The following is a 72089-nucleotide window of genomic DNA, read 5'->3' as shown; positions in this document are numbered from 1 at the left end:
TTGATTCCTCACAATGTCATTGGGGATGTGTATTGCTTTATCACCATTGTCCTATAGCCCTATTTCTTTTCTTCCTAACTGAGTGATTGTTTTATAATATATGGATTCATTTATTTAATGCATTCTTTATTATAGGTAGGGTATTAGGTTTTGGGTGTGTTTATTTTTGTTTCCTTCGGCTTGAGATTTTCAATTCTTATTTGTTACTATATGTCAGGGTGATAAAGGAGAGAGTTGTGAGGACTTGGAAAGATCTAACTCTCTTATAGATAATTTTCATCGAAAGAAAAAAATACATATTCATATTTTTCATCTCTTTCTTTGAAGAAAGTTAAAAACACCATAAAGTTTCATGCCATATATACCTAACTTAAAAAAAAACAAAAAATCCACACACACACAAATGAATTGTTAATAAAATTTCTCAAACATTTTGTATTTGTTTGGTAGCACACCAACATTAGATTAGGGTTTTATGGCCTTGGAATAGTTTGGTGAGGACACTCTCTAAGTCCATCAATATAAAGACTACCCCTAACTTAGAAAATCACACACATGCACACACACATGCACAAAAATAAATGGTTAATAAAAGTTATCGAACATTTTTCATTTCTTTGGTAGAACACCAACATTAGCATAGGATTTTAGGGCCTTTGAATAGGTTCGTGAGGACACTCTCCAAGTCCATCAAAATAAACACTAGAATATTGAGTTAGGGAATGTAAATCCATGTACAAATTGAGATTGTCTAGGAGACCCTTCTAACACAAGCATCAATAACTAGTTCATATTGGGACCAATGGAGTGATCACCCTACTTCATTTCGTCTTGGTGGTGTGGCCTACATACATACAACAATATGTTTTGAGAGGCTATGAGCTATATAACCTACCCTTATTTTTTGACTTAACCCATGAATGATCCCCTAGGTCGAACGGTTGTAGGTGTTAACCGATGGGCATAATATTAGGGAACTTACACAGGCGATGATGAGTGAGACATACTTGTTATAATTGTGATAGACGTTGGTGAGTACTCACTTAGATCACTCAGAGGGTTCCTTCACATAATTAAGTGGTACTTGCACCAACTGTGGAGCCATTAATTAGGAGGTTAGGGTAACTATCCCATCCATTTGTTCGTGGTTGACTTGGGCCCTAATAAACCAAGCTACATCTAAGGGAATATACCTTTGATCCATTGGTTTCTTTCTTCCTCCTTAGATTTTCTAGGTGTTTGTCTCTTGATTGAGTCTACCTGGCCTTGTTTATGTTGTGTACATCCTTGACAACCATTGTGGCTTGGATAAGTGCATGCCATTCTCACCATCTCAAGGGCCTTTCTCTCAAGGAAGAAGTTCCACCTCCCCATAGGTATAGGATAAAATCAACAACTACCATAGACTTAATTAACTCAAGAGCTAGTTTGTTTGTTTCTCAAGACGTTGAAAATATAGTTCATGAAGTGGTTAATGAGAGTTGAGCACCCCATTCTAATCCCCCCATGACCCATATTTCATCATCCATTTTCCCAGGTGGGGGTGTAGAATTGAATAGGTATTTCCACTCAAATGATACTTTCTAAGAGTTAATTTCAACTAGTGTGAACCAAATGGTAGAAACTAGTATGTCTACACCTAATGTCATTAGAGCTTTCCCAAGGAAACCTTTGTATCTTCTACCACTACCATAGATATTTTTTGTACCATGCCTACTTAAACCAACTTCTCCTTTTGGAATAATAACTTGAGATCCCTTTTCCCTCCATTTGGTACATCCAACATAGGTGCCTCAACATCATTAACTACAGTCCCTTCATTAACATTCATTAGAGGCTCTAGTCTACTATAAGTAGAATAACCATGTCTATTAAAGGATGATCAAACCGTATATCAACATTTTTGTCTATAGGTCCATCCCTTGCTGTCATTATATCTATAGTTGGTTCATTCACACCTAATATTGGATTCTCATTTTCTTGGAATACTAATAGGTCAATGTCATTTCCTAGCATTATTTGGGTCACACTTGTTTCTGGTGGGCTCACATTTCCCTATAGAAGTTGATAATTAGGAGGGGAATTTTTTAGGTAATATCCAATTTCCATGGAATTCCCAAGGGGTTGGGGGAAACTCCCATACAAATGCACCTTATCCTTGGGGTACCAACTACTTTTTTCAACTATTTTGTCTAGAAAGCTTTCGTCTTGCTACGCCCTTTTCATCTCAAAGATCTACAAATTTTTAGAATTACCCTTCCCTCTAGGGGTCTACCCATTAGGGTCAATAACCCTTATGATACCAACATGGGTGCTGGAGTCCACCCATCCAATAAAACTTCTTCGTGAAGTAGCCCTTCCACTTCTCAAAAACATGATATATATTGTGGATCAAAACCTCTGTCAAGGATACAAGGAGGATAACCTCCTCCCCAAATATCATTCACCTCACATTTCTCAAAACTTCTTGAATTTTATGATCTCTTGAAGTTAATGAATGATCCCATCAATCATAACCTACATGGCCTTCAATTCCACCTAAGCTTCCTACTAACATCCCTAAATCCAATGGTAAAACTGGAGAAGGCCCCAGAACATATATAACCACTTATCACATATTGTGTTCATCCAACTCTTTCATGGATGATAGAACCCAACTATGTCTTTTCTAGTCGACTCTTATTGACAATTCTACCAAATAGTATATTGATCTTGCAACTTCCTCCTATGATAACTTTATGTCTTTAGCACTTGTGTTTTTCAATCACTATTAACTACCTATTTGTTGTTGGGAAAAGTATCCAATTCAGAATGCCCCTATCCCACTCTAAGAGGTGATAGTGCCTTAGCAACAAACGAAGTAAACTAATTAAGTATTCTTCTTTATGAAATGTAAGTGAGGAAGAAGGATCTAACTAACCTGTATCTTCTGCTAGTTTTTCGATCCAAATAACTCCTCTCTTCAGTAGCTCCCAGCTTCTTGCTCCTTCACCGGCCCAGCTTCACCGAATTCCTGCAAGATCACAAGAGAGAGAAACTACACAAAGATACAGATATACATTCATAAAAAGCTCAAGATCAGATTAAGCTAAACATGTAAGCATAACAAAACATCATTGGTACACAACATGTAGGAGAAACTCAAATAGTTTATTGATGAAATAAGAAAGTCCAAGAGGAGATACAACCAAGTGAGTTCCGATCCAGCATCTACCTCCCAGCAAAGGAATCCCTTCCTCTCCTCCAACAAAGCATAAATCACCCAATGTGCTAATCTCAATCTCAAACCAACAGCAATTCTCTGCAAAGTACAAAATTCCAGCCTCCTGAACCTCTGGGTGAGAGATCCATATATAGATGTAAGCAGAGAGGATGAGTCAGCTTATGTTTTGACTTGTGGCTTCTCTCTGTCAGTTCTTATTTCCACTTGGAGGTTGAGAACCTCTTACTCATCACTAGTCGAATTCATTGAGGCAAGTGTCATTGGAGAAGATTCTGGAAGCTTCCAGGGTCTTTCCACCTCGTTGAATGAGCTTGCCATTTGTCATTTCCCACTCAGCGCACCCTGGTAGTGCTTCCACCTGCGTTGCAGTGCACCTAGACAGTGTAGACTTTGTATTTCAACGCAGGCAGCTAGTGGAGCCTCTGAATTGATCCTGAATTGACTGTTCCTGAGTGGTTTTTGGTGGAGAACTTCTGGGAGAAGCTGTCATTGGTTGACCTTGTTCCTTTAGGAGCTGTAACAACATCTTTAGGGACTTTGGATCCCTTGAATTATGGACATTTCATGCTTATAGCTGTAAGGCACAAAAATGTCTATAACAGTTGCCCCCTAAAGTATGAGGCCGTTTATCGGGTGAAATGCTTTATTAGGAGGATACGAAGTTCATTCAATGCTGGGAGGAGACCTGTAATAAGATACAATACAATACATTATTTTTCATATTGTTTTCATGATCTAGCTGAGGCGGGCATTCCCATGCTCAGCTTTATAAATTCATTTTTATGTACATAGGACAGACAATTGTCTGATGATAGACTGATGATATTGCTAAAATCATCATCCTTTGGTAGGATGATTGTCTATGTTGCAATGATGTACATGTCAATGTCTTTATTTTTCCTGAATATATATCGCAGCCCGGATGGATGAAACTAGATCCGGGGTCTTCAAACTCGTCCGATCTTCACTCTAAGTACAAGTCGATCCATGTGAGAAATGTTCTGAAGTCGAACATGGAAAGACATCGCTTGATTACCGATCAATGAGGTAAACCGTTAACAAGCGCGAGAGGAATCACTGATAATGATAATGACCCTCAAGGTACTGCAGTACAATTCACGTGGTGTGAATAAAGGGCTTGGCGTCGAACAACACGCAAAATCTTTCGGTCGAAGGTCATTGATGTATACCTGTCGCCGGAAGTGAGAAACTTGCCATTGAGGCATGCAAGCTTCAAAGTACTGAAGGGGTTGTTCCTAGATCAACTTCTTGGATAATGAGCTGATGTCGACAAGAAGCGATCCGTCAAAGGAGGGCCTTAATGTATCCCACATCAGTGACATGGAACAGAGCAAATGATTTTGATGGAGGTGAAAACAATCTGATGATATATGGTTCAGGGTGGCGGTCATGAAAAGAATGAAGGATAATGTATGGTAGTGGATGGGACACGGTTGACTTCTCTGGATGACTTCTCTTGAACATATCGGTGACACTTATGTGATGGATTGGTAGCATTTACCCCAAAGGTGGATGGTATGGCGAGACCATGGTGATGTGACCGGTGAATGAAACAACCCAACCCGACTCAGGCATGGAGCGGAAGTGTCATGTTCAAGAGCGACTTGCTACCAATAAAGTTCTTTTAGTTTCTTCCCAATTTTTCCCCAGTCATTGCTGACCAGTACCTCTTTATTTTTGTCAAGCTTGAGGAGGATAACATATGCTTGTTCTATAAATTTCCCTTCGGGCAAACCCATCGCTATGTTTTAACGAGCCTAGCGATAGTGAAACTCGTTCTTGTCTAAAGACAAGTTTGTCGCTATTTAATGTTTTTAACGAGTCTAACGACAAAGATAACTCGGTCCTTTTCATTTTTAGAGAGTCTGAAAAGGTACATAAAGTCAACTCCGAAAGTCCTTTTTCGTCATCTAATCCCTTAAGTCCGAAAAAGTATAAAACAATACAGAAGGGATGAGTTTTCGATAGTTTTAACGAGCCGAACAAAACAAGCGCTCGATCTTTTTGTGCAATAATCCCTCAGGTCCAAAAAGATTAAAATCTAGAGGAGGGATAGCACTTCCGGTCGCTTTAACGAGCTGGAAGGCTAGAACTCGGCAATATTTTCATATTTTACGAGTCAGATGAAAAGAGCTTAAAGAAGACTCGTCTTTTGAGGAACGAGTGATGAAACGGGTTAGCAGCTGATTCCAGGTAAGGGTTGGAATTTTCCAAGCACGACAGTGTCACAAGGATGGCTAGTGAAATCACTCTTCACAGCTGTTCCTCAAAATGGGTAAACAATCATATGGAGGTGAATGATTGGCCAATGGAAAGGTGGAGGTGACGGTGCAAACACGACCAAGGCTTTAATGGCTGATAATGTTACATTCACGGTGGTTATTTACCGGAAGATAGTTCATTTTTTAACGAGCTTAAACGCGGAAAAACACTGCTCAGTCTTATGTTTATTTTTTAACGAGCATGAACTATGTGCTAAAACTGCTCGATCTTATGTTTATTTTTTAACGAGCATGAACTATGTGCTAAAACTGCTCGATAATCCAGTCATATGATAAGAATGTCTCATGTAAGATGCCATTTTTTATGGAGCTTGCGCCTTACCAAAGCTATGCCCCGCATCCTTTCGTTATGCAAGTTCGGAAACGACTAATCCTACGAGTTTAAAGGGTTAGACCTACAGGTTTAAAGGGAGGACCTAAAAATTTAAAAAATAAATAGTCGCCCCTTGCTTGCACTCCAAAAGGTTTGCATGCCCCCAGGTATAAAGTATGATTTCAAGGTTACCCCTCAATTTGCAGATAAAACATTTGTTTTACCAGGAAAGGCCTACCTCTTTCAGGTTACCCAAAGATTGTTTCATCAATGCAGCGAACAAAACACTTCTTCGGCGATGTCTACCGAGATAGACAAAGGTGAGTGACAACGAGCGCCAAACACATAACTTTGACAAAAGAATCTTATTCTAGAATAACCCCTCTTCCAAGACGGACGGGGTACAGACTAGTCATATTCTCCCGCAGAAACCTACCCTATACCCAAAGTTTTCTTGCCGAAGCAGGCCAGGACGCATGCCCCCTGGGTTCCAGTCATATCCTTCTGAATCACCCGCGCTCATCGGGAGGACGGACCGTAGGTTGAGACATTTCTTGCGTGAAGAGACCATTTAGGGAAGGTATATGACTATTTGCGATGCGTGATCCGGGAAATGAAAGCTGGTCCATGAGCTTGACCACTCTTCCTTCATGCGGAAAACACATTACTCTAAAGAGTGAGGAGACGATGGCTCCCATGCAATATATATAGTCTCGTCCAAGGAGTAGGTTATAATCCAAGGGTCCTTGAACGACCATCATGTTCATTTGAACGGTCTTCCCTTTCAATGTGATAGGCACATTGGGGAGGATGCCTAAAGGTCGACTGGTTCCCTTATCAAAGCCTGTCATATTTCTCATTTCAGGCAAAAGCGCTGGCGAACCAAGCGCTTTCCAAGCAGTGGAGGAAAGGATACTCACAGATGCCCCTTCATCAATGATGGTGCCAGCCATGACCATTCTGTATATTTGGACGATAATTCTGAATGGTATGCTTGCTGGCAAACGGGGTCTGCCTAGTTGGTTCCAGTCGAAGGAGACAACTAGGTTGCTTGGTGGTGGGACCGAGTAAACGGCCAGGTATCACTCTGACGAACTTCCTTCCTGCGATAAAGGAATGGGGGGAGTGCCCCCGTGCTCGTCGGAGTCTATGTTGATGAAGAGAATTTGGATGGTGTCATCTTTATCCTCTTCAGTGACTATATCATTCGAAGATAAATCCTCTGAAGGCAAGACCGGGTCAACTGCCGCCTCAACCTTTTGAATTTCGTCGGGTATGGATTCAGCTGGTTCATCTTCAATGACCGGCGCTTCAGCTGACCACTTAAGCGGGCCAGCTGGATTTTCAACTAACGAAGGACTCGGCAAGAGTTTTTTATATCCAGGAGGAAGTCGTAACGGTGAAACCGGACGATCATCCAAAACTCTTTTTGCTTCGTCTAAGAAGGGACAATGGTGGATGGCATGATCGCCTTCGCCCAGTCTACAGGGAGATCTAGCTCTCCCTTTTTGTCCAAGGATTTCACTTTCGCTAGTTGACGGTATGCATTCAACATGGCTATCAGAGGTTGATGCCACCAGATTGTGCAAATGGGGAGACCAGTCCCTTAGTATTCGAGGGATGCAGGGACAATCTCTGTGGAAGTGGTCTCCCTTGCATATGACACATGGCGATTTAGGCCTAGTCAGTGTTGTGTGTGGATTTTTGTCAGACGACACTTGTTTGTCCCCAGTCACTTTTGGCTCCTTCTTCTTCTTCTTTTCCTTCTTCTCCTTAGGAACTTGGTTTTTTGTTTTACCAGTTCCGTCAAGCGAAGAGGAAGGAGGAGAGGAAGAATTAGAGGAAGTAGAAGGCTGGTGGGCAACTCTGGACTGGTCTAACTATTGATTTGACTGTTCAGGAATAGTGGTGTTCTGAACGAAATTGGTTGAGAAGAGCCAGACCGGAAAGCCAATTGTCAATTCTGGAAGCAACAATGTGGCCATATGGGGCGCATCAACATCTCCCCAAGAGGAGAAGGGACTAGGATTTCCACCAAGGGGAATTCCTTGGTTGGTGGGTTCCATTTTCTCAACTTAAAGATCAACGCAGGAAAAAGGGGTGATTGTTCCGTTTAAAATAAATTTTAACGACGCTTTAGACACAACTTGCTTTTTCAATTTTAAAAAGTCGAGAAAAAGCTAAAGATGACTCTAGTCTCCTTCGATGTTTTAACGAGCCCGAAGTGACAAATGCTCGGATGGACTTTTTCCGTTATAGAGTCTGAAAAAGGCCAAAAGGAACTGCTCTGGAGTTCTAGGTAGAGGGTGTGCCAAACTTTTCGCAAAACCGCAGAATACTTTTTAAGGTACGGGCCGTCAATCTTCCCGAATGCTGTGTTCAGTGCATTGCGATCAGTAGGGCGGCCGACACGGCTTCCTAAGGATAAAGGTTTTATGCCTATAGGGGTCTCCCAATATATACTTGACGGTACGTGGGAGCACAATCTATACTGGCGCTATCGTCCCTCAAGAGGAATCACCCAACCATCAGCGAGATCGATAGTCACCAGGTTTTACGACGCTGGAACATGTCTCTAGCCTAGACCTCTATGTTGTGCGTTAAGTTATAAAGCGTTGTTAAGTTCATTCAATTTATTTTAGGTTGATCTTTCTTAGAAGTTTGCCTTTTTGGATCACCACGAGATGTATGATACAATTCCTAAATGCAGTCTAAAGATGATAAGCAAGCTTTTATATCTTTTCAACAATGAAAATCCTAGCTAGAAGGGGAAAAGGAAGACACAAAATTTTCTCAAAGAGCATAGAGCACACCGTAATGAACTTTTCCCTAAATCAAAGCATGCAAACTATCAAAATGCAAATGCACAAATTCATGTATTTGTTTTCACTTTCTTAATATTGATGCCTAAAAAGAAAGCTGTTGTACGAATTTGAATTCGATTTCAAGTGAAAACATAAACAAGTTCCTTTTTCAAAATCAAAAAGACGATTACGACACTTTATGATTTACTTGTTTCGACACTAGAAATGCATAAATTCAAACCAAACGACAAAAGTAAAAGCCCAATCAACTGTGAACAGCAAACAAACTCACTCCTAAGATCAAAACAACACTTACCACAGGTCTAGATCTAAGGGCGACAGTATGACTAGTTTACTTTTGTAATGGGAAACTGCAAATGATGTAACAAATACACAAAGAACAAATACAGTTTCTTGATACAACTGAGGCGGAATTGAGGAAAAGAAAAGGGGTTTCAGATAGGTACACTGACTGATAACAGGCTGCAAAAACAGAGATGAAACTGAGCAAAAGGAAGCAGGGAACCACAGCTGCACAAGCAAAGTCTGATCAGCGCACCCTCAGTACAGAGAAACTGAACTTCAGCGCAGGTATCCTTCACAGGACCTACGCTGAAATGCAGAACCTCTTCACAGAGTTTGCGCTGAAGCAGAAACAAGAGTTGTTTCTGGGTTCTGGGTTACGGTTTGCAGTTAAATCTACAGTTTTTGGCCGGATCAAAGCTATCAATTAGGTACAATTAGGAGGATGATTTAAAGGAGGACTAAGATCTATCACAAAGGGCTGTTAGAGCACTTGTGGATCAGTTTGTTCAGATCATAAAAACAGGCCCAGTGAGTGGACTAGAGTGGCAGATCTCTACTTTGCATTTGAAAATGGAAAATTCATTTCGATTCGGCACTCTTGAGTTTATGAGAAGAACAACAATAGAAACACAAATAAACTAACAAGATACTTTCCCCAGCGGAGTCGCCAATTTTTTGTTGGGAAAAGTATCCAATTCGGAATGCCCCTATCCCACTCTAAGAGGTGATAGTGCCTTAGCAACAAACGAAGTAAACTAATTAAGTATTCTTCTTTATGAAATGTAAGTGAGGAAGAAGGATCTAACTAACCTGTATCTTCCGCTAGTTTGTCGATCCAAATCACTCCCCTCTTCAATAGCTCCCAGCTTCTTGCTCCTTCACCGGCCTAGCTTCACCGAATTCCTGCAAGATCACAAGAGAGATAAACTACACAAAGATACAGATATACATTCATAAAAAGCTCAAGATCAGATTAAGCTAAACATGTAAGCATAACAAAACATCATTGGTACACAACATGTAGGAGAAACTCAAATAGTTTATTGATGAAATAAGAAAGTCCAAGAGGATATACAACCAAGTGAGTTCTGATCCAGCATCTACCTCCCAACAAAGGAATCCATTCCTCTCCTCCAACAAAGCATAAATCACCCAATGTGCTAATCTCAATCTCAAACCAACAACAATTCTCTGCAAAGTACAAAATTCTAGCCTCCTGAACCTCTGGGTGAGAGATCCATATATAGATGTAAGCAGAGAGGATGAGTCAGCTTATGTTTTGACTTGTGGCTTCTCTCTATCAGTTCTTGTTTCCACTTGGAGGTTGAGAACCTCTTACTCATCACTAGTCGAATTCATTGAGGCAAGTGTCATTGGAGAAGATTCTGGAAGCTTCCAAGGTCTTTCCACCTCGTTGAATGAGCTTGCCATTTGTCATTTCCCACTCAGTGCACCCTGGTAGTGCTTCCACCTGCGTTGCAATGTACCTAGCCAGTGTAGACTTTGCATTTCAATGCAGGCAGCTAGTGGAGCCTCTGAATTGATCCTGAATTGACTGTTCCTAAGTGGTTTTTGGTGGAGAACTTCTGGGAGAAGCTGTCATTGGTTGACCTTGTTCCTTTAGGAGCTGTAAAAACATCTTTAGGGACTTTGGATCCCTTGAATTATGGACATTTCATGCTTATAGCTGTAAGGCACAAAAATGTCTATAACACTATTACGTACAAAATGGGAACAAACATACTCACCAAATTCCATGAGGATACCTCCATCCACATCTTTGATCCTATTCACAAGTTGAAGAGCCCCAATTTTTGGTACAATTTGGGCTCATTTGGCCTACTTGCTTTGCTCAAACCATTCATCTTTTATTGCTTATGCATTCATTTCTTGGTTTATTCGTGTTGTTTGTAGGAAGAAGGGTAGGCATTCTATCTACGTGACTAATACATGATGATTTCAGGTTTTTGGCATTAAAAGGGAGCAAAGACCACGAAAAAGGAGACAAGGAGACAGTAAGGTGGCACTGCTGGTTTTTAGGAGAGGATGTCCACAGTCTTGGGGACCTTCCTCGTGATTCCCACCATAGCTCCGAGCTCCAACAAATCTCCCCACTGAGCTTAGAGGCAGCCAACCGTTCTACAGGAACAACAGTTACAACTGTTCTACAGGATCAGCAGTTTAACCTTCAGTTGGACAACCGAGCTCCACAAATCAAGGAAACCTGTTGGATTATCATTTTGCATAAATACTAAGGCTGTAGCCTTTGATAGGGGCTTTTTGAACTTTTTGCATTACGATTTTAATTTTGAAGTACGAGCTACAGCTTGGTGTTGGTTCTTTTTGTAAGCCAGTTTTGGCATGACATCAGATTTTTGGTTATGAATAAAGGCAGGCAGATTTTGATCTCATTCTGAGTTTCTAAGGGAGCTATAGCTCTCAGGTTAGGGCCCAACCTGAGAGCAATAGACCTCCTCTGTGTTGTAATGTTATTTGCCTTTCGTTCCAGCACCTTGTTTCTTTACTTTGACATGCAATTCGAATTTACAGTCTGCTGATTTAGTTTTCGTGTGATTGAGTAGGATTAGCTTATGGTTACTTTGCTTTCAGCTGCTTAGATTCGATAGGAGGTTTGTAATACACTGGAGCTCCAAGAAAAAGGTTTTTAGAGATCACTGCCATCTCTGCTTAGGGATTGGGGTGCAGTCCATATCAACCACCAAAAATAAATGCAGTCTTTTACTTCCATGCAAGCTGCAACATAGTGATTTTCGTTGAAGATCCATCCATGCACTTTTGATATTGAACCATGCTTCTACATTTTTCATTCCATGCACGGCTTCTTTTCTCGGTTTTCCATTGCTGTTCATAGGTTTAACGGCACAGGTATCATAGGTTAATGAATTCTCGTTGTTGGTGCAAGACATAAGTCATTTGTTTCATTTACACTGCTCCATATCATTCCACTTCCTTCTTCTTCTTCTTGATCTCTCCTCAAGCCACCTACTCGGCCTCTGTCCAGCTCATTTACCCTCCAACTCATCCATTGCCACGTAGCTTCATCTTCTTGACCTTTCATTGATCCCATTCTCCCATCCACCAACCGACTTCATGCATTCTTTCTCTACCTTATTTCTCTGCCCCTGAGCCATCACAAGTTCCATCTCCACCTTACCTATCCACCCAAGCCATTCCATCACTTCACCAACACACAAAACTTCCACCTACAGCACATCCTGTAGAAGGTAGCAGACTTCCTGTAGAAATTCCTTAGTTTCCTGTAGGATCCCCTGCAGACATCCTGTAGGAGCCTGCAAACTTGGTTGCCGAGCATCCGAACGTTGTAGACTTCTGTGGACCAATGCTAAGGACCCTCTGGGACCTCTCCCATCCATCCTGAGCTTGCCCATGCTTTCCTTCCATTCGAACTGCTCCTGCACAGTCAAACCCTAATCAAAAGCATCATCACAATAAATCCAACCACTTAATGAAAAAATACAAAAACATGTCTTTTCAGATGCAAGTAGCTTAGATGCATGTATTTCAGCTCACTGCAAGTAATGGCATCATTGGTAGAAGTTTCATTCACAGTTTTGCATTGTAAGGGCCTAGCTAGTCAAATTAGGGTTTACTAGGGATTTTCATGCTTTGTTGGCTTTCAGTTTCTTTCTGCAAATAGATTCTCCTCCTTTGAGTTAGCTTTCGTCCATCACTCATAAAGCTTCTTCTGAGAACATATAGAAGTTGGCTTGAGCCCTAGCGGACTTGTGCCAGCTGACCAAGTGACAGCTGCGACAAGAGCTAGTACTTGTGCATACAGCACGGTCGCTTCCAAGTTTGTACGAACTACCGGGTTGATAAAATTAGAGATAGGAAGCTCCAGGAGTTGTAGCATTATTGCTACAATACTGGAGCCCACCACAAGTGCATATGAAGAAAAACGTTTTTCATAACCAAGTTCTCCAATGATTAGGTGCATGAATGCTTCACTATGTCAGTCTTTCCTAGGATTACTAAAAACATAAAAAAGGTAGGAGCCCAAATTGAGGAACAAATGATTATGTGCACCCAAAAAATTGAATTGATATATTATCAATTGGGAATTCTATATGAAATCATCCCTAATGCCCCTTGGTCATCAATTCACATATCCAAACCTAAGCTAAGATCCACATGTTGATGGTAGACTCCAGAAACATGGGCTAGTTAGCGACTCAAATGGGTTGAATGAACATTGTTTCTAGTGCCCTCAATGTTAAACCTACCACCAAAACTCCTAATGTTCCTGTTCATACCGCTGAGGTGAATTATCTGTAGTCCACACCCTCAAATAATCCTTTAAAACTTAGAGGTAAGAAGAATAAGAACAAGTACAGTAAGTCTTTCAACTCTGAACATGGGCACCTAAAACCTAAGAAAATGTTGGGGGTGGGATGAAAGAGAAAAGGAAAAAGAAAATTTTTCCTTTAAATATTTGTGGAGAGGATCATCTTACTGATAAGTTTCCCCAAATAGATGAGATTTGTCATTTATTTTGACATCAAAACACTACTCACAAAGCCACTATCCTAAGAAATCGATTTACGACCCAAAAAAAGCATATGGTTACAAACCCTCCACCTTTTCAAAAATGGGTGGTATATGGGAAGTCCTCCACATAGAGCCTTGTATTCCATGGAAGATATTTTTATGGTTGATCAATCGATCCATGTCACTACTAGAGTGAAAAATTATGAGAATTGTAAGAGTCACCCTTCCACTTCAAAATGTGTGATCCCTACTTACCTCAATGGCCTTGTTCACAATGAAAATACATAATTTGCTATTGTTGTGTGACCTACTAAAGACACAATTCATAAGAATATGCATAACCCTAATGTGAGGGACCATCAAAAGTACACCATTGTTAAGAATCTAGCCCAAGCACTTGTTTCCATGTCTACACTTGAATATTTGCAAATTTTCTAGGCATAATGTAAATCACTCCTAACTACCAATTGTGGAATATATCCCTCAAATTCCAATCTCATCATGTGTGATCCCACATCATGGAAACCCTATCTTCCACGCCATTTGGCATTCTAGATAAATGGGTTATGTTTTTGGACTGCACATTCATCATACAATCTTGGATGAAGGGGCCTCTACTTGTATTATGTCATCAAAGTGTTGGAAATGTTTGGATATCCAACCTTGCCACCACCTACATATAAATTAAAGGTATTTTATGGGCACATCTTACAACATGAACTGTTTTCTCGTACTTTTCCTATCAACCTCTAGAGTAAAATTATATCAAATCAAATTGAAGTCCTTTATGCCCTGTTAGATTATAATATATTTCTTGGGAGAATATAGTTCTATGATATGATGGTTACTGTATCATTAGTATTCCATGTCATAATGTCCCCCCATAGTGCAAAATAGTCACTACCAACCAATTTACCCTTTCTATGCCTGACTTGTATTTCCCTGACAACCAATATGTTCCATTGGTAGGAGTTTCCCGTTATGATTTTCAAAGCACCGAAGTAGGTATGTTCAAAAACTCGTCATTGATATGAACCTTTCTCCTAAAACCTCTTGATTTGTCATATTATTCTAATATTCTTAGCATGATCATGTTGATCACAAGTGGCTCCTATGGGTCTAATGACCCTTTGGTGGTTCCTTCTCCATCAAACATCGACATCTATGGCAATCATATTCCTTTGAGCCACATTGAACTATCTTACCAGGATATTAAAATGGAAATTGTTGACATCAATTCAAGCCTCCAACATGATATGGAGCTTGATTATTAATCTTTTCCTACATGGGCTATCAATAATTTACGTTCCCATGACTTCATGGATATTACAATGCCATCTGGGAAGCTATGGTGATCTACAATCAGCCTTGGGATAAGTCACACTTTGTTTCATTTGAAAATGTTGATTGGTCACAAGATCCTATCATGACGCATAGTGTGTTTTTTTAGGAAAACTTAGCTAATATTTCTCATACCATTCCTATCAAAATTTTAGTGGAACCGGGGGTCATAAAAAAAAAATCATTATTCGAGCAAATTGCACTACAAATGAGATCAACACTTACATTGCTCTTTTCAAAGAATTCTACGACATTTTTTATTGGCCCTATAAATAAATGCTTGGAATCAATCAAAATATTATTGCGAATGAAATAAATACTTATGCATGATCTAAGCCACTTAGGTAAAGGCTCTGACTAGTTAATCCTCACAAATATACTACTATCAAGGTGGAAGTTGAAAAGTTGCTCAAAGCAGAGTTTATCTATTTGGTTCACTTGACGAAATGGGTTTCCAACATCGTTCTTGTCTCCATAAAACAATGCATGATTTTTATTTGTGTCGATTATAGGGATCTGAACAAGGTATGTCCCAGGGATAACTACCCAACACTATTCATTGATGACTAGCAATTTAATTTCTTAAATTGTTGTACACTAACTTATCGATTGGGAGTTTGTAAAATGATGAAGTACCTATAAATTATATGCATAAATAGATCTAATTGGTTAACATTCAATAAAAGGTAACAACATTCTATTGTAACAAAGTTATCAAGTTAACGAGAATTGCACCGAGATCTTGTTTTTCTAGAGATTGCAAAAAATCATGATTTTGATGCTGATTTTGAAAAGTGTTGATGCAACATCAACCTTTTTCTTTTGGAGCATATTTTCGACACTTAAAATTTTCTTATGTAGTAAGTATGAACATTTTTTTTGCATGTTAGTGATTTTCAGGTTAATTTCGAAACGTTTTTATGCAACATCAACCCCTTTTCTTTTGGAGCATATTTTTTACACTTTAAATTCTAATGTGTTAAGTATAGATATATTTTTTAAAATGTTGGTGACTTTCGTGTTGATTTTGAAAAGAATTTCATCAACATTTTTTGGGGGGCATATTTTTTACACTACAAAATATTTTGTCTTAAATATGCATATTTTTTTTTAAATGTTAGTTATTTAACCATTTTTCAAGTTTTCTTCTTCCTCTTCTTCTTTTTCTTTTCGAGATGTTTGTTTTCAAGGCTTTTTCAAGATTTTTTTTAATGAAATTTTCATCTTTTCTGCAAAGTTTAAAAAATAATAAAAATTAATAGATTGAAGTTAGGATTTTTAGATATTTATATATTGATAATTAATACTTAAATACACATAAAATAATTGTCACTAAAAAAAAAAATTAAACACATGACAAAAGATACACATTTTCATATACATGAAATTAAAAAAAATTACATTTTGGAACCTTCTCAATAAAAATGGCATGTCAAATAAAGGAGTTTATAATTTGATCTAAGACTTTTGTGATCGATGTTGACTTTTTGAATTTTTTTCGGATTAATCACATCAACATTATTTGTTGGTCGACGTTGAACCCTCTAACGTGGTTCACCCTCAGAACCAAAATTAAAATATTGATCTATCCTTAAGATTAAATAGATGAGATGCACCTTGTTTTAGAATTAGCCATTAAGAAATATAAATGATTTTAATCAAAATAAGAACATTAAGGGAAGCTTTAGGTCAATATTTATTAAAATGTTAAAAATTGGTCATTTAAAAATTCTAAGAGGTTAAGAAAACTAATTGTTAGAAATAGAAGAATAAGGAATTAGGGAAAAAGTTAATAATTAAAAATAGGAAAGGAAAAATTGTTTTTTATCGAAAACTTCGAATATAAAAGTCTAAAAATTAACAATTTTTATGAATTTTTTTTATCATTTTTATCATTGTTATGTCCAAAGATGATTGCCCTTGCTAAAAAAACAATTGCAATTTTAACCCAAAGAATTTTTGGATGTAGCATTAACACTTTTCATTCTCAGAATGTTTTTTCATGTTTTTTTGCGCAAAAAAAGGGTTTTTCGGGGTACAGTGCTTGTTTTGAGGTTATAGTTCTTGTTAAGTTATTAACTTTGTTTTATTGATCTAACGTTATAAAAAATTAACTGACCTCTCACATACCATGCAAAATAATTAAAGTTTTAAGTTCAAGGTATTTTCTTTTAGTTAGCTCACAAATATTTCTAATCAATCCAATAATTGATGCAACTAGCTAATAAATGCACAAATACACACCATGTTTGTTACAAGATAATCCAACAAACTAAGGAATACTAGTCTGAGTCATTGAGTCACAATGCAAACTTCTTTGGATCCCTGAGTCATTATTTCTCCACACAAGGGCCCTTACTCCATTCAGTATAACAATTCATTTCACAACAGCATAAATATATAATAAAAAATGAAAGTGTTATAGTCGTTAAAGAAAAGAATTCAATTGAAAACTTAAGAATATAACATTGTAAACAGACATATGCTATTCACATATCCACATAGCTACAAAACTGCAAGTGCATCCTAGCTCAGGGGGGCCTTCCTCACTCAGCACATTGAAGGAAGAAATAGACTCTACATGACGATTGTTAAACACACACATGGGCAGCAACAAAATATGAAAGATAAATCATGAGAGTCCATTTTTTTATTAACAAAACATATACATTTATAGTACATGGTTTGACCGTTGGGTTCCACATCCCAAGGTCTCTTGGACTCCTTTAGTCTATTCGTCTTCCACACTAACCCATAGAGGATTAGGTGTCCAAAATTCCCCCCCTTAATCCAAAGGGTTATGTATGAGTCCAAGAAGAGAGTTGTAATACAAAATGTGCAAAAATGCATGGCAACACTAGGCTGAATGTGCTCTCTGAAGTGTTGGTATAAAGGGCAGTGGTTTAAGGATGACCACCAACACTGGAATGCTTAGTGCAGTTCTTGGAACTCTTCCAAGTCTGGCATGAAGCTCAAGTTTTCTACTAGGGGAAGTGTTCTTGATGTTTTGAAGAGAGAAACCTTCAACCAATAAAGGGAGGTCTCACCCCGCATAAAAGGGAGAACTTCAACCTGAAAAGGGAATTCTCAACTTGTGATGGTTTAAGGATGACCAAAAACTCTGGAATGTTAATGTAATTCCTAAAACTCTTCCAAAATTGGCAAGAAATTGAAGTCTTCTCTTAGAGGAAGTGTCCCCAATTTTGTTCCTGGAATTTTTCTGAAACTGGCAAGAAACTGAAGTCTTCTGCTAGAGGAAGTGTCCTAGATTACCAACTGAAGGCATGTTCAGGGGAATCTTTGTCTCTGGCTACAACTCTGAAACTGGTGTGGCAGGTTGTGGCTCAGGCTCACTTAATGTGGCTTTGAAGCTTGTAGATGACCATCATTTCCCCCCCTGTCAAATACAAGGTGAGATGATGGAGAAAACTCAACTGCAAGACTGTTCAATACTCTTGAACAAGTTCTGACATGTGACTGAAATATATTCTTGGCTGTTGATGCCCATTGCCAAGAAGCGATCCATCCAAGATGAATCTTCGTTCTTGCAGGAGGTTTGTTTCTGAAGCATATGTTTGAAGAATGACTAGTTTTATGATAGTGCTTACATGGGTGAAGATCAAAACAGTGATCTTTCAGATGGCCAACTCGGTCACACTATTGGCATTTCACAATCTGTTGTTGTGGAAGAGGAGCAGAATCTGGAACAACTAGAGGTGAACTGTCATGAGGAGCAGGTGAAGATGAACTGTCCTGAAGAAATCCAACACTTTGAAATTCGATTGGTTTGGACTAGTTTGGAATATGAAAGGACAAGTCCTTGTCATATCCAAGACCAGTTCTGTGCTTGTTATGGACAAGCTTTTCCCAAGGTATGATGATGGGCTTGGGAGGTGAAATTTGAACTTCTACATCTGCATCTAACCTTGCTGCTTTATGGGAGTCTGTTTCAATCTTCTCAAGAACAACAGGTTCAGAATGACTCATCTATTTTAATTCTTCTTGCTGTAGCTGAGATTCGAGCTGCAAAAAATAATTTTTCTCTTATGCATTTTGTAGACAGACCTGAACATCTGTGAGAGAAACTTTGCTGACTTTTAATGTATCATGAATAGCAGACAATATTAGAGTTTTTAGGAACTCTAATACTTCATTGATTCTAGCCATTTTTTTCTTCAATGTCATAATTACACCTTAAAAAAAGGATCACAACTACTACTCAATGCAGAAAAGTAACACCCACTCATAGTACACAACAATATCCTTTATAAATGTGTAGAAAATGATTAGTGTGCAACCAACAAGCACCAATTACAATCCATTACATAAAAATAAGAGTTTACTTATGACCAGCACTATGTTTTGATAATACAACTGACTAAACTTTTCTCCACAGAAGACTACTTTTATTTGTCAAAACAATCATTGCCTTTATACAGCCCACCAAACTCTTATGCAACAATCGAAGTAACAAGGAATCAATGCATATATATGTAGACAAAAACTATAATGAGTTTTAAAAACAATGCCACAATTGGGGCAACAACAACTGCAAACTTGCTTGGATCCTTCAAATACTCCTTCACTTTCAATAGCAACTACTAATACATTCTTGTAACCATTGATGATAGCATGTGGAACAGCTACAATTGTGGGATAACAGATCACCAAAGAAAGAGCTGTACATAATCTCATAAACTGAAAAGCTAAAAGCACATAAGAAGCGCCTTACATTTGCTAATTTTGAAATGGCAGATGATGAAGTGCTTACGTTCGAAACCCTAGGGTGAAACTTTGTTACAAGTTTTTCCAAAACAAGTGCTTACAATATCATCAATTTCTTCATATAAAATAAGCAAGACTGCAGTGAATGGCAACACTAATAAAACACGCAAAAACTTAGCACATTTAGGAGGACATCTCTGTCATCCCTTACGAGAAATAATCATATTTTCTCCATGAAATGAAACTATTGATCTTCATTTCAGTAGCGAGCAATGAAAGAATACTCATATATACACCATGGCCTCATGGGTTGCACATAACCAACACATCCTCCTCTGAAATAGTGACCACGTTCAGAAAAATCGTGTAATCGTTGGGGAGCTCTAGTTCCAGTTCCAGCCTAATGCTTGTAGAGAAGCCACAACAGCCTATTGCAGAGGAAGAGATGCTACACTTACCTGAGCCAATAAGCATTAGAGGTAGCTTAAATCAATCCTCCTCAAGCAAGGAATCTGTTGTTGCTCATGGTCATCTTGTTGCTACTTTACCCATGATCAAGTCCAGTGAAATTGCAGAAAGCTTCGAAAGGGAATCATCATCCAGTATTAGAGATCAAATTGAAACCTCAAAGCAAAATAAATCCCTGCCCAAATGGACCATGAAGGTAGATGCAATTAGTACTGAAGCAGGGCATGATGTATCGTCAGACGATGGCCATACATGGAGAAAATATGGGAAAAAAGATATTCTAGGCTCTCAACATCCTCGAAGCTATTATAGATGCACACATAAGTATGATATGGGTTTCCAGGCTAAGAAGAGAGTACAACGATATGACGATTCTCCATGCTTTGAAATCACATATATAGGCTTTCACATATACCAAATCAAGCCTCGTCTTCTAGAGCTTCAAAATTCTTATCGAAACCCTGAGATCAGCCCTATTGTGCACAGGATTCCCGACAATTCTTTCATCTTTGGTTCTACCAGCAATACTCAACCTCAACCATTCAATGCATTTAGATTACTTGCGTTGTATTGTTACATGCTCATTACAAAACCAGGTTATCACAGGTTTAGAGGATGGGACAGCCCGTATGTGGGACTGCAGAACTGGATGTTGCATAGTTGTTTGGATATATTCAGAGCCACTAAAATAAGAAAAATAGTCAAAGAAGATACCGCCAGTGGATTGCAGGAACTGAGACCAGGATACATCAGGAACGCCACCCAATCCTTGAACCAAATTAAATCCTCTTCCCATTTGGAGTGCACCCTCAATGCCTAAATTTATGATACCACCAGCGGAACCTTTATGATAATTGGCAGCAACTCTGTAATTCATATATTTCTGGAAACCCTTACAAGGTAGACAACGAATTTAGGATGTGAATGAATAAATAAAGGAATAAAGGAGTAGAAGTGATGGACAATGTACCGAGAGGTGCAACATTTTTTTTTTTGGTCAAAGTCGGATATTGTTTTAATAATGAATCGCAGTGTTCATTTGCCACAAACAGTGTGCGATTTCGTCTTCGCGCCTGTGGAACCGACCTGAACACGTTCATTGCAAGACTTGCAAAGCCAACTTCCACTGCGGCTGAGAAGACCAGTTAATTTTGATCTTGCATACAACATGGATAGGGGAGAACATATACAAGATTTCATGTGGCAACCTTCAAACAGATTTCATATGGTAGCGTATGACAATGTTCACACAGATTTCATATGGAAACATTATGGGGAAGGGAGAGAGTAGCGTATGGAGCGTGCTGCAAATAAGCTGTAATGGAACATTGCTACTAGGAGAGAGATAGCAGAACGCTACGTATGGGAACGCAACAGTCCAGTTTTGAACGTCAGAAGAATAGCAAGACAATCTAGTCTTCAACGCTTTTCGAAATAATTGGAGAGGGTGGTTTTCGAAATAATAGGAGCAATATCACCAAATATGCACTCATCACACCATACCACCATGTCAGTGATGTCAGTTCTGCAATATGGGTAGAACATAGGAAGAATAGGCAAATAGGAAGAAAAGGAAGTTACAAGGGTAGGAATGTTAAAAATAGGGCTGGAGAAATGATAGAGGTTGCAACTAGAATTTAGCTGAGAAAATATTCATGAAATTCATAAGTGATGGCTGAAATGACCTACACATAAAGGCCATAAAAAAATGGTTCAAAATAATTATGTAGGGCAGGACTATGCTTGCTTTGATACCATGTTAAACACACACATGGGCAACAACAAAATATGAAAGATAAATCATGAGAGTCCATTTTTTATTAACAAAACATATACATTTATAGTACATGGTTTGACCGTTGGGTTCCACATCCTAAGGTCTCTTGGACTCCTTTAGTCTATTCGACTTCCACACTAACCCATAGAGGATTAGGTGTCCAACAACGATAAAAACCAACAATCATGTCTATATGTATATTAAATCATCTGAAAGAGAAGTATAGAGTTCCAGAACAAAAATATGGTCACAACAATAATACAACACTAATATTACGACAAACCTAGTTCGGACGATTACAAAGATATATATAGTTTAAAAGAGCTCATGTTTAGGTTGAAAATAAGGAATAAGTAGTTATAACTATGCAACAAAGTATTACAAAAAGATAACAAAATGACATAACCATCGAACCAATAATACATATATAAAAATCATCCCCTTAAATAAGAATATTATCTCATTAGAGGAAGTTTCAGTCTAAAAGGGCCCATGAAATTTTCATGTAATTTCCATGTCATAATATGCAAACCAATTAAAATCCTTTAAATTTAAAAAGAGGTACATGTCTTAAATAATTTTAAATTTTAATTTGCCTATCCATGAAATATTTTATTGATATTATTTACCTACCTTACCCACATGAATTAGAATATCAAAAAAAGTTATTAATGCAATGTAAATCTTGATATTAATGAAAAAATATAAATTAACTGCAAATATATATATATATATATATATATATATATATATATATATATATATATATATATATATATATATATATATATATATATATATATATATATATATATATATATATATACAATTAAATATAAAAATAGTTAACTGCAAATATATATAGACAGTTAAATATAAAATATAAGTATAAATAGTTTTAGTCAAATATAAAATAGTTAAATAGTTAAAAAATGTATTCTAGAGAGGACAACTTATTGGATTCCAACCAAAAATATAAAATATAGAGTAAAATATAAAATAGTTAAATAGTTAGAAAATGTATTCAAGAAAGCACAAATTATTGGACTTTGGCCAAAAAATATATTCTCGGCAAAATTGTGGCATTAGTAGAAAATGTCGTTAAAAAAAAACCAAAAAAACATAGTTAAATATAAACTATATATATGCAATTAAAGACAAAATATAAATATAGACAGTTAAATTTAAATATATAATATATATAGACAATTATTCTAATAAGAGTGCCATATATTGAGGGATTTCAATAAAATTAAAATAGATAAAAATAAAGTAAAATTAGAAAATTGTCTAAATTTTTTTATTTTTCTTTTGAATTTTCCTTATGAGGCTTTTTTTAGGCTAAATTATGCTCAGATGGATATTTAAGGGAGATTGTGAACAACAGAAATCATGATGGCTTTGGTTGGACTGATCACAGGCATGAACATCTAGACTGGACTTTGGCTAACTAATCATTCCTATTTTTGGTAACTTCATTCATGGTCACTTATAGTAACTTGAGCTTGATGCACAAGGCCATGATGTTTCAGTAACCAATGATCATCCTTCCTATAACTTGGGAAAAAAAGTGGCAGTCTCTGAAAGTAATTAGTTAGGCAAATGCGCTAAAATACATATTAAATCAATGAAAAAATGCATACTAATGATGCATAATCACCTTTGTACTCGAGACTCATTCAAAGCACGGGATTGACATGAAGTAAAATAAGTTATACGGGAATGAAAGATGAAATTGGGGTAAGTAGATTGAATAATGGGAGGCACTTTGGATATGTTGAAGTTGAGACTCATCAATTGATTAGATCATCAATGAATGTGCCCATAATGAAATTTTGTCCAACATGGATGGGTTCTCTGGCTATAAACAAATCTAGGCTAAATCTAAAGATCAACACAAAATGAGCTTCAATTATCTTTGGGGTACAATCACATGCAAGAAATTGTTGTTTGGTCTAAAAAATGTTAGGGTTACCTTCTAGAAAGTCATGTTGTATGATTTTCATAAAATTAAGTGAATAATTGAGGTAAATTTGGATGACCTCTATTCCCATTCTAACTGAAAAGTTAATCATAAAATGTTGCAAAGAGCCATATTTATGTCTTTCCATTCCTATAATATTTTTTTTCACTTCTACAAATGAATCTATTTCATAGTTTCTAGGCATTTTCTAGGTTTCATTGTGTCCAAGTATGGGATCATGGTTGATCCTCTAAAACTCGAGGTGGTCATCAATCAACCTTGTTTGTGCACTATTATTCAACTTCAAAGTTTAAAATGGAAGGAGAACTTCTTCCACTGATTAATTTAAAATTATACTAAAATCACAAATGGTTTCATGCACTTTCTCAAGAAGGATGCACCATTTTTATGGCATTTGACAGAAAATTGTCTCCCATGGATAAAAGTGAACTTCGTAGATCTAGAGGATCGATCTAGAAACAATAGAAACAAAAGACTTGTTCTCTCCTTAGAGGAATTATAATAAGGAGGAAAGACTTACCTTCAGTTCAACACAAGTTCTCCTCTTCACCTTGCTTGTGAACATTAACTCCAGCTCCAATTGCTATAAATGGAACCTACAAAAATACTATAACAATCACAAGAACTACAAGATACACATAGCATATACTAATACCTCTAATAAATGAGTCAAGAAGGAATTGAAATACATATGAATAAAATTGAATAAGTATAGGAAAACAAAAAATTTTGTATTAATGAAAAGTAGTGTTGGCTTATGGGGCCTGACCGAGGATTGGAGTTATTTAGGTAAAAAAATCCCTACACTACTGGCCCTTTCAACATCATCCCGTAGAGCGAAGACTGAAGTCTCACCCGAAGCAGTATGGGAGGATGTTAGAACCAAGTTTCCGCACCCTTGAGATGTTTGTGGTGTCAATTTAGTCCAACTATGCCTGTCTTCGTGAAGGTCACTTCGTGCACTGTTCCAACCTTCAGTACCTTCGTGATCTATTACAATCGTATTTCGTGCAGCCCTAACTAAGGGCTGAGATGCTTCCACACTGCTATGGAAACGAACTGCACTACTTCCCCAAACTACACCGCATATCTTACTTATCTTCTTAACAGATCTGAGTTAACTTCATGTAAATATATATTCTATCTAAAATTCACTTAATTAATGCAATTATACACATTCGTGCATCATATAAGTATTAGAAGTGAATTTCATACCCAAGATATAAAATGCATAAAACAGGAAATAAATACATAGAAATGATAGGAAACTTCTCTTTATTAATACTTCCAACTGTTACAGACTCGAATTGCCCTACACACTCAGCTGTAGAGCCTTCTCCTACTCTACGACCCAAAACTAGACCTTACACTTTAGATATATCTTGTATACATCATATGTTTATCTTCTTTCCTTATGCTTTAAAACTACTTAGAGCCTCAATATATTTATAAAATTCCATGGTTTTCAGACCATGGGTAGATCTCTATAGTCGACATTACAATAAAAAAATTTAGGGTAGACAACCCTATGACTATTTAACGAACTACGCGTTCCACGCCCACAAAATGCGGAGTCCTTACATCGGTATTACAATAATTGACCAAAATATGGGCTCTAAGCCCCAAAACTTCTCTTGGGGGATCCCGCACCCAACAGGCCCCCAACACAAGCATCGTGACTCACCCTCGAGTCACTCTATCGGTGTGGAGATCTTTGTGTGAAGACCTCCCAACTCTTATTGGATCGCTGCAAGTTCGGCAGTGCACTGAGCGGCTGTCTACTGTACTTCTTCTACGCGTTGTTCAATGACCATTGTGGTTGAACTGCTGCCCTGAATCCTCTCCTGTGTTTCTTGTAGCTGTGTGAGCTTTGCTTCAATGGAGGTTGTAATCGTATACACCTCATCGATCCATGGCTGTAGGCACACTTTCAAAACTACTTCCTTATGTCGAGCAGCATCCACCTACTCCTTGACCGCTTTAGCCTGCTGCATCCTCGTGAGCCTTTGTGCAAGGGAAACTGTCTGTGTGGTCCCTTTTACTTTGTCGTATCCTTGCTACAGCTCACACGCCCTGGTCTCCAGGTGCTCTATGTTCAGGTCCTCCTACAGGGTGGTGAGGGCCTCGAACAACTGCTCAAATAGCTTCGTGTAGTCTGTCACTGCACTGTTAACTGCTGCTATTGCTATTGTGATCATGGTGGCACGTTGTTCCTTAACCTTCAGAAAAGTTGAAGGTTGTGCCTTGAACTTTAATTCTACTATTTGGAGTTGAACCTTGGCCATTTCTTCTCTTGCGTCACGCACCCCTGCTATTAAATTACGTATGTGCACCTCCACCGATTCCTCTGCTGGGATTGCCAACTCAGGGACCATTTGGTAGGCTTCCTCCACCACCTGCACTATATGTCAATTCTATGTCAATACCTTGTCACGTTGGAGGCTCAACTGCTCAATGTTGATGCGCTTCTCGCTCATTACTTGTACCACACGGCTCTCCCTCACCCGAAGCTCTGTAGTGACTCCATCCTGTAAAATATAGAGCGTCTCCCTAGGGAGCACAACCATATTTAACCAGATCCCTTTGAATGCACTGATCATAGGCCTGACAGCCTCATTTTTCGTAACGAATGTTCCATCTGGTAGCACTATTGTGTTAGTCATCTGGGCGCATAGCATTTCCTCGGCCACGGAAGTGCCCACTACGAGGTTATTTGACACTGTGCCAACCTACGGAGTGCACACCTGCAACTCCTGTATCTGCATCTAGAGGGCCCCCAATACCATCTGGTGTTGCTCCTTAAACTACTGGAGGGCCTCCGTGGTGACGTCCCCCACCATCTCACCAATATCATGTAGATCCCCCTCAGTGAGGGTGATCGGGTCGAACAAAGTCTTTGAGACCTTCGTCTTCTTTCATGACCCGACCTCCTCTCTTGGTCATGAACATTTCAGCTGGGTGGACGCTATCTATGGGTCCACTCCACCTTGTTCTATGTCTATCTCTGGCTTGGGCGAAGGTGACTTTTGTCCTTCGTGCTATTCTTCTGCTACCTTCTTCTGCTCCTCGCCAACTTCGCAGCATCGCACATCGCGTGGGCCTTAGCCGCTGCTTCTTCCTTCCTGCACTTTTCCACCAACTGTGTTGTCCATAGTTTCACCTCTTCCTTCTTCCACTGCGTGTTGGACTTCTCTGCTTCCACCGCGAAGTGAGCTAGAGCACGCCACTCCAGCAGCCAAGACTTAAGGACCGTAAAGATGACATCGTCGATTGCCAAATAGCGTAACTCACGCCACGTCTTTATGGGGTCCTTCGATGCCCTGATGTAGACATGGTGGAAATCTCCCTTGAACTCCATGAAGCTTTGTAGACTTTTGTAGACCATGGGAGATAACTGCAGCTTGCGATTAATCCCCATTCTGATGTTCATCTCCATGAGCACCCATAAGATCTTGCTCTCCCTTAACCTTTGTGCATCCCTAGTTTCCCATAGCGAAGCATGCTGCGCTGCCTCTGGAAGGTCCTGCATAATCGTTGGGAATTGGCCAGCTTTGGGCAATTCGCATGCCACCAGTACTATTGACAATAGAATCCATGCATAATGAAAGGTTTTTCCCTACTCTCATGCCTCATGACAATTCTCAAGGAAATCTCTACATAGATAGTTTGCCCAGTTAAACTGGACCCCTTCTGTGCATTGCGCTGCTAGTGCAACCACTGACATAGGCACCTCATCCGTGCAACACTTCCACATCACCTTTCCTACCAATATCTACGTCGCGACCTTAACCGCAGGGTTGTTGATGCTAGAAATGGCGTACCCTCTATTCTTCTTCTCTGGTTTAAATTTAATTTTCATGGCCTCCCCAATGGCCAAATCATCACCGTTTCCTTCCAAAATGCTCATTGGATCCTCCCCTGTCCAAGGGAGCCGGGTAATCCTGTGAATCAAATGTTCTGTGATGGGGATGGGCTCCTCCAGCCACAAGCACCCATCATGCACCAAGCAGAGCATTTGCCTCATGACAAAAATGGTCACTGGGGCGCAAGGAAAATGTGGCACCTAAAGCAGGTTTTGCAACCCCGCCTTCTCTACACCTCTCAGCCATTTGTGTGGCTCCAACTCTATGATTCTAGTTGGCACATCTTTCTTCTAGTGCATGAGCTATGTGGTTGCAAGATGTGGGAATGTCTTGTGGTCTGCAAGGTCCCAATCCTCAAATTTCAAGACGGGCACTCGTCCCAAGTCCGATCCTTCAAAAATAATGTCGTCAAGGAGCAGCGGGGTCCATAGAGAGATCTTGCTCTCATTTATATCTTTGGGCACCTTTTCTTTACCCTTCCAGGGTGGAACATTTGCAAGTAGCCTGGTGAGAGGGTCCGCACCCTGGGTTTCGACCTCCATCTCTACATCCTCCTCCTCAACCAGGATTTCTTCGAACTCGTCTTCCTCATTGACCTCCAAATTGAAAGCCTTCCCCTTTTCTTCTATGGTGATCCTAGTCCTTAGTGGATTCCTAGGTGAGACGTGCACCAGTACCATGGCCTTCTTGTCTTTCTTGGGTCTCAGCGTGCGCGGTGATTTAGGGGTTTCAATGACTATCCTAGTGCTCGCTCGGGCTTCCAAGTTTGTAATTGCCTGCGCGGCTTCCTTGGTGATCATTGCTCCAGTATCCAAGGCTTCTTCAGGTGCTGCCATAGTGCGATTCCACAGTTCTCTTAGGGCCTCCAGTAATTTCTCAAGTGATGAATTCACCTTTAGAAGATTGAACAAGTCTCAGTTCATGAATTTCTGAGCACGCAACAAATCAGTTCTCAATTTGCCAAGTGTTGTTTGCTGTACAACCCTTTGTAATCTATAGTGCCTTTTGAATTTGAATTCGACTGCTCCCCCACATTTGGTCCATTAATGCTCGATTGGTGGTAGATTTTCAAGAATCTAGCCCATAAAGTTCACCTTAAATGCCTGCCTCCCACTCCATTTGGTCTCAAACCAAGCATCACATTGTGAGTAGTGACTGTAATGGTCACTTTCCAGCTGACCCGCATGGCAGTGCAACTACCCTCACGTTGTCATGGACCCTATGACACTTCACTACTGTGCGCAGTCCTGACATCGTGCAGCTCCCGGGTAGAGTAGTTTATAGTCTCGTGCTGCCTTTGAGCTACCTGGAGTGCTAAGACTGTGCTTTTGTCAGCTAGTCAGATGGCTGAGCCACCTGTGTAGGGCTTCATATGGCTACCATTTACTTTTCCTGGGAAAGGTTCTCAATTTAATTTTACCAAATGCATCGTGCCACCATCTGTGATCTCCTTAATAACAAATAGTCCCAGCCAATGCATTCTAGTTTTCCCTGGGAAGTTATCAAACTTACTATCATATAACAACACTAATTAATTCACCTTAAAGGTGTGCAACTTAATATGTTGCTTGCGCCATGCTTTTTCATGCTGCTTTTGGATCTACTGGTGGATTCCAACCAAAAATCGTTCTTCTTTGAGCTCCTCCAACTGTGTGAACCTCTCCTCCAAGGCTCTGCAATTTGTCATACCTGTGAGCGCAGCTATGCGTAGACTAGACACGATGTATTCCATCGGAATTACAACTTCCACTCCATAGACAAGCCTAAAAGGTGTCTATCCCTTCAGTTTCTTACATGTTGTCTGGTAAGCCCATAATACTGCAGGTATGCATAGATCCCAATCACTTTGCTACACATTCCATACCTAGTTCAGCGTGTTTCATACCTTGTTGAACGCTTTTGCGCATATAATCTTTTGCACGATTACTCTTCCTGCATAATGTCTTTCCAACATTAAGAGCCATCTACAAGCCCCCCCCCCCCCCCCCCCCACAACACATGCTTAATGACCATGTATTTCAGCACTAAGTACATGTGCATCCGCACAGGTCAGGGCTCTTTTCCATATGTTTGCACCCACTTGGCCAAATACTCATGGAGATTAGCCCGTCCATTATACTTGTCTGTCAGTCCAACCCTAGGCTTCCCAAGTCATGTGTGCCTCATTCCTACATTCGCACCAGTCATCAAGGCTTCCTTTGTGCGTACCCCACCATTTTGCGGGCATAGTGCGCAGTACCCAGTCCAAGGCCTGGAAGCATTTCTTTTCCAGTACCTCTCTTTCAAAGTTATCCAAGAAGGTATCTACCTCACTTAAACCATCATAGGTAGGCAGATCTATTACTTCTGTCGACACACAGTGCAGTGATCTTGTCATCATATTACAATTCAGTGTAGCTACCTCGTGTAACCGATTCTACCATCGCTCTATTTCTTCATCATAATCTGAAGTACAGGAGCTTTCACGCTACCATGCAATTTGCCCATCCGCGGTGGGATTCACCCAGTCTTGGCTTCGCACTATTATCTTGTAGATGTAGTCCAAATCATCATCACTTTCATAGTTGTGCACTGGTTTCGTGCAGTGCGATCCTTCAGCAGGGTCCAAGGGTACAATTACACATAATGATTTCTTCTCAAAGATCATTTTGCACTTCTTCAGATTAATTACCCCATTCATGTCAGTGGCCCAATCAATTCCTAACAGTGCGGGGTAGGGATTGTTGTCATCAAAAATCTCTATCACTTCAAAATACTCCAGCACGATCTCTCCCTCAATATTGATATTTATTCCCTGCAATCGCCCCATGGGTATTATTTTCTGCTGGTTCACCATCCTTAGCTGAATTGGAGACCATTGCAGTGTAGGTACCCCATTCACTCCCATGTCTGTTTCGACAGAACATTCGCATCTGATACCAAATCCAGGATGACTTGATCCATCTCATATTCTTTGACCTATGTTGTTAGTCTCATTTCTTGTGCCGCTCTTGTCTTATTCTTTCCGATCTTCTGGACTATGCATGGCTCTCCTAGCGTGGTCCTAGTGCATCTGTTAATGAGTTCCTGTAACCCTTTCACAGCCTTACTGTCATGTAGTAACTTCATACAGGTTTCTAGGAACGTCCTGAGCATAGATGGGTCCATTTCCAGCTCTGGTTTATCTTTGCTTCCTGAAGTGGAGGCATCAACGAAGCTCTTCTTAGATTCCATGAAGGTTTCCTGAGTGCGCTCCAAATCAAACTTCGCTTCTTTCACCATAGCTTTGCGAACCCAAGTACTGTCTTCTGGGTATTTACCTATGTCATCTCCCATTGTGATTCCAATTCGGAGCATAATGTTCACATTCAAAGCTTCCTCGCACGGCTCATACCTCATCATTTGCAAGTTCTGAGTCAGTGGAGGCAGTACCGCTCCTTTGTCCCATATCCTAGCTATCAGCATAGGACACTCTTCCATCTCATGATCAAACAATGTGCAATACAAATACGACGGGTGCATTGGATTTTTGCAATCACGGGCTAATATCCTAGCCCTCTACAGTTGCAGCAAATCAACTCTCCGTGACCTCTTACTGGTCCTCCTCGACCTCAGCCTCGTTTGCGCCCCTGAAATCTTGTTCGCACCATTCTTTCATATTGGTCAAGGGGACACGTTTCAGCCTGAAATCTTTAGGTGGGCATTCTATCCACCGACCTACAAAAGTTGCAAAACAACTGTTGCGGATTTTGCAAATACTTCTGTGATGAGTGGAAGTTGTCTGTGGCATTTTTTCCAGCTATTTAATAGATCGCACACCCCAAAGCAGGCACCACGCTAGGTCCTGCTTGTGCTTCTGGTCTTAAAGGCATCAGTCTTCCTCCTGCGAGGTAATTTTTGAAAATTGGGCAATGGTCCTTGTCATGACCCTGACTCTTGCATTTCATGCACCATACTTCTTCACGCACTTTTGGTTGAACTGTCCTATCCTGTTTCAGGCTGTGCATCTCAAGGCATAAATTCTTCAGCTACATGTGGATATGTTGAACTCCTAGGTTAGGATCCTTCATGGGGGTCTCATGTAACCTCATAGCAATATCTAAGGCCTTTTCCCGAGTCATTATCTTCTGCTGCGATAGTGCAATCCTTAAATGTGGCAGCAGCAAAGCTACAAACCACTTGCGATGTTTTCCATCTGTCAGAGTCATATTGGCTTCATGAATCATACATTTCATCCTTTGATCTAGCTCCCAAGGAGTCTTTCTTGGTAGCATCATGATCTCTTTAAATCCCACGATTGACTGCGCTTTAGACTTAGGCCCGCTAAATTCTCTATTTAGCGCTATTTGGATATCCATGATTCCTGCATTTGGACTACCATTGGAGTATTTAATATACCAGGTCAATGAATGATCCTACAAGGTGTTAACCAGTGTTGCGTTCTTTATATGGTCATATGTAACTCCTTACACTTCCCATACAGCCCTTATAATGAACTAGAATTGATTCGAATCCTCATTTCCCAAACCTTTGAACACATGCAACTTCACTGTGCTTGCCATAATGAATCACGGTGGTGGTGGAATGGGTACACGTGAAGATGGAGGTGATAGTGGTGAAGCCGGTGGTGGTGTGGGTGGATGTGGTATTCATGGAATTCTTTGCCTTATGAGATGGATAGCAGTTCGCAGTGAGACCTTTGCGAGCTCTTCCTCGTCCCCTCGCAGAAGTGAAATCAAGGGGCTATTTTCTGGTCCCTTATTTCCTTCGTTCCTGTAAGCTTTTCCACTTTTTGTAGCCCCAAACATCAAGGTAACTGCATAACCCTATTTTCACACAATAGCATTTTAATCCAAGTATTCAAAGACTTTACGTACTTACCTTGCGGTCCTTTGCGAAACTTTCACTCCGCCTCGCTATAGTTGACTGAGGTGTCGATCGTGAACTCAATAACGAATCCTCCTATAATATGATCAAGCCAATGATCAATGTGGTCCGCGATCTTATCCTCTGATGCTTCCAATCTTCGCACTAGCTCTGGGGTCCACACAATAGGACCATCAAGTTTCAACCTTCCTTGGCAATCTGCCAACTTCGTGATCCACTCGTATAGCTCAGTAGGGAAGGACGCGAAAAAGATTTCGTGGATATGTATATACAGATAGTAGTCTAACCACTCTTCTTTTGGTAGTCACAAGTTTTTGTTTTCCTGCACCGCGAAGTCATGAATTCTTCTGTCCAACCAGCCTTCAATTTCTTTCTTAGTTGGATTCCAATGATATGACATTAGACATCTCTATGCCGATTTTGGTCCCGACAATGGAACCATTTGTTGGCTTATGGGGGCCTAACCTACGTTCAGAGTTATTTAGCGAAACAAATCCCTACACTACTGGCCCTTTCGGCATCAGCCCGTGGAGCACAGACTGAAGTCTCACCCGAAGCATTGTGGGGGGATGCTGGAACCAAGTTTCCACACCCTTGAGATGTATGTAGTGTTGATTTAGTCCAACTATGTCTGTCTTCACGTAGGTCACCTCGCGCACTATTCAAACCTTCAGTACCTTTGCAATATGTTACAATCGTCTTTCGCGCAGACCTAACAAAGGGCTGAGATGCTTTCACACTGCTATGGCAGTGAACTGCACTATTTCCCCAAACTACACCTCATATCTTACTTATCTTCTTAACATATCTTAGTTAACTTAACGTAAACAGATATTCTATATGAAATTCACTTAAAAAATATAATTATACCCATTTGCACGTCATATAAGTATTAGAAGTGAATTTCATACCCAAGATAACATATGCATAAAACAGGAAATAAATACATAGAAGTGATAGGAAACTGTTACACTAAAAAATGTCACCTTGACTACTTACAGTTAGTATGGCTCAAATCAACAGTCATGCTACCCTCTTAGGCAAGTCTCATGCCTCTGTTATCCATCTCAAACTCAAAGAAGAGAGAAAGTCTTGTAAAAACTATGTTTATCTCTGGGGTCGCAGGTTCTCTCTAGCCTTACCTGCGGGGACGCTGACCATGTTCACAAAATCTGCGTCCATGGACGCTCTGTATGTTAAGGGACAGGTGCGTCCCTCTGTAAAAGGCAAAATGCGCGAGTTTTATCTTGAAAAAGTTACTTGTGGTTACTTCTAGAACATTCTAGAGGTCGGTTTGATGAAATGGATGCGCCTCCAGTTGGTTCATGTATCTCTATTAAGGGGGAACTTATCCCATCAATAAGGGAGCTATCCCACCCAAAGAGGGGGATGATCCCATTGATAGTGGACCTAAATAACCTCTTTACAGCACTATAAATAAAGGCATTGAGCCAGAAGGAGAGGAGGTTGGAGCTATACATTTTCTTTGGGTAAATGCTGCAGGATTTAGGTCTTCCATTTAGAACCTTTGTGAGGAGAGATTGTCTTTGCTTGATTCTACTTGGAAGTGGGTGAGCTTTGTCAAAGTAGAGGAAAACCCTTGATGGACCCTGGGAGGAACTTGCACAACACCAAGGCCAGGTTGTAAGAGTTTCTTTGTTTCGTTATTAATACAAACTGGTTTATTTTTCTCAATAGCTTGTGTTAATGAGTTATTTCATGTGTTCCTTGGTCTACATGTTGAATATATGTTTTATTATATGAAATGCAAGTGCTTGGTAATTGTTTGATTGTTTGTGGTTGCAGGAATTGACTTGAAGGAGGAGCTCATCCGGATCGTCAAGAACGGACTTCAACAACATCGTTTTGGAATAAGGTAAGCCTAAACACTTGTAGTTTTCATGTTGTAAAAGGTGTATTTAGAGAAAGATCACTCCATTTTGTCTTGTTTGTCATTAGAATGTCTTAGACTTCTAGGAAGGTCAGCTGTGTCCGCACCCTTGACCAATTCCGTGTGACAGAAACTTCTCTTTATTAAACTATTACAAAATTGACTCACCCTACGCACTCAGCTACAAGGATCCGCTCACTCAGCTACGGACTACTAGGCCTGTGCGCACTCAGCTGCAGAGCCTTCTCCTACTCTATGACCCAAAACTAGACCTCACACTCTAGATATATCTTGCATACATCATATGTTTATCTTCTTTCCTTATGCTTTCAAACTACTTAGAGCCTCACTCTATTTATACAATCCCATGGTCAGTGAACCAAGGGTAGGTCTCTACAAATGACATTACAATAAAAAAATTTAGGGTGGACAACCCTATGACTCTTTAACAAACTATGCACTCTGCGCCCACAAAATGTGGAGTCTTTACATCGGAATTACAAAATTGACCAAAATCTGGGCTCTAAACCACAAAACTTCCCTTGGGGGATCCCGCGGCAAACATGTAGGAGAAGACTACAACCCTTTTACAAATATTGACAATGTGGATGTCTCCCACAAAAGTTTTCCTTCCCAAGCCACAAAGCGAGCCTTCAATCACAACTGAAGGATGGTAATGGATCCTTAGGGAAAAAGAATTAGCATTAAGGCATAGATAAGAGTCTCCAAAAGGTAACCTAAACTTTATGGGTGGCAGTGAATTTATAGGGTAAATGAGGTAGTTTAGGATTTTCCAATACAGGACTTAGATCCACATATGAGGAAGGATAAGGTATCAGGATAAAAGATAAGACCCATAGGTTACAATATTGAGATCTCAATCAATTGTAAATGGTTAAAACGACCTTAGAATATTTTGGAAAGAGAAGTTTCATAAATAAAAAAATCCCGAAAATCTAAAACCATCACACTTGAAACAAAGGCAACCTACGCTGGTAAGTCTAGGTTCCTAGTTAAGAAACATACAACCATTACTAGTGGCATAAATGATAGGGTGTGATGGGACCAACAAAGATTTTTTAAGATGATAAACCAAAAATGATTGGATTTTTTGGAGAGATAATGCTTGAGGCTTTAGAAAGGGATGATCATAAGGTGTCAAGGATGTTGTTTGTTTTGGTTTCCAACCCATTTGAGTGAATGCAAAAAAATGATCTGTAATAGGTTTCCCCCTAAAGTACAAAGTCAGAAGCAATGGTTGAGGACTAAAGTATTTTACATTGTGATAAGTCTGGATCAAGAAAAATTTGGTTAAGATCATCATCTATTACAACAGATAATCATCATGATATCATTACTAAGGTAGGCATACCCATACTTAACTTGTAAGATAATATTACATGTACAATGATCAAAATCCTGATGCACTGATGATGAATGGTGAATCCATTCTTGGATGACCTTTGTAATGATCATATGTATCATACTTTGCGATCTAGTATGAATCTTGAAATTGTGGCCTAGATGGATGAAACTAGATCTGGCTTTTTCGACATCATCACTCGATAGTACAAGTCTAGCCATTCGAATGAATGAGTTGGAGTCGAAAATGATAGACACCATTTGATTACTGTCCAATGATGTAAGTTGTTAATAGATGTTAGAAGAACCACCAATAATGATAATGGATCTCAACGTACCATAGTACAATCTATGTGGTTTGAATGAAGGAGCTGAAATCAAACACCACACATAATCTTCTAGTTGAAGGCCAATTATGATAACTTGCCGCAGAAAGTGATGAAACTTGCCATTGAGGTAGGAAAATTAGAAGTCACTTAAGGGAGTTTCTAAGTCAAGTTCCTGGATAATGTGTTGATGTCGATAGGAAGAGACTCATCATAGGAGGGCCTTGATGTATCCCCCATGAACAACACAAAATGGGTATTGATATTTGAGACAAAATGTAGTGATGTAAAGATGGTTTAGGAGAGATAGACATGAAAGAAGGCTTAAGGTATTGTATCATATGTCAACTGAGGGTGGAATTTCTCCTAAACATACCGGTGACACTAAATGGAGTTGGAATCATTGACTCAAAGATCCATAGTGAAGGTGTAATTAGCAAAGAGGCAAGTGGATTCCCCAACCCAAAGCACTCATAGAGATGAATTGAAAGAGTATCATGTTCAAGCGAAACTCACTACCATTAATAGGTAAAATGCCCTATTTTCCCAATTTCCCAACCATTTATGACTAGTACCTCTTTATTTTTGACAAGCTTGAGGAGGATAACATATGCTTCATCTAGAAGTTCATCCTTCACATGAATCCTTCTAAGTATTATTAACAAACCTTGAGAAGGAGTCATTTATTCTCATCATGCTTAACAAGTCCATCATTATTTAATAGTTTTATGAGTCCAACAAAGGCACAAATTGACTCCTTTTTATGTTTAGAGAGTGTGAAAAAGAGGTGAAAAAGAAAACTCCAAATGTTCCCTTTCATAAATGTAGTCTCTTTAATCTAAAAAGGCATAAAATGAGACTCAGGACAACCTTTTAATCATGTTCGACTAAAGTGTTCCAATTTCATAATTAGTTCATCCCAGTTTGGGAAAGGGTTAAAGTTATACTGCGTGGACATATTTTCATTTACTTTAATGAGTCCGAAAAGAAAAGTGCTCGATAATATTTTTAGGTTTTGGGAATCTGAAAAGAGCTTTAAAGAGAACTCCTCATAGAGGAATGAAGCGTATAAATGGTAGCAACTAGCTTCGGCCATGATGGAACTACTCAAAACATATAGAGGTTAACAGGAAGGCTAATAATACCACTCATCACAGCAGTTACTCAGGAAAGGGTAAACGCACCGAGTGAAAGCGAATGATTAGCTAAGAAAATGGTAATGATGGAAATATAAATCAAATGCTCATATCGAAGAAACAAACTAATAAAAATGGCCATCATGAGCGACAAAGTGTGAGTGGTTTCATTTTTACACAAGCTTGAAACAAAGAAAAACTATGCTTGAAATTGGTTTCTTTTTTACACAATCTTCAAGAAGAGAAAAACTATGCTTGAGAGAAGTTTTCATGTCCGCAATATAATCACATGCTTCTAGGCACATGCCCCTCAAGCTTCATTTCATTCACCTTAAGTAGACTATTGGTTACTAATAAGCATATGGAATGAAGGTTCATTTACAATATCAAGTGAAAGACTTAACTTGACATTTACTAGATCTAATCTAAGACTCGAATTAGAGGAATATTTGTTTCATTTTTTAACAAGCTTAACATAGTAAAATAACTATGCTCAAGTGGTGCTTTGTTTCATTTTTAACGATCTTGACACAAGAAAAGGAAATTTTATCTAACAACTTGTTTCATGTTTTAACAAGCTTGACACAAGAAAATCAACTTTTCTCATAATATCATATGGTAGAACAATTCCCTGGAAGAATCCATATTAAGGGATCCAATGGAAAGATCAAGCTCCAATGCCCCCAGTAAATGATTCACCATATCACCTACTGCAACTAGGTCAAAATAAGTTGAGAGAAAAATGAAAGGATCTTCTTTAATAGTAGGTATAGGAATGTGACAAATTTACACATAATTAACATGTTGTAGAGGAGATACCACTTTCATATCTGGAACATTTAGGGAAGTCAGATGATTGGCAATCAAAACAGGACCAAGGAATGAAATTTGATCGATAGTCACAATTTTTCCATTGTGTGGGAGACACATCACTCTAATGAGTGTGGACATGATAGCATTCATCGCAAAAATATAGTCTCGTCCAAAGAGAAAATTAAAATCAAAATGGCCCATGACTACCATAACATGAGTACATACAATTTTTCCTTCCAAGGTAATAAGGAATTGAGGAAGAAACCCTAAAGGGTGAATGGTTCTTCTGCTAAAAGGTAACATATTCGGAGTAGTGGACATAATATGAGGGGAACCTAAATATTTCCGAGCAGTCGAGGATAAAATGATCACATAATCTCCCTCATTTATAACACTATTATAGATGTCCTTATCATAAGCCTTCACCATTATCTGAAAATGCATGTAAGAAGGGAGACAAGGCTCTCTTAATTGATTTCAAAAAAAATAAATGACCCAATTACTTGGAGGTGTTTTTGTGACAACAGGGGAAATGCCACCTTGTTTGCTTGGATCTAAAGAAACAAGAAGGACCTGAGCGGTATGAACTCCACTCTCTATGGGAAAAGTGTGATTAACGAAAGGTGGAAATAGGTTAACCACTTTCTCAACTAATGGTTGGTTGGGAACAGAATCATGGGATTCATGTTAAGAGAGAGTGGGATTTATTGAATATGGATTAGGATTAATCACTTCATCAACCAGTGGAGGATTCATGGAAAATTTTCGGTAACTGACTGCAAGCTATTATTGAGAAGCAGTATGGGTTTCTAATAGATTGGAGACTTCATCCAAATAAGGGAAAAGGTTAATTATTCCCTTAACGTAAATTAAAATGAAACTAAACGTTACCCTTATTTCCATGGACCTCATTAACACTATTTGGTCATCGACCACCAACATGATCTCTAGAGGTTGACGACAAGGGCTGATACGAGCCTATATACAACTCTTCTAACACATATGGAATACCAGGATAATCTCTAAGAAGGTGGTAACCCTTACAAATCATGCACGGGAATTCAACTTTACAAGGCTTGTTAGAAGGCTTCTCTACACTAGCATTCATAACAATATTTTCTTGGTTTCCCCCTGCTTATTTTGATTCTTCGTCTTAACTTCCTGGTTACTAGAATCAAGACTTTCACTAGGTGATGAGGAAGAAATGGATGAAGAAACAATAAGTGAAGAAGGAAAAGGGTCAACTTTAGGGTCAAATTGAGGATGATTTTGTTTAGGTGGAGGACCACTTGGTTGAGGAGAAATTTGGACATTCAGAACCAAGGAGGTCAAAAATAACCAAACTGGTAAACCAATGGTAAATCCGGGAAGGGAAAATGTTTCCAAAAGGAGGAAAAGGAGTAGGATTCTCGCTAGAGGGGTTCCCTTGACTGATATATTTTGGAACTGTCACCATTAGTCTCAACCTAAAATATAATATTGAATTGTTCCAAGCTGAGGATGTTGTTCCATGATTAATTAAATTAATTTATAAATTATAGACACAAATAAGAAAAGAGAGGTAACTAGGAAAAAATCTTAGCAAGCCACTGTGAATTGTAGAATACCGTTTCCTGTACATACAATGAATATCCCCGAATGTTGTGTTTAGTGTATCATAGTAAACAAGGTGGCCGACTAGGTTACCTATGGTAGGATAACAACCTAATGGGGACTTCAAAAATACACCTGAAGGTATGTGGAAGCACAATCTGTAGTAGTGATATCTAATGAATCCTCTATGATAGGAAGTATTCTGATATACTTTTCATTTGTGTAGTGTCATCCAATATACCCAAGGGTACATGGAGAATGATCCAATATATTTACGTAAGTGGAATACCTACTACCCATAGAATGTAACACAACCAAATAATAAAAACTCCTATGTTTAACGATGTTAGAACACATCTTATAACGTAGACCTCTATGTTTTTCGTTAATTGTCCAAATGATCCTTTGGTTAATTGATTAAAATTTTAAGCTTGATATTCAATTAAGTTTCAATTTCAAGGCTCGTGGTATGAATTCACCTGAATTTCCTATTATGCAACTAGCATGATCAAATTAACTCTTTTTTTTTTATTAATATCTATCTATGGGAAGGAAGAAACAAAAAATGATGCAAAAATCAAAGATGCAACAAACAAGAGTTTCCGAAGAACAACTTTCAATGTACTATTCCAATGCAATTCAAAACTCCTATATGCGATGCGAAAAATGGAAAATTTTCTTTTCTTTTCTTTTCAATTTCGAATGCAATGAAAATAAAAACCAATCTAAATCATTGAACAAAACAACTCGTACATACTACAACTATAACATGAAATTTATTTTATCTAATCAATAATCAAGGCAAGTGTTCACAAATCCTAATTTACAAGAAGAAAGAAAAACCAGATAAGTTCTCATCAGAAGGAAATCAAGCTCAAATGTAAACACTTATGGCTTTACAAAGACAATGAATAGTTGAGAGACTTAGGAAAATTTAGTGGACAAAATAAAAACTTGGAGAAAGGAAAAAAATGAAAAAATTTCATCCTACAAGGACCATCATAGGCTAGACATAATAACTAGTGTGATGCATCAAACTTACAAAGAGAGTCAGGTGTGCTGGGTCACTTTGTATCAAACAAAAAAGTGGCACTAGAGCTGATTTTGTTCAAAAAGTGAAAAAAAACCCTACCATCTTATAGTAATTCTTTCACAAGGCTAATTACTCTATAAAAAGTCAACTTAAGTCAAATTGAAAGGTCTACAATGAATAGGCAAAGGCAACCACTAAAGGAACATCTCATTCTCTAGTGGAGTCGCCAAGTTGTTTAATAGAAAATTCTCTCATGCAAACATATGTGAACTCCTTAGGCCTAGTGGCTTGATCTAGAAACAAAAAAATCAAAAGACTTTTTCTTTCATTAGAGAAATTAAAATCCAAAGGAAAGACTTACCTTGAGTCCAACATAACTTCTCCTCTTCTCCCTATTTGTGAACTTTAGCTCCAACTCCAATTACTATAAATGGAACCTATAAAACAACTATAACAAGAAAATGAAATACAAGATAGACATAACTTAGACTAATATATATAATAAATGAGTTAAGAAGGCATTGGAATAAATATGCATCAAATAAATATAAGTACAATAAAACAAAACATTTTGTATTAATGAAATGTAGGAGAATATTGCAGCCATTTTACAAATCGTGACAATGTAGATGTCTCCCACTAAACTTTTCCTTCCTTAGAAACAAAGGAAGCCTTCAATCACAACTTAGGGATGATAATGGACCATGTTGTCACTTCTAGAGACAACCTTGGATTTCTTACAAGACCAATGCCTTGTAACATCTATATTTTATGTGTCTTATATGATCTTCAGGAAATTGGAGACATCATATACATTTTATACACAGTAAATACAAATATACAATAAACAATATGGATTGGTTCCTTCATCCAAGGACATAAGCCATGTATTTTTGGTATCCTCTCACATATAAACTCATAGGATATAGGTATAAACTAGTGGATGTCAAGTAATTCAATGACCTACAGTGTAATCAGCTTTTGGAAAGTAATCAAAGAAGAGAAGGAGATAGACATCACGTAGAGCTTGAAACATCAAGAATTCTACACTAATCTGAGTTAAATATAGACATAATGGATGAAATAGGATTGAATTCCATGATTCATCGAGTGAAAATTTAAAGATATAATCTCAAAGATACATACATGCATGTGCATTAACTAGTCAACATAAATGAATCTGTACAAACATATGAAACATTTTTGGTAGCTAGAATTGCATGAAATGACAGAGGAAATGACAACATAATGGAATTTAACAAAGAGATAACATATTGTAGTACTCAAAGGTTGGAATCACCACTATTTCATTTATATTCTGAAAGATGCAAATCTAGAATTCATACAGTTTCAGAAATCACATGTAGTTTTTCTTCAGAATTCAGAATTTTTTTTTAAGTGTCTCTTCCTCTCATTTATAAGGAAAGGGAGGGCAAGGAAACCATTTACAAAAATATATTCTGGTTAGAGTTTACAGTTGTGTATATGACTAGTTTTCTCAGCGAGAAGCCTCTAATTGTTACAAGAGTAAGATGGATTTCTTGAAAATAAAACAAAATAATAGAAACAACGATAAAAACAACAAAAAAATATTAACAAGCAAACTGCAATGATGGTCCCGCAGAAATATCTTCACGGCACTTCATTTGTTGGCCTCAATTCCAATGAATTTATGCTACATCATGCCCCATTCTCTCTTGGCTAGTTCCTGGTCACTTTCAATCTTTAACATTATCACTCCTTATCGTTTAGGAAGCGGGAGTGATCACACATAGCGGCCTGAATGCATTATGAACACAGCTGCCTATTCATCAATCCCTTCTAACTTTGAGTATTATGCTATCGCAACCATGATATGCCTAATGATGCAACCATAGTGTAATATGGAGGATTTTCTGGTGCTGGCACTTATCACTAAAAACATTACAAAATAGGCGAGTTTAGATCCCCTTTAGGCCCCTTTGCTTCAGCCTCTTTCTATAATTCTCTTCATATGACTGAGCTCAATGACCTAGTACTTAGCTTCCTATCGAAGATTGGCGATTGGGAATTCTCGAATGTTTACCTCTAGTCACACTCTCCTAACTTTTTCAATTGTAATATTTGATCGCCCCCCTGTTTCTTAGCCCTCGGTTCTCATTGAATCCTTATGACCACGGGTCAATTCCCTTATCGGAGCCCTTTCATCGCAAATCACAATCGCAAGCTTTCTTTATGTAAGTAAAATGCCTCATCCTTCCAACACCAATTTGTGATTACAAGGTGACATCATTTTCATACTGCCACGTGTCGCCTTGTGGGTGGTGACAGATGTCACCTAGTTTTGGCCCCTTGTGACCCCTAAAAATGAAAAATTTGCATGCCACATGTCCTCCATACTGCAACGTCATCTCCATACTGCCACATCATGCTCACATACTTCCACATCATGTTAATGTCAGCTGCCCCATGTCATTATCGAATCCAATGGTATTCTTCCATGTGCCCCCTGGAGGAGAGAGAAAAGGCCCATCCACACTTGTTTTTCCTTTGAATTTCTTTGTTAAATGAAATCAGCCAGTCCCAATGCCTTAACACTACATCAGAACTTTTCCAGACCACCGGGACCTCTGATTGACAATTTGTAATATGCGATATCGACGATCACTGATCAAAGTTCACTATATCCTCCCCGCTGCTGCTCTTATGAACTTGTGAATTTCGATGAGCTTGGGACCTCTGACATTTACGATCACCAATATACAGTACGTTGACCACTGATCACTGGTTTGCAATATCTATGATTGTTGGTGGCATATTTTATTGTCCTCTCACGTTGCTACTTAAAAAAAAACTCTTAAATGTGATTGTGATGAGCCTCCCCTTGGTCCTTTTTCTTTTGTTTTCTGGCTTTCAAGGGGTATCTTCATTATGCTCTAACTTCTAATCCATAAATCCTTTTTTGGACTTGCACATACCATTTGAAAGCTTATTTTGAGCACTATCCAATGGAGAGGGTTCAATTTATCCTTGACAGATTATGTGGCTTGGGAAATGGATTCGAATGTCTCTATTCTTTGGTCCTCATTGTACAACTGAACTCTATTTTCAAAAGGTGAAAACAAACCCTTTTGGAAAAAGTAGCAACATTAGATTATAGCTAAGAGTCTCCAAAATCCAACCAAGACTTTATGGTAGGCACTATATTTATATACTAAGTGTGATAGTTTAGGATTTACGAATCTAGGAATTAGATCCACATATGAGGGGGGAATAATCTATAGAGATAAGATATAATACCTCTAGGATAAGAGTTCGAGATCTCAATCAATAGTAAATGGTTAAAATTACCTTAGAAGCATCTTGAAAGATAAATTTCATATTTGTTTTTATTTTTCCTAAAATTCTAAAACCATTGCACCTGTGTCAAAGGGAACTTGTGTTGGTCAGTGCAGGTGCCTAGATATGCAACATGCAACCATTGCAGGTGGCATAGAACACAGGGTGTGATGAGCCCAAAAATTAGTTTTTAAGTTGATAAGCCCACAATTATTGGACCTTTTGGAGAGATAATGATTGATTCTTTGCAAAGGGATGATAGCGAGGTGTCAAGGATGTTGATTGACACAATTTCCATGATATTTGATTGAATGCGACAAAATGACCTGTAACAATGGGATGACCAAGAAAAATGATCTTTTCATGCCTTGAAAAAGTCCTTGATGTTAACCCTGCTATTAAAACCTCCTAACTATAGTTAGGATTTGATCTTATATTTCACAACCTCTCATTCAACCATCAAAATTGTCCTTTTCCAGCAAAAAACCAACACTAGAACATCATCTACTACCTTAGCAAAGGATTTGTGTGAGAAGAGCTTTGTTATTCATAATTGAAAAGTTGGATATAGCTACTATATTTGTTTTTATAAGGATTCAAAATTAAATTCTCTTGTGAAATACCATTATGGTTGTTGAATCCAACCACATGCATCATATTCTCAATTGATAGATCATTGGGGGGAAGTATTACAAATGGATATTTACCTTCCTAGAATTTGATTTAACATCTGCAACTATGAAATCTAAGAAATCCTTGGATTTTGAATAAATGTTAACTAACCTTCCATGATTTAGTGAGGGGATAATGGTTACTTAATCATTCCCTAATGGTCATTGTTGGTTCCTGATTAGCTTTATGTTGGGAATTGGATCTCCCAAATGGAAGTTTTGGGGTTAGAAGCCCATATTTTGGTCAAATTTTGTAAGAAACTTGTAAAGGCTCTGCATTTTGTGGTCGCAGAGTGCGTACATATTAAAGTTATAAAAGGTTGTCCGCCGTTAGTTTTTTAAAGTAAAGTCGGCTGTAAGAGCCCTACCCATGGTCTGAGGACCATGGGGTTGTATAAAATGAGCTAAGCTCTAAGTAGTTCTAGAGACACACAAGGTAAGAGAGTCATAGCACTAAAGTAACAAATCTAAGTTTCGGGTCATAGCATAGGTAAAGGCTCTATAGCTGAGTGCGCAGAGGCCTAGAGTAGAAGTCCGCAGCTGAGTGCGTGGACCCTTGCAGCTATATGCGCAGGATGAATAGAGTTTGTAATCGCTTGGAAGAGATTAGTAAAGAGAAGTATTGTACAATTTCTATGTCTTTGTTCTGATTAATGCATCTTATCATTTTATGTATGAATTTCCTTTATAATTATTATGTGATGCATGAATGTGTATGGTTATGTTGGATAATTGAACACATATAAGAATAGTTGTTTCTACGGTACTAACTATAAGTATCTAATAAGGTAAATAAGACACATAGACTAGTTAGGAATCTACACGGTACGCTGCCTTAGCAGTGTGAAGATGTCCAGATCAAGGGTTAGGGCTATGCGAAGGTCAGTTGCTCCTTTATGCGAAGATAGTAATAAAGGGAATAAAATGACATCATGACCATCTTAGGGTGTGGAAAATTGGTTCCAACATCTACCCATACTGCTTTGGGTGAGATTTTGGTCCACGCTCCGCGGGTTGATGCCGAAAGGGCCAATAGTGTAGGGATTTGTTTGGCTAAATAACACTAAACTTGGGCCAGGCCCCTTAAGCCTAAGTCCAAGGTGCCGAAGGACATTGATGGGAGCAAGACTCTCCTACAAACCCCTCTGTTGCTAGAAGAAATTGTTTTCGATGGTTCGCACTTGGCCCGAGTGCCGCTATTGAAACATGAAGACTAGGACTTGGTGGACCACGAGAAGTTACCACATCTAGCGACTGAGCAGTTGATATGCCGCATCATTGATAAAAATTCAGGAATGACTGCATTGGTGCCACGAAGGTGTCTCAACAGAGTAGAAAAGGCAGGGTTGCTCAACCTGCTTTGGGTGCTGCACTACAACCGCACCCTGGTAACATTTTTTCTCATTAAGCAGTTGTTGTGCTTGGGGCATGATGGGTGTCTATGGCTGGAGGAGCCGATACCCATCACAGATAGGTTGATTCACTGAAAAACGTGACTTCCATATACAAGAGAGGATCTAGCCATGCTCTTTGGCGGAAAAGGTGGCGAATAGGCTCTCGCGGAATCAATGAAAGAAAAATTTAAACTGGTGAAGAAGTCATGCGGATATGCTATATCCAGTATCTGCAACCCCACTATAAGTTAGCCACACAAATCTTAGCGGGGAAGGTGATGAGGAAGTGTCACATTGATGAGGTTCTGGTGACCGTTGTTGCGCTTGCAACACAGTGCGCTGAAGAAGTCTAGTTCAACTAGTTGGACTACCTTCGTGGAGAATGCATAACGAACTATCGTGAAGCACAAGAGCTCAGCAAGATGTTTGACTACATATGGCTCTTGCTGTCAATTGTGCTGGTAGCATGGGAGCTACTAGAGGATAGCCAGTTCCCTTCAGTCATGCTAGACCTCCCTGAAGCAACAAAGTACGCTTCGCTTTGGGTGATCAAGGTCACACAGTGAGTCAGCGAAAACAATATCTTTTGGATGTTGATGGAAATGAATATTCAGATGGCCATTAATCACAATGTCCAATTGTCACCTATGGTGTACGCAAACCCACAGGGCTACGTTGAATTCAAAGTAGACTTCCATCGTGTATCCATTAGGGTACAGAAGGACCCTGCGCAGAAATGGTACGGCTTGCCGTATTTTTAAAAAAATGATGCCATTGATGCGGTGCTTGATCAATGGCCAGTAGAGCGGCACTCTACAACAGATTTGGCAGTGGGCAGAAGCAAGTCCACCACACAGAAGAAAAAGGAGGAGGCAAATATTAAGATGACACAACTAGCCGAAAAGAGGAAGAAGGATGTTGTTGATAAGGCTCAAGCAGAGCATGAGGCCACGCAGCAAACACGAAAGCAGACAGGTGGGACAGAGCGGGGCTCTGACAAAGGTGCAAGATCGCCTTCACTTGAGACTGAGGAAGAAACATATGAACAACACGGCGCAGACCCTTAGGAGATGTCCGCCCACATCAAGTGCCCAAGAGAACTGGAGAAAGGAGGGCCCAGGAAGTAATCAAAGGTGACCAAGACCTCACTGGACCCCATCACACTAACAGAGGGCAATATACATGATATCAGCAACACAGTGAGGGATGTAGAGGCCTTGCAATAGTTTGAACAATAGCAACAGATCATCTTAGAGGAAATCCAGACTGGGTTGCAGGAGTTGCAGACGTGCGCGTTGTAGGTTGGCACGTTGTCTACCAGCTTGGCTATTGGCACTTTAGAGGTTGTCGATATGCTACGCACGAAGACTTCCAGTGTGATAGTGATGCCAGATGGAGCACTAATGATAGAGAATGAGGCTGACAGGCCCACTGTCAGTGCCCTAAAGCAACGCTCCCGCGTGAAGCACTACATCTCTTGTAGGATGGAGTAATGGCAGAAATGAGGGGCTGAGAGCATTGTGCCCTCCAGGTGATTAGTGAACAGCGGATCAATAGCGAGTAGATGGCCCTACAAAGAAATGCTACCATTTCCATTGCGGTTGAGGCGACCAATTAGAGAAATCACATTTTGCAGGTCATTGAGGAGGCATGTAGAATGGTCCTAGAATTGGCCATTCCAGAGGAGGAGCCAGTCAAGGTATGCATCCGCAAGTTGGAAATAGGGGCGTGTGCCACTCAAACTGAGATGGCATGAGTTTAGATGGAGTTAAACCTGCAAATTATAGAGTTACAGTTGAGGACCCAACATTCAACTCCATCAGAAGTGAAGGAACAATGGGCGATTGTTGTCACAGAAGCAGCAACGGTGGTGGAGAGTGCAGTAGCAGACTGCACACAACTGTTTGAGCAGTCATTTGAGGTCCTGACAAGCCTAGAGGAGGACCCCAATGTACAGAGGCTAGAGCTAGAAGCTCGCGAGCTACAACAACACAACAATGAGGTTAAGGGCACAACGCGAACCGTTGCACTAACATAGAGACTAGCCAAGCTACAGGATGCCAAGCAACTAAAGGAACAGGTGAACGTAGCGCTGCACAAGGAAGCAATGCTCAAGGTGATACTAAAGCCCTGGATGGGTGAGGCTTACACAGTGACAAGGAATATTGAAGGCAAGCTTGCGACTCTATAGGAAATGAAAAAAAAGCTTCAAGTTGACAACACAGGAGTAGTGACCGAGAAGACAGTGGAAGATGTGAAGTAGGCAGCAGCTCAGTGCACAGACGAAGTTGCGGTCATTCTGGTCGAGTACGAAGGAATTCACACAAAGATATCTGCACCTACTGAGTGACTCAAGAGTGAGTCATGATGTTTGTGTTGGGGGTCTGTTGGGAACGAGATCCCCCAAAGGGCAGTTTGGGCGCTAAAATCCCATATTTGGTCAAATTTGGTAAGAAACCTGTAAAGACTCCACATTTTGTGCTCGCGGAGAATGTAGGTGTTATAAGTCATAAAGGGTTGTCTGCCATTAGTTTTGTAAAGTAAAGTTAGCTGTTAGAGATCTACCCATGGTTCATGGACCATGGGATTGTATAAAAAGAGTTAAGCTCTAAGTAGTTTTAGAGACACACAAGGTAAGAGAGTCATAGCTCTGAAGTAAGAAGTCTAAGTTTCGGGTCGTAGCGTAGGTAGAGGCCTTGAAGCTGAGTGCATAAAGGCCTAGAGTAAAAGTTTGCAACTGAGTGGGTGGACCCCTGTAGCTATGTGTGTAGGGTGAATAGAGTCTATACTCACTTGGAAGAGATTAATAAAGATAAGTATTTTGCAATTTTTGTGTCTTTGTTCCAATTAATGCATATTATCATATTATGTGTGAATTTCATTTATAATGCTTATGTGATGCACGAATGTGTATGATTATGTTGGATAACTAAATGCATATAAGAATATTTGTTTACAAAGTGCTAACTATGAGTATCTAATAAGATAAGTAAGACACTTAGACTAGTTAGGAATATCCACGGTACGTTGCCTTAGTAGCGCGAAAGTGTTTAGATCGAGGGTTAGGGTTGCGTGAAGTTCAACCATACTCTTTCATAGATGTATTGAAGGATGGAATAGAGGGCTCGTCTGGCAAGCCCTAGAGTGAAGTGACCTACACAAACGTAGGATTAAAGGGAATAAAATGACATCACGACCATCTCAGGGTGCAGAAACGTGGTTCCAACATCCCCCCATACTTTTTCGGGTGAGACTTCAGTTCGTGCTCTACGGGCTGATGCCGAAAGTGCCAGTAGTGTAGGTATGTGTTTGGCTAAATAACGTTGAACCTGGGTCAGGCACCCTCAAGCCAACACTTTACCAATCCATGGTATGCGGATATGCACCTTTATCTCTAGGCTGAACGATTTCAACCTGAGTTGTCCCATGATGATTATTTCCACATATGCCACAATGCCAGACCATACATCATCTTAGAAGATATCATTTATCATTACAAGGTTGAATTGGTATTATGTTGATGTTTAATTCATGAAAAAGAAAAACATGTGTTAAATAATTACCACATAGGAGTATGTGGCGACTATCTCTCTAGGTTAGCCATTGCTAAAAAAACCTTACATGAAAGCTACGTTTTAACATCAATATTCATTGAATATATTCCTATATACTAGAGGTGTTATCCTTTTCAAATATTCATTTACAAAATGTGCACTCATATGTCTCCCCTTCATCCTATGTCTATTTTCAACCATGTATCCAACTGCGATATTGATTTCATGTAGCATAAGACTAGCTCAGAAAATGACCATAGTACATCATTATGGTTATTGACTACTTCACTAAGTGGGATGAGGCCATGCTTACCTTCTAAAATGATGGTGCCACTACAACTCTATTTATATCTAACCACATCATCACTAGGTTCATTATTCCCAAGTAGATTGTGACTAACCATGTCTCTCACTTTTGCAAAAAAGTGACAATTAAATAAATAGTCGATTTGGGGTTCCATCATGAGAACTCCACTATATACTACCCCCAACCTAATTTTTAGCTTCATACTGTTAGTGCAAGGAGTTACTCCTAGACTACAAAAGGAGTAAGCTTTACGTCATGATTTAATTTCAAAGTTTAAAAGGGTTTTTTGAGTGGTGGGATGGCTTCTGAAGGAGTTTTGAAATGATTGTGTTCCTCTTTAACTTTCATGCATTTGGAAAGCTATGACAAGAATAAATTGCATCATTAAGTGAGTAATATAGGGGAGCAGAGGAAAGAGAACATGTAGCTGATAAATATCCTAATAAACTGAGTATCTTAAGACAGTCACTTCAACTACATAAACAACCTTGTAACAAACTCTATTTCCTGGCAAGGAAAAAAATAGTTAGAAAGCAAGAAAATGTATAAAGTATTTCACAAATCCTTTGTGAAACTTCCACTAACAATTTCTACTTGAACTGATACTATGATTTACATAAAATTGGATAGTAGATAAGTCATCAATAGATCCTCTTAATGATTTCTCACTCATACTATACTAGCTGCTGTAATTTATCATTTAAAAAATTAAAACAGGCTTGACAAGGGAAACAAAAACTAGAAAGTAAAAACATGTATAAAGTATCTCAAAAACCCTTTGTGAAACCTTCACTAAGAAGTTCTACTTGAACATATATTATAATTTATAGAAAACTGGATAGTAGATAAGTCATCATCAGACTGTCTTAATGATTCTCACTCATACTATACTAGCTACTGCAAATTAATAATTAAAAAAATTGAAACGAGGAAATAGAAAAAGCACACATTAGATATAACTGGAATAAAAAAATCCTCCAGCATGAAGTGAAAAAAAAGATATGTTATTAAGCTGAGTCTTCAGGTGAACCAACTTCCAACCCTGAAATGATATTTAAAAAAGATATATATATAGAGAGAGAGGCACCAACTCCAACTCTCCTAAATTAGTGGTTCCACTATTTCCTTGTTACATAGGTGTCTTTTAGATATTAAAATCATCTTCCATAGAATTGCAATAGAAAGTAGATGTCTGTTATCAAGAATTTGGTATCTACGGATAAATACTAATTCCCTAGATAAGTAGCCATATCTAGAACAATAGTTTAAAGAACTTTAACCTTTTTCTATAAATAATAGATAATACAAAGAGAATGAGAAGACCTACTTATACTTTCGCTTTCCTCTTGTCTCCTTTGTATCAGTCCCGTCACTGCTTCCTGTACTTAACACGCTTGAGAAGTACCTGTAAACATCAACAATGTAGGTTTTAACCCCGTACAGAAATTACCTGCATACGAATTCTAAAACATAGAAAAATAAACAATGCGAGAGCATAACACATAAAACACTGTTACACAGTAATTTGTCACTGTCTCCCTGTCAGTCACCCTACTGTGTCAGGAATTCACAATAATCAAGTTCATGCCTTCTGAACTGGCCAAAAACCCACTTTTCCAAAGTTTTCCTCATCAGGGCGTCTGTTTCTAAAATACCCGCGCTGACTGGTGCTTCATAACAGATCGCGTGCGCTGCCAGCGTGGAAGCACACGGCTTTCCCGCGCTGATCGAATTTCATGACCAGCGTAGCCTCTGTTTGTATTTACCCGCGCTGACATAGCCCCTTTCATTATGTCTTTGCGACGTCAGCGTGCCAGACTAGTTATGCACCCGCGCAGATCCAGTTTTGGCAAATTTGTTCCAACAGCCAGCCTTCCAGATAACTCCAGACTTGGTTGTTGGCTTTGTGAGTATCGACTCCCTTCTATGGCATGTCTGTTCGACCCTTTGCAACTACTTCCCTTGAAGATAAGCTCATCCTTCCACCCTTTTAGGAGGCTCCTTCTCCTATATAAACTTCCACCATTACCATGAGCAGCTAGTTTTGGAATAGCTTGGATTGTGTGGAGCTTATAGTGCTCAGATTGCTGCTACTATAGGTAGTTGGTGTGAGAAGTGTGGAAGTGCTTGATAGCTTAGGGAAGGTTGTTTTGTGTTGCTTGTGAGAGAGAGAGAGTTTCTTGTCTTGGGAGAATCATTTCCAAAGGTGAATGCTTGAGACACTTGCTGACTGGCCCCTCCTGAGAAGGATACCGACGTCAGAACATTTGGTTGTACTCTTCTCTACTTGATTAATAATAGATGACTACTATTATTGTTCCATTCTCATTTGTCTATGCAATGGTTAAATGTGAATTACATCCTTTCTGACTGATGTATAGTTGCTTTTGTTAGATTTCACGCTTGTGTTTGTTTCCTCTTCGTGTGTGCAGGTGTCTTTTCGCGAAGATCGCGGAGGATCGTGACCAGCCAGAGCGAGGGAGCGAAGGCGACATCTCTTCATCAAACAACGACGCTGGAATCCAAGTAGGTGTTCTTTACCTACCTTTTAATTGCAATTAGGAACTTGCATGGTAGCATTGATTGATTGTTGCTAGACCCGCTCTGGGCTAGTAGGGATCGCCTCTATCCGTAGAGGGGATTTACCTCTCCAACAATTTGGCGACTCCACTGGGGAGTTCAACCTTTTGTCTCTTGTGTCCATTCTTGTGTTTGAACTTGATTATTCTCTCTTTTCAATATTTGGGGATTGTTTCTCTTCTTGTAGACTTCCTAGGTCCATCTAGGAAGTGCCTTAATTGGTTAAAGGATTTCTACCTTTGGTTTGGGAGTTTTTGCTTTGATTCTACTCGTTTTTACCCTCAGCGCGGTTTAATTCAAAACAGACGCGCTGACGTCGCATACCTGCTTCTTTGTTGTCCCTGTCATCGCTCCTGTATGACTAACAGTCGCGCTGACCTCGTTTTTGAGACAGCGCGCTTTATCTGTGTTCTTCCGCGCTGACGGCGCAAAGTTGCTACAGGCCTCCTCTTGTCAGCGCCGAGTTGCTGAAGGCCACCCGCGCTGATCCTGTAGAGTTCATTTTTGTCCAAATTAGCCTCCTGAACCTGTTGCTTTGACTTTCCCCTCTTCTCTCCACCTGGTCTATGACTTGTTTTTCATTGCCTGAAATCTGAGGTACTTGTCTGCGAAGTCTTGTTCCACAGGGTTTTGTTTTTGCTCATTTTTCGGTTTTGCAAATACCTTCCTCTTTGCTTTTGCTGCTTGGTTTGTATTTCCGCCATCACTTTTACAGTTGTTGGATTGTGTTGAATCTCTAATTGACTGGTTGGAACTCTCATCCTCCGGGTGTTTGCTTTTCTCCATTGATTTCGCACTCTAGCCCTAGGGCATCTAGTGGCCGTGTGTGTGTCAAGCCTTCCGTAGGGGTCTTGTTCCCTTGTTTGACCAGCCAACTTCAGATTTGTTTTTTACACTTGTTCAGTGATTGTTGAAGCATTTTTTGGTTGTGTTTCCGAGCGGTTTGCGCTTCTTCCTTGTTGGAATTCCTGTTTGCCTTGCCGAGCTTAGATCACATAGCTCGTGCGGAACTTGGTTTTTCCTTTTGATTTGGAAATATTTGTTGGATGTTTTGGGAACTTTGTGTGCTTTCATTAAGTGATTTGCTTGGTGTTCCTGTTCCTCAAAATTCATTTGGATGCTTTGTGCCATTGAAAGAAAATCAAACTAGTAGCTTTGCTTTCGAGAATTGAAAAGGAAAAGAACATTTCATTGATTCGCATTTTCAAAAGAAAAGTTTCCTTTCCTTGCTTTTAGCTGCATTAGGTTGTTTGATTGCTCGTGTTCATTTTGTTTGATCAAAAATTCTTTACCTTCTCATAGCTAGAATTCATCGAACAAAATGGTATTCTTTGGCATGTAGTTTGCATCTAGGTAATTGTGAGAGAACATACGTTAGGACCTGAAATCGAAACTTAATTCAAGATCAACCATAAAACGAACTGAATTAACCTAAAAACGCATTGGAACTAAACGCAAACATCTAGAGGTCTAGGTTAGAGATGTGTTCCGGCGTCTTTAAACATAGTCACTGTTGTTTCACATTATGGTTGGGTGATTCCTCCTTCTGTGACTCGATAGTGGTCTAACACGGACTGCGCTCCCACGTACCGTCGCGTATATAGGGAGACCCCACTAGGCTTTTATCCTTTATCCATAGGAAGCCGAGTCTGCCGCCTTGTGAACCGTAACGCACCGAACACAGCATTTGGGAAGATTGACTGCAGTACGGAAAGTCCTTGGCTCTCATACGATTGCTAAGGTGTATAAGCAGTTTTACGGGTCGCCTGGTAAACCATATACCTAGAGTCTCCAGAGCAGTCACTTTTGATCCTTTTCGGACTCCCTAAATGAAAAGGTGCCTGTGAGCGTCTTGTCACTTCATGCTCATTAAACATTCGAAGGAGACTGGAGTCATATTTTCGTCCTTTTCTCGACTCTTGAAACATGAAAAGGTCAAGTTTGGTTCCTGTGTCTTAAAATTTATTCGGCCACGATAACATCACCTGGTTAGATCTTGTGTGCGTTAGCTTGATTAGGTTTCATTTTCGTTTGCTATGGCAACTTTTCCAGGATTCACTAACCCAAGGTCCCCCTTTGATGGGAATCCAGGGCAATTCCCTCCTCTTGGGAATATTGGTGCTCCGTATATGGCGACGTTGTCCCTCCCAGGGTTAACTGTCGGGTTGCCTGTGTGGTTGTTTTCAACCTCTTTGGTCCCTACCGTATCGGCTGTTAGTCCATCAGTCCCTCCACCTGAACAACGTCATGTTGATCCAAAGGTGGATCTCTCCCCTTCGACGCCTACTTCTACGTCGTCCTCTTGTACTTCGCCTGGTGAAATTCTCGATGTGAATAACCAGGTGGCTAAGAAGAAGAAGAGGAAGACCAAGAAAAAGAAGTCCCCTAAGGGAGAGCCTACGCACACAGTCCCCCTCTCAAGTCCAGCTATCCACTCCAGTACACCAGAAGTCGGGTCACCTTCTGCTCCTCCGCGGAAGGTTAAGTTTCCTTGTCGATTATGCAGGGAGGACCATCTGCTTCGTGATTGTCCTGGCATTCCCAGGGTATTAGAAGTTTGGTCCCACGATCCGGCCTGCCCTTCATCGTCCGCTGAAGATCATGGCGATGCTACCTTATCAGTTGGGAATGGTAAGGAGAAAGGGAAGACTCGAATTCCCTGTAGACTTTGTGAAGGCAAGCATCCCCTTCACCTTTGTCCACTCATGGATAAAGCCTCTGTTGTGTTGGAAAGTCTTGCTGCTCCTCCGAATCCATTTCCCGCTAGTTATCAACGTCTTTCCACGGCTGTAGATCGCGCCCCTATTGACAAAGAGATCGTTTCAGATTCCTCTCTTGTCCAGGCCTCTCTTCCCGAACCTGGCTGTTCCCAGCCTGTTCCAAACCCGTCATTGGTCGGAAAGGGTGTTGATTCGAGTTCACCTCCTCTCAAGCACCCTGTTTCGGAAGAGCAAAATTCTGATGTTCTTCTCGTCTCCTCAGACTCTCCTGAGCTTGATAAAGGTTCTCCTGAAACCTCTCCGGAGAATTTAGATTCGGTTCTTTCCGAGCAGGGGGGCAACCATATGGTTCCCCCACCAAGTAGTTCGGTCATCTCCTTTGATTGGAGTCGTTTGACTGCCCCTCCCCTTCCGTCCCATGTGCCTTTCTGGGTCACCGCCTATGCTTGCACTAAGGCGCTGCCCGGCACTGTGTTAGACGAAGGAGCATCGGTTAGTCTCATGCCCGTTACTACTTGGCGAGCTTTGGGTTCCCCATCGCTTGTACCTGTCGCACCGCATCTCACCGCGTTTGATGGAGGAACGAGTCAGCCATTAGGGATCCTCCCGAAGTTTCCTATTACTTTGGGGGGCAAGACTGTCTATATAGACATCTCAGTTACCCAAGGTTCTTTAGACTTCAGTCTTCTCCTTGGTCGTGATTATGTGTATGCTATGGGAGCCCTTGTTTCTTCACTTTTCCGTGTGGTTTGTTTTCCACACGATGGAAGAATCGTGACGTTCGATCAATTATCGTTCGTTCGTCCACAAGCCCCTCCGGCACACTCATCCTTCCCTCCTGGCTTTCACCCACAAGTTGCATCTGCCTCGCCGCAAATCAACTACGTGGCCACCCACCCCGTGCCCATACCCAGTGATGACACCATCGTGCATAGTGTCCTGGGGGCATTAGGTCCTGATTTCCAAGATGTTGGCCTTCCCTCCGGAGCCACTTTCTTGGGGGGCCTCCACTTCCCGTTCATCATGACGAAGTCTGGATAGAGCACAGTTCCTTGTCTTGTGTCAAGCTCGCTAAACAATGAAACAAGGCGTTCTGAGGACAGTTCTTTTACCTGTGTCAACCTCGTTAAAACAATGAAACATGAGCTCGTGCAATTTGAGCGCAATAACCATTTTCTCAACCTTCAACCCATTTTCAATGGCTTGAAGCTTGGGGGGCATGTACCTCGAATTGAGACACGATGTTGGGGGCATGCCCGTTTTCCTTTTCCAAGCATAGTTTGCATATGTACCATGTGCTTTTAAGCTTGCATATACGTGCTTTTAAGCTTGCATATACGTGCCTTTAAGCTTGCATATACGTGCCTTTAAGCTTGCATCAAAAATAAAATCCATTTTCGAAGCATAGTTTGCATACATGATTATCATGTGTGTTAACACCCAGGTTGTTCCCTATGACTCCCAAGGGAATACGACCGGGGTAACCACTAACCAATCTTTGGACCACAGTTTCTAGCCAAACTGTAATCATAGAGGGCTCTCTCTTTATAATTTGTCTCTGTTTGTTAGTATTTTAGGCTAGGTATGTTGTTCAAACTTTTGTTTTGTGTTTGGTTGGAAAATGTTTCAGTCAAGATATATCTGCTCTCACTAGAATGTTATATGTCATTGGGCAATGGAGTCAGTGGTCCTTTAACTGTTTTGAGGTGCTGTGTGATGCTGTAGTGATGCTGCAGAGCAAGGTCAGTGTCTGAGAAATAAACTTTCATAAAGTGATTGGGTGGGTTCTGTCCAGTTTATGCAAGGCAATTAAGAATCTTACAGTAAACTGTTAGAGAAAGACAGTGAGAATATTGACCTAGGAGCATTTAAGAATTTCTAGACGATATTCATACATATAGAATTAACAGCTACATGAGCAATTAAGAATTCATGTTTGTGGTTAATTTCTGAAGACAAACATTCACAACAGTAAAAATTGAGTACAAGGTGTAGTGAACAAATCCTGCACTATTCTTTTTCTTTACTGCTAGTTTAGTGTAACATGGATATGATTTGATAAACATAAGAAAGAGAAGAACAGAGATTAGGAAAAACCTTGTTATTTCATCAGACAGCACAGGAATTCTGCATCAACACATGAATCCTCAGCAAAACACCATAGTTCTAGGAAATCACTGAGCTGATTTAGCTCTTTGTATTAAACAATTCTGTAAAACAGTATACATGCCTCAGAGTGAAAAAATTACGAACCCCTTATGCGTTACTAAGGGGAGTATATATACAAAGTTTTACATAAGAAAATATCTGAATGGAGAGTAAATGCTTCATTAACAGCATGCCAACCACTAGAGTGTAGCAGCTGAGGAAGTTAATGCTGTAATAACTTTTGTTCCCTTAGCAGTCAAAAAATGGTCAGAGCCTGTTGACTTGCTGGCAGTTTGAGTCGGCTGAGGGTACGCTGTCAAAATTTGCTCATTTCTTTTACCTTTTGGGCTAGCCGTCGTTGTCTATGTGCTGAGTCACATTTCAGCTGCTTTTAATGCTGACTTTATCAAGCTGTTTGTCTTGTAGTGACTTGGAGCTGGCAGTGACCGAACAGCTGAAGCTACCATGGCAGAATTTGAAGCATTGCTTGCCACCAATCCTCTTTGGGCATTTGATGCCTCCTAATCTTTATCAAGGTCTCATCGGCCTCTGTATATCTGTAGAAATTAGGAGGAGTCTCAAAAAGGTGATTAACTTCATTCTCAATAAAGAACAGGCCTTCCAATTTGTCGTACAAGCTCTGTCCTGAGGGAGGTGCCGTTAGTTCAGATGTACTGCCAGATGTAGCAATCTGATTCTCAATGTATGTTGCCATTCTGTTGGCAAATTGATCCTAGGAGACTAGTTTTCCTGCACTAGTTAGGAGGCTGGGCAGGCCTTTTGCTTGCAACACTACCAACTTGACTTTGAATTCCTCCACATCTGCTGTGATTTCATAGCACTTCCTCTCCACGATTTGTACATAGTTTCTCAGAGTTAGCACCTTCTTGGCAGTGAGGACAGCCTCTGTTCTGTTGGGAATGCCTATGGCTGCCAGTTCCTCCTTTTCCTGCCTGTTCAGGAAGTCTATCATTCTGTTGGCCTGCTCTGGTCTGTTTTGCAGCAGTGTTTTGGCCCTATTAATTTCTATTTGTGCTTGGCCCAACAAGTCCATCTATTCATGCATTGTTTTTATTGATCTCCCTTGTTGAGTGATGGATTGGCCTATTTTGGCCCATAGAATCCTTTTTATGTCTGCCATGGCTGTTTCTAGATTCAGCTCTTTTTCTAAGGCCTTTATCTTGTCCTTGAGGGCCTTTATCTCTCTGCCCTGTTCAGCCACAGTTACCTTCGACTTGTCATATTTGGCATCCAGCTCTACCAATTTTTCCTTGGCCTTATTTATTTCATTGGCCTGGAGCTCCATTTCTTTGATGGCCTTGGTCAATTCCTCTACACTTTTGCTGGCTTCTGGAGCTGTTGTTGTTCCTGCTGCTTCTGTTGTGGGGGCCACTGCTGCCCCTGAAGTTGCTGCTGTTGTGGAAGTAGTTGGAGGAGCTTGGGAAGTGGATTCTCCCTGTTTATCTTGTAGTGCTCCTTCCAGCTCTTTCTCCAATTCCCTTATCCTTTGGTCTTGCTGCATTAGGAGGTCTAGTTGGTTCATGGGATGTATATCTTTGGCTAGGACCTCCACCCTTGTCTTCACAAAATCTGCAGCTGACTTAGGCTGCGGCCCTTTGGGCTTAAAGTGGCTGAGGAGCAATTTTTCCTCCTGAATGTCATATACCGACATTAGCCTTTCTTGTTGGGTTGGTGTTGCATCTATGAATTGCTTGTAGACCTCAGCCCTTAGCAGCTCATTCTGAGCTTTTATTTGTTTGAAAGAAGCCTTAGTGCTCTTGGGCTTCTTTCTCTGCTGTGAAGAGGAGGACACCTCTAAGCCAAGCTGCAATCCTTGCTCCTGCTGAAAGGAGCTTGTTCCTGTGTGCTGGCTGCCCTCCTTGTTTTTCCTTGAGCTGTCAAGGAATTCTTCAGTAATGTCTTCCACCTCTGGGGAGTCTAGCCTTTGCCTTTTGGCTTCTGTTTTCTGGGAGGATCCACTAAGAGGAGTGGACTCTTCTCTATCTCTTTTTGTACCCCTTTCCTCATGTGCTGGGGTCTGCAAAATTGGGGCAGTCAATGGCTCAGTTTGAGGTGGTTGTGTTTGCATTATTGGAGCTACTGGTAGCCCAGTTTGTGGTAGGACAGTTTGCCCTTGCTGCTGTTCTGGCTGCTGCTCTGTTTGCTGGCCTGTTTGCTGCTCTGTTACAGGGGTAGACTTTTCTTTCACTGTTTCCTCCTCTGCACCCATTATGCCTTTGCCTTTGTCTGTTGCCGGTGCTGATGTAGAGGGTGCCTGTGGTGCAGTCCTTGTGGCCGAGGTCCCTTCTCTTGCTGAGTGAGGCCGTTTGAGGGGTACCTGCTGCACAGAGTCTAGGTCAAAGGTCTTTTCAAGCTCCTTCATATTCTTTAGCATTACCTCTTCTTCAGTTAGCTTTTCAACTAAAGTACCCTGCAGCCATTCTTGCTGGTTGGCATATTTCTCAATATGTGAGTATTGACAATGCCTATAACCTAAAAGTCTGTATTTGGTTCTTCTTGCAGTGATGACGCCCTCAGGGTCATAAGGGACCCACCGGAAACTGTATGACAATTTATATTTGTCCTTGAGGATGAGGTCAGCATCTTCCCATCCTTCTTTTTTATTCATGATGAATGGGCCCAACTGGTGTTTGAACTTAAGGTGAGCCTTCTTCCTGGAGCTGTGGAAATGGGTGAGGTCAGACTGAATCAATTGCCTATAATATTCCAAGGCAAATATCCTCATGGGCACATACTTTGGGGGTCTGAAAGGACAGAGCTCACAGCCATAGACCCTGATGACTGTGTGTTCCTCATATAGGTACCAATCACCTATTTTACATTTTTTGGAAAGCTGCAGAGCCTTCTGTATCTCTGTTGACACTCTGGGAGGAGGGGACCTCATTAATAGGCAGGAGACTGGATACACAAATTGGTCAACAAACTCACAATAGGAATAGGGTGAGTTTGTTACATTGTGATAGACAGAGATCCAGAAGATGACAGATCTTCTTTCCCCTCTATAATCCAGCTTTTTGATATAGCATGGAAAAGCCTCAGTTTGATAATACATTAAGAGATGATAAATATAGGCTGAGTACTTGAAGACACCCTGCCTGTCCACTTTGCTCAGCTGATCATGAATCTTATTAGCAATGAACTTTGCAAAGTTGTATTTGCGGGCAGGGGGTTGGCCTGGGCTGTAAAAAGCCAGCAATACAAGCATGGTTTGATCCACATGCTCACTGGTTCTGTACCCCAGCACATAAGCAATCATGTCCAGGAGTAATCTGCCTACTTCAGTGACGTGGACATTTAAATAAGGAGGTGGCCCTGTAGGCTGGCACTCAGGTCTCATGAATGTCCTGGTGACCCTTTGAATCTCCTCACTGGTCATTTTGGTACCAGTGTCCAGCAGATAGTTCATAGAGAATGGGAACAACAACTCTGTCTGGTCAAAATGCAGCATTTTGTTGATGGTCTGAGGATTGATGTAGAAACGGACCCTCCAAGATGGGGTGCTGATTGCCCTGTGGTGCACATCATAGTTCCCAGCACATAGGCGAATGATTTCAGGAAACACATTCACAGAGGGGAGACAATAGTATGGCAGGTTTGACTCCCAGATGTCGTATGTGTCATGACCCATTAAGTAGTCCTCTCTCAACTGTCTGAGGGTTTGCAAAAAATCTCTGTCTCCCACATAGTCTTCAATAAGGTAGTCCTAGTCAGCAAGAGATAAAGACTGCAGGTCTTTATTGGGTGGATTCAATGGAGCAACACTGAGAGCTGTGGGTACAGGGGCAGCCATTGTATGGTTTGATTTGGAGTGATATGAGTGCACTGGTTTGCAAATCTTTTTAAGAGCTTAAGTGTTAGGCCAACTATGGACTAAGTCTGAAATGCCTTTTATAGTCAAAAACAGGCTTGTTTCTGCAATCTTGGTAGGTTCACAGAGATTGTGAATTGCTAGGGGTGAATTGCAGAGGATATGAGGTTTTCTTTAGTGAAAAATAATTGCTGTTGGTCTACACCCGACAAAAGGGAACAATGCCGGGCACCTTGAAGATAATTTCATAGTTTTGGCCCGCGAATTGCCTGTTTTAATGCTGAATTTGTGGTTCTGGGGGCAATCAGGTTAGCTTGGCTTACTTAAGGTAGTAGGTGCAGAGTTTTTGTGGGATTCAACAGGTATTTTTATGGCAATTTATAGAGAAATGGTATGCATGGGCCAAACAGAGGAATTACGGTGAATACCTGGATGAAATGCTTGGAAAGCCTGCAGGCCGAGCTCTGGAGGTCGAATTGATGAATTGGATCGGTTGGAATTTGAATTTGGAGGTCTGGAGGTACTTTGGTAGCTGCAATGGCTATCTCTTCCTTTGCGCGAAAATGACATAAAAACTGCCCAAAATATGACTTTAACGACAAAATTCGGAAAAAATGGGTAATTGGCGCCTTTCCCCCGATGACGTCAGCATGACGTCACAGCGGGCCTGGGTACGGAGGATGACATGGCTGCTGAGGTGTAGGCCAGGGTGGCAGGACACGGTGGCGGGTGGATAAGGTGGCAGGGTTACGTGGAGGACCATATGGCGCGGGGGCGGGGAAGGGCGCTACGTCATGCTGACGTAATGATGACGTAAGGGGAAGGCGGTAACGGGATGGTGGTAAGCGGGTTCCCCGCACCACCTTTGGCCAAAGGCGGTATCAGGGAGGGGGGCTCCGAACAACCCCACTACCTGCCACGCATCCCTTGTACGGGGCAGAAAACCACTTTCCCCGGACGCTAAAGGTCGGCAGGTCGGGGAGCGAAAATTACCACCCACCGTTAGATCTGGGCAGCGGAGATCGGACGACTGGCGGGTCCTCCGACGGATCGTGCAGGTTGGGGGGGTCCCGCCGGCCTATTAAAATATTCAATTAAATATTTTGGGCGGAGAACCCTAGGGTTAGGGGTTTTTGCATGTATTTCGGGATTTTGGGTTTTTCAAGGGTTTTATAAGGGAAAAGAGGTTTTTTGTGTTTTTGGAGAAGAGGGAAGGTGAGGGCTTAGGGGAAAGGTTGTTGCTCATAACCAGAGGTTAGAGCAGCCCGAAGACAGGGTTGACCACAGCCCCTGGTGGACTGAAGTCTCCCTAAACCACTTATTTAGCTATAGTGCCAAGGGGAGGGATATTTATACCAAGTTTGGGGTTTATACACCATGGTGTTATATTAGTAGGGAAAAGGGCAGTTTAGGGGATTTAGATAATAGAAGTTAGGGGTTAATGTGAATGAGGAAGGTGAATGAGGGGTGATTTCATCAAGTGTATTTGAAAGTCACTCAGTTTAGGGAGTAGATCAAAATGAAAAGATTTTTAGACAAGAAATGTGGCTTTTAAAGGAACAAGAACCACCATAAAACCTCAGATCTTTTCATCAATCTCCATAGAGGAAGGGATGTTAGTAAATAAGAGTGAAAGGGGAAATTTGGGAAGTTAGACATGCTTCCTTTCTTTGCTACAACCTGATGGAGAAGAGGAGCTTCCCAACCATTGATTTTCCTTTGTGGACATTTTAGCACACATTTATTTGCAAGGAATGATATTTCTGCAACCCCAACTGCCTACCCATCTACTTGCCTAGCATTTTTTGTTTCTTCTTGGAGGGTGCACTTGGACTTGCAGACCCTCATTTGCCTTTTCTTTTCTTTGGCTTTTTCCTTTTGATTTTCTATCTACTGCTACCCTTATTGCACCCAAGGTCCCAGATTAAACAGTTGGGAGCCTTACTTCTCTACCTAAGCTACTTGTCTACCAAGATTAAACAGTTTGGACAGACTTCTTTCTCTATTCTACAACTGAAAATTTAAAACATGGCATGATCCAGATTAGGCTGTTGGACCATCCATCACAATTTAGACAACACCAAGCTATATACACAGATTGTTTTCTCTTGGAAATATGTGATCTTTGCATGATCAAAGCAGAGCATATTTGGAACTTTTCATTGTCAATCATGAAATATGAAACCTATTGGTATAGGTAGCTAATAGTGGCTCCACATGGGGATGGTTTTTCATTTGAAAGACCAAGAACAGCGGGTCAGAATGCCTTGGCCCTTGACTGCTGTTACCAAACTTGAAATATGCTGCTTTGAAATGTAAAAATTTGAGCGCTTCCCTTCTTGGTAGATCTCTGAATCTATTTATCTTTTGCTGATAGTTAATAAAACTTGAGAAACTGCATTTCTACATTTTCACAGAAAGTAATATATACACTTGAATATGTACAATGGAAACTCAGGCTGCACTTATGGGTGATAGTCAAAATAGTGCTTCAGCATCCTGCCATTCACAGGACCTTCATCCAAATCAATTTCATTAAGACTTTTAAGGAAATAAGTGTTGTTTCCTTGTACTGCTTGGACAGCGAATGGTCCTCTCCAAAGGGAATCAAATTTTCCATGTTTCCCTTTATCTTCCCTTCTTGAATCCCATTTGAGGACTTTGTCACCAATGTTGAAATATTCTGCCTTAGTCCTTCTGTCAAAGGCCTTCTTTAATTTTTCTTGTAACACTTGAACTCTGCTGTACACTTGATCTCTAGTTTGCTGTAAACATATTATTTGATTGATCCTTCTTTGCATATCATTTGGTTCTGCTTGGCTTTCTTGAAGAAGTTTCATAACAGGCACTCCTAGTGATGAAGGAAATTTAGCTTCTAATCCATAAACTAACTCATATGGGCTGGTCCCAATTGATCTCTTGGTTGTTAGTCTATCTGCCCATAAGGCATTAACCAGCTTCTTATGCCAATTCTTCTTATTTTCTTCCAGCACTTTCTTTATGATGTTTACCAGGCTTTTATTTGATGATTCAGCAAGGTCATTTCCTTGGGGATAATATGCAGTAGAATGGCCCAAGGTAATATGAAATTTGTGGCAGAAATTCACCATTTTTTTAGATCTGAAAGCAGCAGCATTGTCTGTTATTATTTTGTCAGGGCAGCCAAATCTAGCCAATATGTTGTTCTCCAAGAACTGAATGATAGTGGAATCATTTGCTTGTCTGCATGGAACAGCTTCAATCCATTTAGTGAAGTAGTCTATGGCTGTTAGGATCCATCTATGTTGTCCTGAAGATGAGGGATGAATTTCCCCAATGAAATCCAAACCCCATTGTTGAAAAGGTCTCTCTGTTTCAATAGGCCTTAAGGGAAGTGGCATTAACTGTCTCTTTCCCTCAAACACTTGACATTTATGACATGAGGTGGTGAATTTCTTGACATCAGAGAACAGGGTGGGCCAGTAGTAACCAACCCTTAGTATTTTATCCACAGTGGACTTCCAATACAAGTGTCCACCATAGTCACCTGCATGAAATTCTTTTATGATATTGTCAGTTTCATTCTCGATTAGGCAGTTTAGCAATATCCCTTCATGGTTTTTCCAAAATAAATTTCCATCCATAACACAGAATTTAGAAGCTTTCATTTTTAAGAACCTACATTTAGTTCTGGACAATCCTGGGGGAGCACACAGGTTTTGCAATACATAACATATATCAGAGTACCAAGGGGATTGTTCAAAGGCTATATTGATCTTTGGAGTCGCCAGCTCCGGTTCACTGTCCAGCTAGTTGATGTCTAAGGCTTGGAAGTTTGCTTCTGTCATTAGTTTGGCCAAACCTTGCCCTTTTATTAGTTTTGTAGGTTTTATCTCAATATCAAATTCCAAAATGTTGGCAATCCATTTTCCTCTTCTGCCCTCTAAATTTTCTTGGGTGAGAATGTCTTTGACAATAGGACTTGGTACATAAGCTATAACATGTGAATAAAGGATGTAAATCCTAAAGTCCTTAATGGCTTTAACCAAAGCATAAGCTTGCTTTTCCATGATTTGATATTTTAAAGGTGCATCTCTAAGAGCTCTGCTAAAGAAAGCAATTGGCTTCTCATTTCCTTGGTCATCTTTCTGTAACAAAACAGCAGCAATAGTATGCTGGGAGGCAAAAGAGAAAATGATAAATTCTCTGTCAAATTGAGGATTGGTCAAGACTGGAGTTTGAGTAAGGGCCAATTTTATACCTTCAAAGGCTTGATTGGCTTCAACAGTCCATTTTACTTTTGAATCCTTCTTTAGCATGTTATTTAGCAATCTGATCAATTCTGCTAAGTTGGGGATAAACCTTCTCAAGAAATTGATTTTTCCCAAGAATCCTTGCAACTCTTTGATATTTCTTGGGTGGGGCATTTGTAAGATAGCCTGTATCCTATCTGGGTCAATTCTAATGTCATCTTTTGAAATGATATGCCCTAGTAGCTTACCTTCCTCCAAACCAAATAAGGATTTTTTGGGGTTCAAGGAAATTCCATATTTCCTACATGTTAGGAAGATTTGTCTTAAATGTTTCAAATGTTCTTGATCTGATTTTGAGAAAGGTGTAAGGTCATCTAAGTAAATGACAAGAAAGTCATGAATCTCCTTGGCAAAAGCAATATCCATTGCTCTTTGAAAAGTTGCCCCTGCATTTTTCAATCCAAAAGGCATTTTTACATATTTGAAAGTTCCCCATGGGGTTGTGAATGCAGTTTTGTCTTGATCATCAAGGTGTACTAAGATTTGATTAAATCCTGAGAATCCATCAAGTAGTGAGATCCTTGAGGCCCCTACCACTCTTTGGAGAATGTGATCCATCTTGGGTAAATGATAGTTGTCTTTGAGGGATACTTGGTTCAGATTTCTTAGATCCACACACAACCTTATTTCACCAGTTTTCTTTCTTGTAGGGACTAAGTTTTAAATCCACTCAGAGAATCTGATTGGTGCTATGATGCCTGCCTTGAACATTTTATGTACCTCTTGTTCCATTGCTGGGAGAAGCATAGGATTGATTCTCCTCAATTTTTGTTTAAAGGGTTTTTCATCAGGCTTGAGAGGAATAGTATGCTGGATAACAGAGGTATCATAGGACTTTAGATCCTCATAACTCCATGCAAAGACATCCTGGAACTCTTTAAAGAGGTCAATGTATTTAGGCTTTTGATCAGGAGGTAAAGATGCAGACAATTTTATTATTCTGGGCTTGTCAATGGTACCAATGTTGCATTCTTCGATGGATGCATTTAAGGGCTGCATTTTTGGTTTTCTGGGAATATCATTTGAATCAAAGATGTCTTCTAGTGGAGTTAGGCCTGTTGGCAGAAAATTGTCTTTCAGTTCTATGATTTCAGTTTCAGCATTGGCCATTTCTTCACAACTGATTGGTTGAATTTGCTGAATGTTTTCCTTGTTGAAAGTAGTTGGATTTAGCATTTGTTTTGCTGTCCTAGGTGATATTGGGTGGTTGATCTATTCAAACTGTATTTGTGATTGACTTGCTCTGTCAAGTATTTGTGATTGACTTGCTCTATCGATGTCAATATTTAATCCTGCAAACTCTTGTTGCAGCGTTAAAAAATTGTTTATTTGTGTATCATCCTCAAATACTTGCCAATCTTTAACATTGTTTGGAATGGAGGGCCTGTGTTTAATCTCAGTTGTGAAACAATTGTTAGGTTCCAATGGTAATTTTCAAGTACTAGCAAATGTGGCCAAACTATGAGCATGCAGATTGTGGGTTCTAGGAATTTTAGTGATTTGGAATTCAGAGAAAAAGTTTAGTACCTCAGTAACAGCAGACCTATAAGACCTCAGTCTTTTGTCATTTGTGACAAAATTTCCCTTCACTTGTTGGATAACTAAATCTGAATCACCCATGATTGAAACCCTGGCAGCTTGCAGGAGTTTTACTAACTTGAGGCCTAGCAAAAGAGCTTCATATTCTGCCATGTTATTTGTACATCTGAAGTTTAATCTATAGGCTCTGCCTTCTGCATGACTGTTTTCTTTATTGTGTACCCAAACTCCAGCTCCTGCTCCTAATTTGTTGACTGAGCCATCAAATTAAAGGAAGCATAGAATATCTTGTTGTAAAGGAGATTTAATGATCTGTTTATGTGCTGGCAATGTAAGTTGGAGTTCTGGTTTTTGATTTGGCTTGTCTTCTAGGACAGTCTCATCATTTGATTGAATATGCTTGACAACTAGAGCAACAGCAGTGTCTAGTGATTGATTGACTGCTGTTTCATGGGTGGTAATTCTTTCATTAGAGTCTTCCTCTTGTATGAGTATTTTGGTTTCAACATCATTTTTTGAGAGAGTTGTGCTGTCATTGAAGAGAATGTATGAGTCTATGTCTGAATGGACAGCATATATGGGAAAGTTTTGAGGCTTTTCTTCACTGCTGACCATGTATTTCATGAGTGTTTCTTTGTATAGTCTTTTTGGTTGCCCAAAAATAGAGATGGTGGCATATGACATGTCTAATTGTAGGGAACCTTGGAGTTTAGCTCCCCATGATCTTGATAACAACATCCCATAATTAGGTGGGATATCAGCAACTACAACATCCATTAGAATTGTTTTGTTTGGGTATTGAACCAGAGACACAGATAAATATTTTATGAGACCTAAACAGTTGACTTGGCTGGAGTCAAAGGAAAACAGGTCCTTGTATGGTCATGTTATATCTAGATTCAATCTCTCCATGACTGCTTTTGGCATGAGATTGTGAGAGGCACCTGAGTCAAACATTGCATTATGTAATATTTTATCATGAATATGTAAGCTGACATAAAAAGGTAGAGCCCCTGTGACTACTGTTTTTCCATCCACTTCTGGTCCAAATAGTAATTCTGGGGTGTCATCCAACACATTGACATCATCTTTAATGCTGGTGAGTTGAAGGGACTTCTTGATCTGTTGTTTATAAATGTCATGCTTGGCTAGTTCTGAGAGAGGAATTGCTATCTTTAGTTTGCCAATTTCAGTTTCTAGGTCAAAGGGTTTTTCAGATTGGGTCTTAGGGTTATGGATAACAGTCCTTTCCTTGTTCATTAGATCTTCTTCTTGATTTTTATCTTGATTTTGGGACTTGTCTTTTTTACTCATCTCTTGAGGAGTAACATTTAAATTAGGGTGAGAGGATGAAGCAGCTAAAGGCTGCTGTTTTAAGGACAATGGTTCAGTAATTTCTTCAATAATTACTTCTTCTGTAGGTGAATTTGTTTTGTCATTAGGCTCTGTGACTATGACTCTTTTAGGCTGTTGATTATCCTTTATCTTTTCAGGCTGATTTACATTCACAGTTCTGCTCCTTAGCTTGTATTGTTTATGGACTTCATAAACAGCAGTGTCATAGCCTTGTTTAAAGTCAAAGGATTCACCTGACTTAGTTTGGAACAGTTTGATTTCATCATCCTCATGATCTTCTTGTGTTAAGAAAACTTGACTTTCACCACCTAGACCCATTAAATTAATCTGAGGATCTTCATTGGGTTCAGTTGATGTGGAAGCCTCTGCATAATTTTCTTGGAAAGGGGGTCTTATGTCTTGGTCAGCACTGGCCTTGCCAATGCCTGGGTTCTGAGTTCTCCTAAAATTTGGATTCCTAGGAGGGTTGTTTTGTGGTGCTTCCCATGATGATTTTCTCTCAACTGATTCCACTCTATCTCCCAATCTTTTCATCCTATTGAGTATTGCATCCAGTTTTTGGTCAAAAGCAGAGGGTTCCTCTTTAAAAACAATCCTCTTTTCCAACCTTGCTCTGTTTCTTTTGGCAATCAGGTTAGCTTCCACTGTGACAGCAACCCTTTGGGCCTCTGCAAGGGTTTGAGGGTCTCTTTCCTTTAACTGATAGGCCATTTCAGGGTCAAAACCATCAGGGAATTTGTACAAAGCTAAATCAGGAGGGGGTCTTAAATTTTGTGGGATTGCGTTATATACATTGTTAAATCTTGCACAATACTCCAAAACAGTCTCTTGGGGACCTCTTTTGATAGTGTCATATTCACCAAGTATGTGCAGAGGATCCTTCTTCTTCTCCCATCTGCTAGTAAAGGCTTGATAAAGCTCATCAGGGGTTGTGATGGAATTTTCATTCAGGGATCTAAACCAAGTTCTTACATCCCCAGTTAGGCTTTGAACAAACATCCTCATTCTCACACTGTCATCATCTATTTCATAGGTCTCAAAATGGTCTTGCATCCTTTTGGCATGCTGAACAGCTGTCAAAGGGCCATTGGAGTCAAAGTATGAGATTTTGGTTTGGTAGTCTTGGGGTAGAGCTGCAGCATTGGCTGGTATTTGCAAGGGTGCATATCTGTTAGCCATATTCACAAGGTTTGGGGGATTTGTAGGGGCAACTGGGATGAAAGGAACGGTGTTTACTACAGGGGTAACAGGTGTAGCAGCACCTAGGGTATTGTTCAAGGGGATATGTGCAGTGGGTGAAGATGTGCCGGGAGGGCTTTGAGATGTAGATGGTGAACTGGGGGAGACAGGGGTAGAGCGAAATAGAACCTTGATAGGGGTAGGAACTGGTTCAGGGTGGGCTATCTCAGGATTCAAATCACTAGGATTTTCCTGACTTTGTTGCTTTCTAATTATTCTAGGGATTAAATTAGGATTCTCAAAAACTGCTGGATTTGGGTCAGGGTTAGACCTAGTATGCCTGGTTTCCCTTTTAGGAGCCAGTTTCTAAACTTCTTTTTTGGTATTTTGCAGAATATTTTTGTGTCTACAGAGGCCAGAAAGGGAATGAGCAGCTTTCAAGAGATAAACAGAAATTAGAAAATCTTGAGGAAGTCCCCAGCGGAGTCGCCAATTATGTTAACACCCAGGTTGTTCCCTATGACTCCCAAGGGAATACGACTGGGGTAACCACTAACCAATCTTTGGACCACAGTTTCTAGCCAAACTGTAATCAGAGAGGGCTCTCTCTTTATAATTTGTCTCTGTTTGTTAGTATTTTAGGCTAGGTATGTTGTTCAAACTTTTGTTTTGTGTTTGGTTGGAAAATGTTTCAGTCAAGATATATATGCTCTCACTAGAATGTTATATGTCATTGGGCAATGGAGTCAGTGGTCCTTTAACTGTTTTGAGGTGCTGTGTGATGCTATAGTGATGCTGCAGAGCAAGGTCAGTGTTTGAGAAATAAACTTTCATAAAGTGATTGGGTGGGTTCTGTCCAGTTTATGCAAGGCAATTAAGAATCTTACAGTAAACTGTTAGAGAAAGACAGTGAGAATATTGACCTAGGAGCATTTAAGAATTTCTAGGCGATATTCATACATATAGAATTAACAGCTACATGAGCAATTAAGAATTCATGTTTGTGGTTAATTTCTGAAGACAAACATTCACAGCAGTAAAAATTGAGTACAAGGTGTAGTGAACAAATCCTGCACTATTCTTTTTCTTTACTGCTAGTTTAGTGTAACATGGATATGATTTGATAAACATAAGAAAGAGAAGAACAGAGATTAAGGAAAAAACTTGTTATTTCATCAGACAACACAGGAATTCTGCATCAACACATGAATCCTCAGCAAAACACCATAGTTCTAGGAAATCACTGAGCTGATTTAGCTCTTTGTATTAAACAATTCTGTAAAACAGTATACATGCCTCAGAGTGAAAAAATTACCAACCCCTTATGCGTTACTAAGGGGAGTATATATACAAAGTTTTACATAAGAAAATATCTGAATGGAGAGTAAATGCTTCATTAATAGCATGCCAACCGCTGGAGTGTAGCAGCTGAGGAAGTTAATGCTGTAATAAATTTTGTTCCCTTAGCTGTCAAAAAATGGTCAGAGCCTGTTGACTTGCTGGCAGTTTGAGTCGGCTGAGGGTACGCTGTCAAAATTTACTCATTTATTTTACCTTTTGGGCTAGCCGTCGTTGTCTATGTGCTGAGTCACATTTCAGCTGCTTTTAATGCTGACTTTATCAAGCTGTTTGTCTTGTAGTGACTTGGAGCTGGCAGTGACCGAACAGCTGAAGCTACCGTGGCAGAATTTGAAGCATTGCTTGCCACCAATCCTCTTTGGGCATTTGATGCCTCCTAATCTTTATCAAGGTCTCATCGGCCTCTGTATATCTGTAGAAATTAGGAGGAGTCTCAAAAAGGTGATTAAATTCATTCTCAATAAAGAACAGGCCTTCCAATTTGTCGTACAAGCTCTGTCCTGAGGGAGGTCCCGTTTGTTCAGATGTACTGCCAGATGCAGTAATCTGATTCTCAATGTATGTTGCCATTCTGTTGACAAATTGATCCCGGGAGACTAGTTTTCTTGCACTAGTTAGGAGGCTGGGCAGGCCTTTTGCTTGCAGCACTGCCAACTTGACTTTGAATTCCTCCACATCTGCTGTGATTTCATAGCACTTCCTCTCCACGATTTGTACATAGTTTCTGAGAGTTAGCACCTTCTTGGCAGTGAGGACAGCCTCTGTTCTGTTGGGAATGCCTATGGCTGCCAGTTCCTCCTTTTCCTGCCTGTTTAGGAAGTCTATCATTCTGTTGGCCTGCTCTGGTCTGTTTTGCAGCAGTGTTTTGGCCTTATTAATTTCTATTTGTGCTTGGCCCAACAAGTCCATCTGTTCATGCATTGTTTTTACTGATCTCCATTGTTGAGTGATGGATTGGCCTATTTTGGCCCATAGAATCCTTTTTATGTCTGCCATGGTTGTTTCTAGATTCAGCTCTTTTTCTAAGGCCTTTATCTTGTCCTTGAGGGCCTTTATCTCTCTGCCCTGTTCAGCCACAGTTACCTTCGACTTGTCATATTTGGCATCCAGCTCTGCCAATTTTTCCTTGGCCTTATTTATTTCGTTGGCCTGGAGGTCCATTTCTTTGATGGCCTTGGTCAATTCC

This window comes from Pinus tabuliformis, chromosome X (assembly GCF_031772625.1).
Source record: "Pinus tabuliformis cultivar Carrire ecotype Pingquan chromosome X, CPIR1, whole genome shotgun sequence".
NCBI lineage: Eukaryota > Viridiplantae > Streptophyta > Pinopsida > Pinales > Pinaceae > Pinus > Pinus tabuliformis.
The sequence above is the reverse complement of the archived record's forward strand: the minus strand, read 5'-3'. Positions refer to the sequence as shown.